Below are 72089 nucleotides of genomic sequence, written 5' to 3'. Positions count from 1 at the left end.
TCTCAGTGAGGCTTTCACAACGAGAATTGAACATATTGTGAGATTAAGAAAATTTGATAGAGGATGACACATATATTTAAGAAACTCAATTAGAATAAAGTTTAAATAACTTTGATGTCATCAATGGAATTTAAATCTAACTAACCTCACAAAATCGATTTATTAAATTGATTTTTGCTCTCCCCTTGATATATATCAAGGCTATTAGGATAAGATTTATTATTTATACATGATAGGAATAATTTGGTATTGGTTATACGTAATATAAGAATAGTTATTGTTTTTATTATATTTCTATTGCATATTATATGTTATTCCTATATATTATTTCATGTAATCTATTACTCTTTCTTTTGTTATTTAAAAGGCTTGTATAATGACCATTATGGAATAATATAAGCAAAGTTAATATGAGCAAGTTGTTCATTCAATAGCAACTTCCTTTATACTATCAATAGTTTGTCTATCCCATGTCAATCTTCTTTCGTAAATATGGTTTTCAAAATTATCGATCTCAAAACACTTTTTTTTCTTTATTATTTTGATTTCCCTATTGTCATTCTCATGACAATCCTCTTATAAAGATAATCTAATTATGAAAATTGAACCATATTAATGAGTAATATATTGAAAGCTAAGAATAAACTTGGTTTTATTTTGGGCAACATCATAAGATCCATTGATGATGCTTATGATGAAACATATGTTTGGTCCTTATGCAACTCCATGATTAGTAGTTGTAGTTGGACTCAATATCTTCGTTTGCAGTCATTCATCAAGTGTTTTAAGAATGCAAAAGGTCTCTTGGATGATCTTAGGAAGGGTTGTTCACCACAAGAAAATATCAAATTAATTTTCAAATATTAATATCACTCAAAATGCAACCTACTAAAGTTAACTTAATTGACTCTATCGCGAAACAAAAGATTAATTTTCTTTAAAAAAACTTTAAAAAAGCGTAAAATAACTTTCAAATTATTTAGTTGTTGATAGAGTTGGGGAGTTTATACCTATTTCGTTGGTCGGATGCATGTACAAAATTATCTCAAAGACATTGTCATTATGTATGAAAAAGGTGATTAGTAAGGTGATCGACGTCAGATAGTCTACTTTTCTCGAGGGGAGAGGTTTGTTGGATAGTGTGTTTGTTGCTAAGGAAGTTTTGGATGAGATGAAAAGAAGGAAGAAAATGTGTGTTTTCTTCAAAGTGGATTTTGAGAAGGCATATGATTCTATAAGATGGGAGTTCATTTATTATATGTTAGAAGAGGTTGGCTTATGCGGTAAATGGATTCGTTGGATAAAGGGATGTTTAGAGTCAGCTTTTGTGTCTGTTCTTGTGAACGATATCCCAACTAAGGAGTTCTTACCAAAGAAAAGACTTCGACAGGGTGACCTACTAGCTCTGTTTTTGTTTCTTATAGCGGCATAAGGTTTGGCGGGAGTGTCTAGGATGGCGGTCGAGAAGAATCTGATTGATAGTTTGGAGATTGGAAGGGAGAAAGTGAAGGTAAACATGTTGCAGTATGCTGATGATACTTTATATTTTTGTGAAGCAAATGTCAAAAGTGTCTTCAATATAAAGGCGACCCTGAATTGCTTTGAAGTCTCTTCCGGACTCAAGGTGAACTTTATGAAGAGCAAGATAGGTGGTTTGGGGGTCGAGCAGATAATGATGCAGCGCTTCGCAACGATTCTTAATTGTGAAGTGATGGTAACCCCTTTTCTATACTTGGGTTTGTCGGTAGGAGGGTGCCATCAGGGCGTTTTGGGATGGAGTGATTGTTAGAATGAAGAAAAAATTAAGCAGGTGGAAAGGCAGATTCTTGTCTTTGACAGGTAGAATTTGTTTGATAAAGTCAGTATTGTCTACCATTCCATTGTTCTACCTATCTTTATTTAAAATGCCAGTGGTGGTGGCTGATGAGCATATATTTATTCACATACAATAGCCTTAATCATAGATTATTGGACTATAATAATAAATAAATCCATTGTTTTAATTAATATTCTTATAATTGGGTTTATTTGGGTCTTAACTATTATTATTGTTAATTTTGTGTTTTTAGAGTAAATTATCCAGAGGAAGCATCTATCTTTGCGAATGGGCCAAATATGCAAAAGTCCAAGTTGCTTATTGAACCAAAACAAAAAAAATATTTTGAGGAGAAGAAAGAGAAAATAAAAGCTACAAGATTCTAGAAACAGAATTGGAAGCAAATCTTCTGCAAAATAAAAAGAATTATGGAAAGTGGAAACTGTTTACAAAATCTAAACTGCAATATTTTCCCAAGATCCTTGGAGCAGAAAAGCCTATAAAAGGACACAAGCATGAAGGAGAAAAGGGAGAGCTTCATTGGGTTTTCTTAGTTTATTTTCTTCTTTGTAATTCTTTTGTTTTGCCTCTGCATGGAAGGCTAAACCTTTTTTGTTGATTCCTTTGTAATTTCCCATTGAGTTATGAGGTTTTGTTCAATAAAAGTTTCGATTTTTAATTCTCTATAGCAGTTGTTTTTATTGTCTAATCTCCTGGAAAACTGGTTTTTGTGAGAGGTTGTACTTGAACGCATGATTGAGTGTCTTCCTTATCTTAAACTTTGGTTTCTTAGTTAGTTCGCATTGTTCTAATTAATTTCTTGGGCGCATGATTCAAGGGAGAGGAGGTAAGCATTCCCATGGAGTATACGCATGGAACAAAGTGGGTATTGATTAAACCAGTAGACGCATGTTTTACTGGTGAGTTTCAGTTGAATTAGATTGGCGCATGTTCAATTTGGTTTAACTCAGTTGGAGGATTGAGAAAAGTTTAATCTTTAGAGAACCTGTGAAGAATTCAATGGTGGAAGAACTTGGGATCAACAACTTTTTATTTGTTATTTTAATCTAATTTATATTTTCTGCACAACTATCTCAAACCCCATTTTTTTTATCTTTATTGTTATTGCTAACTTTTATTGTTTGCAGATAGATTTTAAACCTTGATCAACTGATTTTACTATTGGATTCGTTGGGAGACGACTTGGGAATATTTGTCCACAATTATACTATCATCTCTCTAGTGTTAGACAAGTCTACGCTAGAATCGTATTAATTTGACAGCAAAACGACAACTATCAGTGGCAAACGAGCTCGTGAAAATCCAAAGGGATTTCCTATGGGGTTGCGGATCTGATGGAAGAAAGGTCGCTTGGGCCTCCTAGGAAAGGTGTGTGCAGCTCGCGAGGACGAGGGTCTTGGGATTATTGACTTAAGGACTTTCAATTTGGCATTACTTGGAAAATGGGTATGGCGGTTGGGGTTAGATAAGGGTGGTTTGTGGAAGGAGATTATTGTTTCCAAGTATGAGGGGTGGAGAAGTCTGAGAGAGGGAGGGAAAGATAGTAAAGACTCTCTTTGGTGGAAAGATTTAAATGAGGTCTGAAGCTTGGAGGTTTGGGAATGAAATTTCTAAGAAGCCTTAATCTAAAAGGTGGGAACTGGGAATGAAGTTTTGTTTTGGGAAGATAATTGGGTGGGGAGAGGGGCCTTGAAGATGGTTTTCCCGAGGTTGTATTCCCTGATTGTGACAATAGCTTCTGCGATGGCTGCATTTGGGGGATTGAACAACGAAAAGTGGGTCTGGAATTTTGTCTAGAGAAGGAATCTATTTGAATGGGAGAAGCAATTAGCAGAACGACTTTTTCAGGAAGTCCAAGGTGTGAATTTCGACTTGGATAACGAGGACATGTGGGTCTGGAAGGAAGGAGAGGAGTTTGGGTACACAGTTAACTCAGCATACCTCCGTCTAAGGGAGGATGGAGTAGGGGAGAATGGGACGGTGTTTAAAAAGTTTTGGAAGAGTAAAGTTGTACCTACTGCTTTGGTTACGACTTGGAGGGTGTTGGAAAACAAGTTAGCCACTAAGGCTAGCCTGGAAAGGTGCGAGATCATTGCTACAAGCTCCACGTGTAGTCTTTGTGGGGTCGAGGAGGAGACTAGCACCCATTTGTTCTTTGAGTGCAGATTTGCTTGGTTATTGTGGAACCATTGTTGTGCATGGTTGGGTGTGTTGAGCGTGTTTTACAACGTTCCATTGTTAAATTTTTCCCAGTTTAGGATGAGCAATGCGCCTGATTCGGTGAATGAGGTTTGGGTGTTGTTTGGATCGCAATAGTTAACGAGGTTTGGAAGCATAGAAACATGGTTATTTTTAACGGGGGAGTAGTGGATGTTTTGGAAGCTTTTGCTTTGGTTCAATTAAAGGCTTGGTCATGGGTTACCTCCAAGTCACAGTTTGCGAATTTTTCCTTTTCTGATTGGTGCATAGATCCGTTGGTTTGTATGAGGATGATCTCATGACGTATTCATTCAAGCTGTTTGATTGTTTCCCCTAGATGTCTTCCTCTGGTTAGCTAGGAGAGTTCTGTTTTGGCAGACTTTGGAGTAAGTCTTGTGATGAAGATTATGGATGAGTTCTTGTATAAGGGTTGAATCACCCCTAAAGTGATTCATATTCATTTATTGTTTATTACCGATAAAAAAATTAATTTTAACTTTTTTATATAAACAAATATTTGTTTTAGTGTCGACATAGAGTTAACTTAATGTTGAATGTTAATAGAGTCAACTTAGTCGACTCTAAATCGATGCTAACTACTTTTAAATTTTTTCAATAGATAAATATTGGTATTAGTGTTGGATTAACATTGACACTAATAGAGTTAACTTAATATTGGAGGCTAATAGAGTTGACTTATCCATTCTGGGACCTTCTATCTTTATCTTTTTAGCTCAAATCATTCATCTTTAATCCAAATCTCCAATCTTCCTTAGAAATCTGCAATTAACACCAAATTTGGGAATAAAATACTCTTATTCAAATAAAGATCATAAAAAATGTAAAAAGGTATAAATTCATAAATTAGGGATTATTTTATATGTAAATTAGCAATAAATCCTCATAAGTGCCTATATTTTAATATGAAATATTACTGAAATTAGACACTTATTAATTAGTGTTGGATTAACATTGACACTAATAGAGTTAACTTAATATTGGAGGCTAATAGAGTTGACTTATCCAACTCTAAGCCGACGCTAATTATTTTTAACTTCTTTTTATAAATAAATATTAGTATTAATGTTGACTTAGCTGTAATTGAGTCCGCTTAATGTTGGATTCTTATAAATTCAACCTAACCAACTCTAAGACAATACTAACTAATTTTAATCTTTTTAATAAGTAGAAATATTTATGTTAGTATTAGGCCACCATCAATAAATATTACAAACAAATGAAGTTAATATTGACCAAGTTGATGCTGATTTTATTTAAGATAGCATAAGTTAAACCAACAATTTTTTTTTATCTTATTATTTATTTAAGTTAGAGCCGAATAAGTTGACCCTAATATAATGTCTTTAATAGTCAACGTTATTTTATATTTCATTAATTTGTGTGCCTTCTTTACAACGAATAAGAATCGTATATTATTTCCAATCCAAAAACTCATATTTAAATATGACAAATCTCCTCAATTACAATTTTTCTCTCTCACTTTCTAAATAAATCTTCTCACAATCATCTCCTTCATCCACTACAAGTTTTTTTTTCTATTTTATTTTCTTAAAGATGAAGACGTTTTACGATAAACTCTTTTTTTTTAAGTTAATGTTATTAGTGTCGATCAAATCAAAACAAAATAAATTAATATTAAGAATATATTTTATTTAACATCAAATTAATCGACACTAAATTAAATAAATTTTAAATTTCACGTCGATTTGATTCATATTAAAATACTTCAATTAAATCAATTTAAATATGAATGATGAATTAGTGTTAAGTTGGCCTTACATGGAATCTTCAAATGGACACTTAGTTATCATCTATTGGTGACGACTGTAGTTTGAATTTCTTACAAGTGTCGATCATGTTATTTATCATGAGAGTCTTATCACCTAAATCATAAACAACAATCCACTTCCTAACATTAAAAAACTCTTATCTATGGTTAGTCAAAAGGAACTCATAAAACTATGATTCGTTCTATTGTGAATCATAAGGCTATTGGTTCTTTTATGACTCATAATGATAATTTTGATTATAGCATCACTAATGCATCTAATGATCCCACTAAGCCACTTACAAGCACTCGCCATGGAAGTCATAAGCATGATGCCTCTTGTTGTTACAAACTTTATGGATATTATAATATTTTTTTTGTTTATATTAAAACGGGATTTTATAATTACAATTAGTATTTATAATAAATATTATAATTGGACTCAGAGTTACAATGGTATAATATAATTAAATATAATATTAATACTATAACTAATATTATAATTACTATTAAATATTATAACTAATATTTACAATTATAATTATATTTATATTAATTATAAATATTATACTTCATATTTATAATTAATATAACTTAATATTTAAAATTATATAAAAAAATTATTTTAAATAAAAAATTAAGTTAAAATTGGATTTAATCCGTGAATCTTCGCGTTGGTGTGAATAATAACTCATGACCGACATAAATATTATAATATAATACATGTTATAATTTGAAAAATTAACGTTGTTTATTTACTATTAATAATTCATTCCAATAATTTCATATTACATCATGTTTGGATTAGAGGAAAATCAATTTTGTATTATAATACAATATGAAAATATATTTAACTAAAAAAAACTATATCTATCAAAAAAGACACACTAAAGAGAAAGAATTAAATTAATAATATACCATTAACATAAAAGTCTTCTTAATTTTCTTATCATTGATACTAAAACAAACAATTTTAAAGAAAAAGAAAAGCAATTGTTTCTCCTAGTTTCACTAAAAAAAGGTCACATACAATCACAAATGCAAGATTTCACATAAAAAAAAACAATCTCAAAAATACTACAAGTATATGATAATTTAGGTTCCAAATTAGGAGAAACTAAAAACACTAAACCATAAAATACATCAAAAACAAAAAATATGAAATCAGAAATAAACACACCAAAACATGTTTTTTTAGACATTTTTATCCCGCAACTTTCTTTTATAATTGATTTTATTTCTCGCATTGTAGTCAAGTTTTACTCCTAAAAATGCTCCTATTTTCTAATTATTTTTCTCTCTCTTGCTTTTATTTTATTGTTTTATTTATAATAAATGTAGAAAAGTAGAAAATGCTTATCTTTTTTTCGCTTAGATAAAAATAATATTAAAATATCTGTTTTATCTCCGAGTATTCAATGAAATGTTATAATTTCATTATTGATTTTTTAAAACTCCCATTTTATATTAAAATTTATTATATGAATGAAAAATAATATACAATTTTTTTAACAATTTGTGAAATATTCATTCTCTTTTTTTATCAATTTTTTCTTGAAAGAAATCAAACAAATACGCCATAAAATTGCAAAAAAAAAAAATAACAATTACAAATACAAATACGAAAAATATGATTTTTAGGATAGATTATTTAAATTTTTTTAAAATATTATATATATATATATTAATTTATAATTAAATATGATGATGTTATGAGAGTATGATATACTTTTATATATTTATTATATATTAATCCGTAACTGAATGGTCAACATTAACTTATTTATAACTATTTGATGATCTAAATGCTAGAGTTAATAATCATTATGTAAGATTAAAAACATTATTATACTCTTGATTGGTGATATTGACATATTATTAGAACCATCAAAACATATTTAAATATGTGAGCCAATTTATTCTATTATAGATTAGAATTTTCTAAGATTGAATTTTTATTTTTTTTATAATGGGTTAAAATTAAATTTAATCGACATATAACCTGAGCCACCAAATTCGTGGTGGCTAATTAAACCAACAAACCATAAAAGAGAAAAAAAAACGACTTAATTATAAATATAATATTAAATTAAATTTTTTTATTAATTGTGTATTATATGAAAAGTTGGAAATTATAAAACTAATGAAAACAATATATTAAAATCTAAAAATTTGAAATCTAATTAAAAAAACCTGATTTGACAATTTTAACTCTCTATTTTATTATCTATTATATGAAAATTTTAATTTGTTAGTGTTAGAAAGATGCACCTAAATACTATTGAATATCTTCGTCTTCTCTCTTCTTTTGGGTAGGTTGTCAGAGCTTCATTGTGATCCTTCTGGTCTTAATGCTACTCCTTCGGGTCTCGGTCTCTCCGTTTCAGGTGAATGCCAAATGGGAGGTACCTGCAGAAGACACTCTGACGCTCAAGTCAGAAAAAGGAGTATTCGGTACTCGGGGGTTACAGTGATAATTACGTACCTTGTTCTTGGAATGTACGCTATTTATGTTATTTTAATGGACTTACCTTATTGCACCGGATCAATGGAGTGGATCACACTTAGGAGCATATTACCTAGTTTTTAGTGACAATTTAGTTTTACTGTCATTGGTTTGAGCGTTAATGGATTAAATGTGTCGGTCGACCTGCACGACCGTGCAGGGCTCGGTCAGCTCGGTCAAGGAGACCGAGCCTTGGTAATGTCCGATCGGTCCATACCAGTACACTTGCCCGCCAGGCTCGAGGATGGATGTATCCGATGAGTCTTTGAAGTGTTGATCGTCGGTCAGTCCTCATTTGGCGAGTGACTGTTGGACTTCCTGAGGGGTGACATGACCTCAGGCGGCGTTGATAGGGTATGCCGGTTAGAGCTCCACCCAGACCGAACCGAGTGTGAGGTATGTACAGGGTATGCCGGTTAAGGCTACGTCCAGACCAAACCAAGTTGAGCGGCATCGACAGGGTGTGTCGGTTAGGGCTTCATCCAAACCAAACCGAGTGTGAGGTATTGGGAGGGTATGTCAGTTAAGGGTACGTCCAGACCAAACCAAGTTGAGTGGTATCGGCAGGGTATGTCGGTTAGGGCTTTATCCAGACTGAACTGAGTCTTCAAGGAGTGAGCAATAGTAATTTGAGAAATGCCTCGTTAAAACCTTCCCGGTTGGGTGAGGAAAGAGTGCGTAATTTTATTTCTTTCAGCTATAATAAAATTTAAGGTGTGTGACATTCCACGTCCTTGGTACAATTTTTTCCGAAAGTCATTCTAAATGATAAGCTCTCCTCTTTGCGACTTCTCGGACTTGGAAAGGTCCCTCCTAGTTGGATGAGAACTTCCCTTCGTTTCTTCTTGCGTCGCTTCACATCCTCTACACGAGGTCTCCCTTCTGGAAACTTCTTGGTCGGACTTTGGTGTTGTAGCGTCTTGACGCTCGAAGTTTGCATGCGATCTCTCGGATCTTGCTCTTGTCACGAAGCTCGCTTACCAAATTGAGGTTGACCGCTAGGCTCTCCTCATTTAGGGTGAGGTTGAACATTTGCCTTCGGATGGTGGGTTCGCCCACCTCGACCGGGATCATTGCCTCGGTGCCATATGTTAGGTTGTATGGTGTTTCTTGTGTGGTTGTCTGGGGGATGCATCTGTATGCCCATAGGACTTCTATCACTTCTTTTATCCATCGACCATTCGCCTTGCCGAGGCGTTTCTTCAGCTTGTTCAGAATGACTTTGTTTGCTGCCTCGACTTGTCCGTTGGTTTGTGGATGCTCAATCGAAGCTGTGATTGATTTGTGCCAAGGTCGGCGTAGAAGGACTGCAATCCTTGGTAAATGAATTGTCGACCATTATCAGTTATCATCGCGTTCGGTATGCCGATCCGACACACGATGCTTCGCCACACAAAGTTTTAAACATTCTTGGCCGAGATGGATGCGAATGGTTCGGCCTCGATCCATTTCGTAAAGTAGTCGACTCTAAGAAGGAGGAACTTGGTTTACCCCTTTCCTGGTGCGAAGGGGTCGATGATGTCCATTCCCCAGATAGCGAACGACCATGGGGAGATGAGGCTGTGTAACATTTATGGTTTAACATGATGGAGGGGGTCGAACTCTTCGCATTTGGCGCATTTCTTCACGTACTCAGCACAGTCTCCTTGGACGGTCGACCAATAGTAGCCCGCTCTGAGGACCTTAGCAGCCAAGGTTCGTGCCCCCGAATGGTTACCGCACACTCCCTCGTGTATCTCGGTAAGGACATACTCGACTTGGTCGTTGGTAATGCACTTCAGCAGGGGGGCTGAGTAGCCTCTTCAGTATAGATTTTCATTTATCATGGTGTACAGAGCACACTGTTGTTTCATTGTATTTTCTTCTTCTGGCTTGCATATGTCGTGCTCGAGGTACTGGTGATTGGGGTCATCTAGCTATCGGTTTTGGTTTCGGTTGTTGCTAGGCATTCTGCTTCTGGCACGCTGGGGTGTCTTAGTCATATTTGTATGACTGATCATTGGTGGCTCTTCTTCTTCGTAACCGATAGCCGAAATAAGGCGTCGACCATTTTATTTTCTTGCCTCGGTATGTGTTCCACAAGTGCCTTGTGGAAACGGGCGATGTTGTTTCGGGCAGCGTGATAGTATCGTTGTAGGAGAGGTTCTTTCACCTTGAACTCTCCCTTGATCTGACCAACCATAACCCGAGAGTCGCTTTTGTACATAACCTCGTGTGCTTCCATGTCGTAGGCTAAGTTTAACCCAGTGAGCAAGGCCTCGTACTCGACCTGGTTGTTGGTTACCTTGAATCCGAACTGGAGCACTTGCTCCAGAAGGAGGTCGCCCGGTCCTTCTAGGACGATTCTTGCTCCACATGTTGTCTTGTTGGAGGAGCCATCCACATAGAGTGTCCATCCGGTCGACAAGTGTGGCAGCGAAGTGAGCTCTGCCGAGAAGTCGACCAGGCACTGGATTTGATGGCCCCTCTCGGTTGATACCAGATGTCGAATTTGGAAAGCTCGACCGACCATCCTATCATTCGTCCTGCAATATCGGTTTAGATAAAATTTTAAAGATGGGGTAGTCGGTCCTTACCGTGATGGAATGGTTTTGGAAGTAAGGGCGCATTCGTCTTGCTGTCAGGACTAGGGCGAGAGCCACCTTTTCAATCATCTGGTACTTCGTTTCGGCCGCATGGAGCGTCCAACTAACGAAGTATATCGGTCGTTCTTCGCCTTCGACTTCCTATACCAACACGACACTGATCGCCTCCTCCAAGACCGTCAAATATACCAGGATGGGTTCATTGGCCCTTGCCTTTTGGCTGACCGACGAAGATGTTAGAAAATCCTTCAGTTGGTTAAAGATTTCCTCGCATATGTCATCCAAGATGAATTTGGCTGCCTTCCGAAGTAGTTGCACCATCGGCTTTGTTCGTTCAGCCAGCTAGGAGACGAACTTGGAGAGAATTGTCAGGCACCTTAGGAGTTGTTGTACCTCCTTGATGTTCTTCGGACTTCTCATATCGACGATGGCTCGACATTTGTCGAGATTAGCCTCTATCCCTCTATGGGTCAACATAAAACCTAACAACTTCCCTCCCTCAACTTCGAATGTTCACTTCTCGGGGTTGAGCTTCATATTAATCCCCCTTAAGGCTTTGAATACCTCCTCGAGGTCCTCCACATATTGGTCAAAGGAGTCGGACTTCACGACGATATCGTCCACGTACACCTCTACACACCGACCGATCAACCCTCGGAAGATCTTGTCCATCAGGCGTTGGTAGGTTGCTCTGCGTTCTTGAGGCTGAAAGGCATGACCTCATAATAGTAGTTGGCATCGACCATCATAAAGGTTGTCTTCTCTTTATTCTTGGGGTGCATACTTATCTAGTTATACCTAGAGTAAGCGTTTAGGAAGGTAAGGATCTTATGGTCGGCCGCCCCATCCACTAGCCTGTTGATGTTAGATAGGGGGTAGGAGTCTTTCGGGCAGACGCTGTTGAGGTTTCTGTAGTCGACGCACATCCTCTAGTTATCGTTCGGCTTGGTAACCAAGAAGACATTGGCCAACCAAGTCGTGTACCGGGCTTCGTGTATAAATCCGGCCGATAAAAGCTTCTCGGCTTCTGCTTTTGCTACTAGGCGCTTCTCATCACCGTAATCTTTGTTCTTTTGGGCGATCGGTCGTACTTCTTTGAACACTGATAGCCTATGTGTAATTATATGTGGGCTTACGCCTAGCATATCAGATGGTGTCCACACAAACAAGTCTACATTCTTCTTAAGCGTGACATGCAATATCTCGGCCTCGGCTGCCTCCATGGCCATTCCAATAGCGATATTTCGCTCCTCATCCAGAAGGGACACTCTTCGCAGCTCTTCCCTAGCTTCCAGCCTATCCTCGGTCGCTCGAGGGTCAAGATCCACCAATGCGACAGTTGGTCCAACCGACATCGGTTGAGCCTCTCGGGGCGAGCGGTCCATTCGAGAGGACTTTTTTTTGGGAGAGCAATGGTTCCTCAGAGGCTCCACTCTGAGGCTTTCAGCATAACATTCCCTTGCCTTCTTCTGGTCAACGTGGACCGTGAGAATATCCCTCGTAGGTGAGGGAAACTTTATTGCCAAGTGAGGTGTTGATACGGTCGTCATCAACCGGTTGATGAACAGTCGTCCGAGGAAGATGTTATAAAAGGTATTGGTGCGATTACCAAATACTGGATCTTTATAGTCTTGCAGCTTTACTCCTTATCGAAGGTGGTGTAGAGCTCAATGTAGCCCTTAGTACCCACCCTCTCTCCTAAGAAGCCGACTATATGGTCATCGTAAGGCACCATCTCGGCCTTGGGTATTCTCATGGCCTTGAACATCTTCCAGTAGAGGATATCTACTGAGTTACCTTGATCCATGAGCGTCTTTCTGATAGTGAATCGGTCTATATCAATTGATATCACCATTGGGTCGTCCTACTGGTAGTCCACCCTCTTGAAATCATTATCTGTAAAGGTGATGGGTGTCATCCTTAGTCGGAATGACACCGCATTCACATGTGCTTCCTCCGCTGGCTATGGTATTAATGAACTTTTGGTTGCCCCTTCTATTGGCGTCGCGAGGAGGATCATCTCTTCGGGACCGGCAATCTTCCCTGCGATCTCGGTCGTCTTTGGTTCGCGGAGGTGATCGTCTTCTCTTAGAGGGCTCATCTCTGTAAGGGGAGTTCCTTGTATCTCGGCCGCCTCTGACGAACCGATGAGGAATGTCTAACTTGAATGAGTTCCTCAATCTTGTCCTTCAAAGTTTGGCATTCCTCAGTGGAATGCCCGCTGTTCTGATGATACCGACGTTGTTTCCTTCGATCAACGTTGTTCGAACTGGCCACCTTCCTGGGTGGAGGAATTAGCTCGGCACTGAGTGCCTCATCCAGGATTCTTCCCTTCTCTATAGTCAGGGGGTATATCTCAAGAACCGGCTTCGCCGCTCTCCTCGGTTATCTCTACGTCTGTCACCACATTTGTCAGATCGGCCTTGGCGATCTTTTTATCTTTGCTCTTCTCTCCGCTGGCCTCGGCACGGGCCTGATTGCGGAACTCCCTAAGTTCCTACAGCTGCATGAACTTAACAACTCTCTTCCTGAGTTCGTCCAGGTTGGTGGCTAGCTGCATACACAAATTATCAGCAAATGGTCCAGGTCGCAGGGCTGTCAACATATGGTGCATAGCCATATCCGGGCTAAGGTTTTGGATGCTCATGTCCACCTTGCTGAATCTGTCGACGAAGGTTTTGAGCGACTCTTCCTTCTCCTGGAGGATGCCTATCAGGGCGATAGAGGTTAGGTGATGCGGCCTACTGGTAGCAAACTGAGTCTCAAACTTCACCACAAGTGTGGCGAAGCTGTCAATGGAATTGGGTGGGAGCTTGGTAAACCAGTTAAGGGTTGCTCCCTTCAGAGATGTAGGGAACACTCGGCATAGGACTGTGTCGTCTGAGGTGTAGAGACTCATGTGGGTAGTGTAGACATTCATATGCTCACCCGAGTTAGTAGATTCGTCGTACCGATCTCTATTGAAACCTTTCCACTTGTCCGGTAGTGGAACTTCAATGATAACATTGGTAAAGGGGTGTCGGCGAGCCGAGTCCACTGTGACAGTCGTCCTGGCCGACTTGTTGAGTCAAGATTCACTATCCATCTCATGGGTGGGGACCTTGTCCCTCGTCTCCTCCACCAATCTCAGGTTGGGAGGGGAGATGTAGGACCTGCCGACAACATTAGTCGGTCCAGCAGATGGTCCTCCCTCCATCAGTTTCTTCTTCATCTCTTCATTCTTCCTTCGGAGAGCCTACATCTCTTATTCGTTCTTCTTGGGTGGCTTCTTCGGTCTTCCTCCTCATCTCGGTCATTTCTCTCTATAGAGACAGCAGCAACATTGCCTGATCGGCTTCAGTCATCCTTTCCATGCTTCTGGTTGAGACCATCTACTTTCTCTTTTCACTTAGTTTCTCTCGGTCCCATGTTGGGCGCCAATTGTTCCTGCTAGGGAGATGGGACCTAGAGAACTATTGAATGTCTTCATCTTCTTCTTTCCTTCGGGCAGGTTGCCAGAGCTTCGTTGTGATCTTTCTGGTCTCGATGCTACTCTTTGGGTCTCGATCTCTCCGTTTCAGGTGAATGCCAAACGAGGGGGGTACTTGCAGAAGACACTCCGACACTCAGGTCAAAAAAGAGAGTATTCGGCACTCGGGGATGTACAGTGATAGTGACGTACATTGTTATTGGAATGTGCGCTATTTATATTATTTTAATAAACTTACCTTATTGGGTCGAATTAGTAAAGTGGATTACACTTAGGAGCGTATTACCTAATTCTTAATGACAGTTTAGCTTTACTGACCTTGATTTGAGCGTTAATGGATTAAATGTGTTAGTCGACCTGCACAACCGTGGAGAACTCGGTTAGCTCGTCAATAAAACCAAGCCTCGGTAATGTCTGGTGAGTGTACATAATTCTTAAATTTTATATATTATATTTTATAAAGTATATAAAGCAGTAAAAATATTTATATTCTTTAATTTTAAAATTTAGATAAATTTAACCAATTAACGGAACTGATATTTTTTAAATCATATAAATGAACTTACATACCAAATTAAATATATCTTTTATTTTTGCATAAAATTACTTTTCGTCCTAATACAAATTTTAAATATTCTGGATATTTATAAGATATTTGTAGTTTTCTTAACAATATCCAGAATGTCTAAGAAAAAAAAATCATTTTTGCTTTATACTACCTGATAAAAAAAATATTTAACCTCATTTTTAATAAAGTTATTAAAATTTACTTTTGAAAATATTTGAATTTTTTAATATTGGTTAATACAGCATATATATATATATATATATATATATATATATATATATAAAATAGAAGAATAGTAAAAAAATAATTCCAGAGTGGCCCCACTGTCAGTATCTGACTATATCAACCTCGTACAAACAATCTGATACCTCGTATCATAGGCGGCGTCAGTGACGATAGCTCAGCCTGTTTCTTTCATCCAATTAATCTCAACTCCTCTTCTTCTCCTCCATGGCTACTCAAGGACAAGTCATTACCTGCAAAGGTTCCATTCTTTCATCTCCTAATTGTTCACTCTCTTTCTCTCTCTCTCGTTATTATTGATATCACTACATTTTGTTTATTCATACGTGAATCATTGATTCAAACCGTTAATTTCATCGTGAAGCCGCGGTGGCCTGGGAACCCAACAAGCCATTGACCATCGAGGACGTTCAGGTGGCTCCGCCGCAGAATGGAGAGGTCCGAATCCAAATTCTCTACACTGCTCTCTGTCACACCGATGCTTACACGTGGAGCGGCAAGGTACCCTTCTTTTCATTTTGTCTCACTTTTTTTCTCTTTTGGTTTGATTGGTGTTTTCTGCTTCTGGGTATGAACTTGGTTGGCAATGTAGAAAAAGAAATGGTTTTTTTCGGTATGTATGTGAGTTTTTGCGCTGCTAGGGTTAATTCAATGATATGTTTGATTGCTGCATGGAGTTTTTTTTTTTTCTCTCATGAATTTGTCTTATATTGATTTTGCAGGATCCAGAAGGTCTTTTTCCATGTATACTCGGTCATGAGGCTGCAGGGTATAATATATATTGATAAAATAGCACTAAAAATTGTCTCTTTTTTTCTTCTCATGTATCTTCTTCAGAGCAAATTTGCTCCAAATACAGATGTTTACTGTTTTGTTTACTATGTTTTGGTGCAGTATTGTGGAAAGTGTTGGAGAAGGTGTCACTGAAGTTCAGCCTGGTGATCATGTGATCCCTTGTTACCAGGCTGAGTGTGGAGAGTGCAAGTTTTGCAAATCAGGGAAAACCAATCTGTGTGGGAAAGTTCGATCTGCCACTGGAGTCGGGGTCATGCTGAGCGATTGCAAGAGTCGTTTCTCGGTTAATGGAAAACCCCTCTATCATTTCATGGGAACCTCCACATTTAGTCAATACACTGTTGTTCATGATGTTAGTGTAGCTAAGATTGATCCCAAAGCTCCTTTGGAGAAAGTTTGTCTTCTTGGATGTGGTGTTCCAACTGGTATGTTATGTCCTTTTGTAATATGAAAATTGTATTGAATTTTTTCTTGCTACGTAGAAGTTGGTTCATCCCTTCTTTGCATCATTTGTCATTGTTCATAGACCGTAAAGAAGTCATGAAATGCGAGTAAATAATGCTGTTCTATTTTCCCATGGACAATGATCATGATGAGGAGCTTCTTTCTTGCCATATAAACTCAGCGGGTTAACTCGTGGCTCTAATTCGTGTTAATCATTTCTATCATTTGCTTCTTTTTTTTCTGGTTGAGTGTGTGTCTGTAAAATTCTGTAATCGTTGTGTTCGATCTGGTATGTGCTCATCAAAAACGTTAATATAGAGAATTATTGTATTCTCTTATCTCTTTGTATTTTTTTTTAGTGTTTTCTATACTCACTAGATTATCTAGTAAGTAACATGTTTTTGTTAGTGAGTTTCTTGATCAATAAACAGGTATCATGAGTTTCTTGATCAATAAATTGGTATCAGACCATCGGTCTTGATCCGTTCTTAAGATATAGATGGTTGATTCCTAATCAGAATTAATCGTCTTTATTTGTTACTTTCTTAGTAACGAAAATATTGAGAAGTCAAGAAGATGAACAACACAATCAAGATTCAGAAGTTTAAAAAAAAAAGCTTTAGTTTGTGGTGCATGAATATGCGTGCTTTATTGAAAGAACGGGACACTTGGGCACTCCTCTATGGCAAAACAATATGAAAAGGCTGTTATGAAAATTCAAGAGGAAAAGGCTCATTGTCCATTCTTTTTGCTTTAAAGCTAAAGAAGCTCTTCTGTTTGAACTTAGTATGAAGGAGGGTTTGTTATTGAAGAAACATAAATGAGATGAACTCAATTATGTGAAACTTAGGGATAGGGACATAATGATGGAAGAAGATGATCTTGTAGTGATTCTTCTAGTAAGTTTCCCCCTTTCGTTTGAGAATTATGATAATTCTTTTAGCAAAGGTAAAGATTGCACCACTCTAGAGGAGGTGAAATAATGTGTCTATGAAAGATAACTTGACACAAAGTTCTTGAAAATGGTGATGAACCAAGGTGCAGAAGAACAAGAAGAAAGAGAAAGGCAAAATCAATTCGAGGGACATATGTAATTACTACAAAGAATCAAGTCATTGAAAGAAAGATTATTTCAAGAGAAGGAGCAAAGATTTTTTTGGCCACCATTAATCATACTAATCAGATTGATTCAACGTCTGTTGAAGATTATCTGGGGCTAGTGATGAGGTTCTGATGGACAATGATAATTCTTGTAAATTTGTGGGTATTAGGTCTATTAGGATTTAGAATCACTATGGACTAATGAGGACATTGTCAAATGTTTGTCATTCCATAACTAAATAAGAACCTTATGTGAAAAACAAGAAAAAACATTAGATAAGAAAAGAGGATTGAATTATAAGATAAGAAAAGAGGATTGAATTATGTTTGAAAAAATTCATTGTGTTCGTAAATATAGTATAATACTTCTTGGTCAAACGATAGGTTTAGTGTGATTAGACGAACCAATTTAGATTTTCATATATATAGTTTTAAAAACATCATCCTAATTTAGTTACATAAATAACATGCAAGTTACAAATAGATGAAATAAAGAGTTGTACATAGTATTTTTATATTGGTCCATCTCATAGTACATACTACATCCAATTCTTAATGTAGTTATATTAAGCAAACTATAACTACAAAGTACAATTTAGTAGTTTTTTTCGGCTCCTAGCCACTTCGAGCTTATCATGTTCAAGTATTCATTTCACATTGCCACTTCGAAATCAACCAATTATTCTTTCACTAAGTCATTTCGGGCTCAACCTAAATATTCTTGTACATGTCACTCTTAACCTAATCTAACTATTCTTTTACTAAGTCACTTCTGACTCACACGCATTCTTGTGCAAGTCACTTCTTACTTAAGACAAATATAATGTATTTGTGATCAAAAGATAACGTTTTATATTCACTAGAGAGGATAGCGTCTTTCGACGTATACAAAGTTTATACTTTTTCTACTAATTTGTTGGAATGAACACAAACTATATTCTTACAAAGCTTTTAGGGCATAGAGAAAATTCAGCAAAATTTTAGCACTTGCAAATAATGACTATTCTTTTTTTCTTTTTCCTCTTCAAAGTATGTCTTTATATAGGCTTGGAGAAAGTAGACTTTGCATTATATTTTCTTATCCTTATACAACTTTGAACTTACTTTATTGTTTTCTTCTTTATTTTCTAGCGAGCTTGAACGTTGAGAACATTAAATATGTTTCATGTAACATTACTTTGTCTTCTTTTCTTTATGCAATCTCTTTGATAATTGACAATAGTTATCTTCCTTGGTAATAGAACATTTTACACTAAAAAATGATAAAAGTGAACACCATACAATTGATCTAGAGTTGAATATATATTGTGTTAGGAGAGTTGGCGGTTATTGTAACTTTACCTCAAATCTCACAAGATACTAATAAAGTTTTTGTTTTTGTTTTTGTTCAGCGGATTTTTTTATGATGGATTTTTTTATGATGGATGGTGAAAACATTCTTTATATCACATACTTAAACTTTATGAATATTCTTTGAGTTCATGTGAACTTATAATCTTTGATTTCTTATGATTTTATATATCATCTATAATCTATAAGACTTTATGAATATTCTTTGAGTTCATGTGAACTTATAATCTTTGATTCTACTTATGATTTTATCATCTATAATCTATAAGACGAAGTGGGTAGTCTGCAAGGTGATCTTATTGTTTGTCAGATGCAACACTTACACTTGTATGATCTGTTCTTTTCTTTAGCTTCTGTTAAACGCAAATGCATTGATTCATGCTGGTTGATTTAAGTATTTAATCAATATCACAGGGTATGAGACTTTTGCTCTAACTTCATATTTCACTAGGTGCATTGGATACAAAAGTTTCACATGTTGAAGGTGGTTCATGTGAGTTCTAGGGAATAGGAGTGTTGTGGTAGGTAACTTGCATTGGATTTAAAAGGTTTCACATGTAATGTTGAAGATGGGGTAATATGAGTGATAGGGAAGATGAGTATTGGGCTCATGAAAGGAAACAAGGTAGGAAACTTGTATATCCTAAAAGGTTCCACCATGAGTGCCTCCATGTTGCTAGTCTCTCGTCCACGTCTGAACCATGCTCGTTTTGTAATGTAATCACTTGTGTAGAGAATGATAAGTGGATTATGACAACGCATGATGAATACCAATCCCTTTTGGAAGAATGAAATTTGGGATTTGGTATAGCTACCTAAAGGTAAGAAGGATAGGATGGAAGTGAGTCTACAAGAAGAAAGTTGGACACTTGAGCCCAAAGCATCTAATGCTAAAGTTAGATGACATGAAAAGCCTAATATTGAAGTCAAACGATCTAAAACATATAATGTGGAATCCATCAAGTATAAGGATTGTGTGGCAGCCAAAAAGTATAGTTATAAAGAAGGTGTGGAATATAATGAATGAGATCTTTTCACACATAGTCAAACACACATCCATCAGAGTTCTGCTTTTGTTTGCGATGTCCATAGATATGGAGTTGGAGTATTTTGACGTGAAACTGCCTTCCTCCATGAGAACATAGAGGAGGATATTCTGACAACATGGTTTGTGTTCTTCATGCTAGCATATTGAGGAGACTGATATATGCAATGATGTAGACTAGATCTGACCTTATCCAAACAACCAATCTGATGAGTAGGTACATGGTTAATTTCGGAAATGAGTGGTGAAGCCTATACTTAAGTATTTTGTGGAGACTGATATATGCAATTTTGTGGAGATCATTAATGATGTAGACTAGATCAAACCTTATCCAAACAACATGTATGAAGAGTAGGTACATGGTTAATTCCGAAAATTAGCATTGACTAGATTGACTAGTGGTAAAATGTATACTTAGGTATCTTAAAGGGGATGTGGGTCTCATCTACAAGGGTGATAATTAATGTACTCTTGTCAGATGTTTAGTTTCAGACTATGCTAGTAATTTGGATGCAAAATGGTATATAACTAGTTATGCTTTCACCATTGGAGCTCGTTGGTAAGTTGAAAAGTAATTATGCAACAAACGAGGGAATCTAGTTTAAGGGTCCCACTATTGATATGATACTTCTACAAAAGAAAGTTATTAATGATAATTTGAATGCAATTTGTTTGACTAAAGATCAAGTTCATAATGATGGTTATGTTCTTTACTGTTAATTAAGTTAGGTATACTTTCTCCTATTTGTATTATGTGGTTAGGTATACTTGTAGTAAACTTGAATATCACTTTATACGTATTGTGATGTTACTCTCCTAGCTTTTGGTTGGTTGAACTGAAAATTAACCATGTCCGTTTTATATGACATTTTAGGTCTTGGAGCTGTCTGGAACACTGCAAAGGTGGAAAATGGGTCAATTGTTGCCATTTTTGGCCTAGGAACTGTCGGGCTTGCTGTGAGTTTCTAAAATAACAGTAGTCAACTTTTGCTTGGACTTAGGGGCCACCATTATGAAATGTGACTCAAAATTTGCACTTGCAGGTAGCAGAGGGTGCAAAAGCTGTTGGTGCATCACGGATCATTGGCATAGATATTGATAGCAATAAGTTTGAAAGAGGTACACCTTAAGCTTATCTACATAATTTTGACATGACTGTGTCTTTAATGCTGTCAAGTATCTCTATTATATTTATTCACTAATACTTTTCGAATTATCAGCCGTTTATATTATCTTCATTTTTGAATAATTTCACTCACAAGTGGGATACTAATTGGATACTTTAAGTTATTGTTTGCTTTCACGTTGGTTTTAAGTTTTCTACAAAAAGACCTTCATTATTTCTTCTACATACTTGTCTTGCTTCGCTTGCAGCAAAGAACTTTGGAGTCACCGAATTTCTTAATCCAAAAGAACACGAGAAACCAATTCAGCAGGTCATAGCTGATCTCACAGATGGTGGAGTTGATTATAGTTTTGAGTGTATTGGAAATGTCTCTGTGATGAGAGCTGCTTTGGAATGCTGCCATAAGGTCAGTCTTCTGCTTGCCTGCTAGTGCTACCTCATTTTTTTTGGCTCAATTCCTCATGCATTATACCATTATGGATGTAAAAATAAATAGTCTTTAATCACAGAAATTTACAGTTAGTCCTTATTCAAGCATTTTTTTTATCTTTTGGCTCTTACCGTTTGTCAGAACTGTATTTAGTTCATATGATGTTAGAACATCTAGAGTTAACGAAGTAAACTAAAAGTATTAAAACATGTATAAAATTAAAATTGATATTGTAAAACCTTCATAGATTCTTCTGATAGTTGTTTAACCATCAAAGTTTGTTTTAGAGTTGTTATCAGAAATCTAAAAGTGAAGATGTTTCTGACACGCATTGTCAGCACTGTGAAACCATTTTAATTTAACAACTATCAGAAAATTTCTGACAGTTTTACATTATCAAATTCAAATTAGGGACACTCTTAAAACATCTAACAAAGTTACATAAACATAGATAACAGAAACTAATACATAACAAAAGTTGTTTGTATATGGTTACTAAAACATGGAATTGTTAAGTTTAAGGAACAAAAATTAAAAAAGATTGTTTCTCTTTCTACTTTTAACAGTTGAAATATGAAACAACATTACAACTCACTCTGTTGAATTTTCATTACATCATGACTTTTAACCAATTTGCTCACATGAACACCAAAACATGCATGCATGCATACTTATATATATATATATATATATATATATATATATATATATATTTGTTGAAAAATTGCAGGGTTGGGGGATGTCAGTTATTGTGGGGGTTGCAGCTTCAGGTCAGGAAATATGTACTCGACCTTTCCAGTTGGTGACTGGGCGAGTATGGAAAGGAACAGCATTTGGTGGCTTCAAGAGCCGATCACAAGTGCCTTGGCTTGTGGAGAAGTACATGAAGAAGGTAAAGCTTTTGAACTAGTGTTTGCATTAAGCTTGAATGTGTATGAAAGTGAAAATGCATGATTAGTTTTATGGACAAAACATATAAGCTTCACGTGATCATTTTGCAGGAAATCAAGGTTGATGAGTACGTCACCCACAGCTTGCCTCTTGCTGAGATCAATAAGGCATTTGACCTCATGCATGAAGGAGGATGTCTTCGTTGTGTGCTTGCAATGCATGAGTGATCATGAGATGAAGTAAAATCAATTGTGACTGTGTAGACTTCATAAAGATGTACATGCATGTGTGCATGCCTTTTATAATAACATGAACGTTATCTTCCCATGTCAGATGGCATGAAAACAAGCTATCATCAGAATTCTTTTTGCCGTCGCTTTGAGTTTTAACTATGCCAAATGTTGATACGGAATAACATTCAAATGTATGTTATCATGTTTGTTATTTCTTCTTGATTAATCTTAGAGTGTCTGAAAGTCGGGTTTTTTACTGAGTTTTTTTTTTTTTTTTTTTATCAAAGTGGAGTTGTTTTTTAAAAAATTATAAATTTGGGTAAGTTGTGCCAAACTTTGTCATCTTAACCTGAAGTCGAGACAAGTTAACACGACTTTGTCTACATCATAATTTTTTTTTTTACTTCAAAATTTCTTATTTTTAAATAAATATATATTATTAATTATTTAATTATAATTAAAATTGAGTAGTAAGTTATGTAATACTTGAAATTAATTTGATAAATAATTTTTTTATGGAGGAATATTTGTTGTTGTTAATTTAGGTTGTTAGTTGAATAAAATAAATGAGACATAAATACATAGGTAAAGAAAATGAGGAAATTAATAATCAAAGTTGAGATTGAATTTTATTATTAATCTTGTTTGTGCAAACAATTGCTTATATTGTGACCTTCGATTCTACAATATGAACATTTTTTGGCTTATTTGGAATTGAATCATCCATTTCGTTACGGATACGTTGAGTGCTAGGTTTTCCTGATTGATGTTGATGCATCATTGAGTCAAGTAACAAATTTTGTCTCGTATAAGTAAACCAATAATCCTGATTTCGAATTGGATTAAATTGGACCTCATAAGCTTTGAAAATATTGTGGAGACTATACACTGGGGCCACAAATGTCGTTAGCTGTAAATATGACCAAATGAACAAACAACAATTAAGTGTGGACAAGGCACACGTATAGCTTGAAACTCCCCACAATCACACCATCATTCATTTAATTTAACTATGTCATTGGGTAGCGTTGAAGTTTGGTTGTCAGCATGTCTTCCACGTCTTTTTCAGCCATATCTTTGCACATGACACAACAGATTACGCTTCATTCTTTTGTTGCAGAGCGACTATATTTTCTAGGAATTAAATCGGTAAGGATTGAACCCCTCTCAAAATGGAGTTGATATTTTCAACAAGATTTGTTGTCATGTGCCCGTACCTCTTGCCCCATCATAGGCATGTGTCCATTTTTCCTATGGTATTTGATCATTCTAAGAGAATGTTTGTGGAAATTTTGCTCGCATAGCCGATAACTTTGCTTGTAGAGTTGGTTGCTTCATTTCATAACCTGTGACAATTTAAAAAACGTATTAATGGAAAAGGTTGTGAATTTGTTTGAAGTGTGTGATTGAAGTTAAAAAATGTTTACCCATGTTGATTAGTTTTCGCTTTAACTCAACATTTTTAAACCTCTTGTTGAAATTGGATGCTATATGGCGTATGTAATACACTGAGGTTAAACCATCTTTTTCCGAAGCAACATCTGGAGATTGTAATGTTGATAATATTGTTGTTCCTCTATTTGTTGAAATTGGATGCTATATGACATATGTAATACATCTGGAGACACTCTAGTAGCAGTGTATGGAAGAATGTATAGAATGTTACCTAGTAGTGCAATGTATATATTTCAAACTATGCTTAGTTTGGAATTCATTTTTCCTATATGATTTTCTAGAATAGGTGTGCAATGTTGAATTGAATATACATTTATGTCATTTCAAAATCAAGAGTTGAAGTGCACAACCTATCATGATGTGCCAAAAACTATTTTTTAACTTTTAATATCTTTAGAAAATAAAAAATTAATTGGGAAGAGCATGGATGAAACCGAAAACAAAATATTTTCTTACTATAATTTTGTAAAATTTGTAACAAATTTCTCTGGACCAATTATTGACATGTATTGAAAGAAAATAAATAGTTGACGTGCACAAGCCAACATGATGTTCCAAAAACTTTATTTTTTTTTTTAAACTTTTAATATCTTTGGAAAATAAAAAATTAATTGAAAAATAACATGATTTATGTACCTAAATATTTGTGCATGAATGGAATTGAAAACAACATATTTTATTACTATAATTTTGTAAAATTTCACAATTTCTCTGCATCAACCGCACCAATTAATACATGTAATGTATTGAAAGAAAATGTATGGAGTCTCACCAACTTTAATCAATGCACTAATTCATTCCTTTCACATGCAAAGGGTCACGTGTTGGCAGATTCTTCCTTCAGTCTTCATTCATGTGCAGTGAAGGGAAATAAAACACCATTCATGCAGTATCGACCCATAATGCTTTCACCAGGATCTCATAATGAAGCCAATAAGGATGATGACAACATACCGCTGATGATCCTCTTCCACCTCCACCTCCGTCTGATCATCACCTTCCATGAAAACCTCGGCGACAAATACGAAGACCACATTGTGGCACATCTTCCCATAAATAATTTACTTCCAATAGTTCAACTTTTTATTTTTAATATCTTGTAATGAATTTTACTAATTTGTCTAGTTATAATTAATCTCTTCTCATCATTATGTGTTTTATAAAACCATTACTTATTAAGGTATTTATTTTCCAAATCCACAACAACAATTCTCTATTTATTTTCCAAATACAATAACAATTCTCATTTCTCTATTTATTTCCAAATGCAATAACAATTTTCTTCATATTTTTTATTAATCAAATAACCAAATTAATATATTACATTACCGTCAAACATGATCCATACACGATTACCAATATTTTGTCGCTTAAAACTAACACCCTTAAAAAAATATTTATCAAATTAATTTTAAATATTATTCAATTTTAATTAATTTCAACTATAATTAAATAATTAATAATTTATTTATTTATTTATTTAAAAATAATATTTTTTTTAAAAAAGAAAAAAATTTATGACGTGACAGAAATCGTATCAACTTAACACGACTTCAGGTTGACGTGGTCAAAATAGTGTCAAGTTGACACGACTTCTTCATATGAACTTACCCAAATTTATAAATTTTTTAAAAAAAACCCCATTTTGATGAAAAGAAAAATAAAATCCATGGTGGTAAAAAAACCCTGAAAGTCTTTGGTTTTCTTCACCAGCTCAGTCTCAAATAAAGTGTGTCTGAAAGTCTTAAAGATCACAACTAATACACTAAAAATGAACAATAATATTAGTAATAAATACTTTTGGGCTAATCGTCTATTTATACATTATTCTTAATACATTGTTGGGAATAATTCATCCCATTCTTAATTTTAGTTTAGTTGTTGTTTAGGTACAATTATTAGTTTTAAATATTTATTATTTTTTGATTTATTCCATAAATCTATATGATTGTGTCAAGATATATACATCTCGATTTATAATGGGATGTTTCTTTCTTTTTCCAATGTATCCTATCAATTAGGTGAAATGACCAAATGTCTTATTTAATTCGTCTTATTTTGGAAATCTTTTTGCTAAAGAAAATTTATTCTGGACAACAAATGTATCCTATCAATAAGGTAAAATAATCAAAAAGTTCATTTAATTCGTCTCATTCAGGAATGGTTTTTTTTAAAAGAAAATTTATTTTGGACAACACATTCTGAAATGTATATAATATGTCATGAAAAGTTTACTATGGGAAACGTATTTAGGAAACATATTTTATAAATTCCAGAAAATATATTTTTCAGAAACATTCCAAAAAAAAATGACCCATAAATCATTTTTAAAATGGATAAAACAGTTTTTTCCAAAATTAATGAAGTGCATGGTAAAATTTGTTGGGGGTGCAGGAAGAAACATCCTTTACAGTGTCATTGTCTAAGCCTTCTTAGTTTAGAAGGCCCTAAAGTACAAAATTTATAAATAAAAATTTAAAAGTTTACTTCCGAAAGCCAAATATTTACAAAGTTTCGAAATTTAAATTCCAAAAGATAAATTAACAAAGAAAGTCTACTCCTGTTATACTTTTTTGCTTCTTTCCCAATCATGCGCACAAGAAGTGCATTAAATCTTTTCTGAAACCTAGCCTATAAACAAATTTGATTAATTACATATATAATATATATAATGGTTAAAATAAAAACTCAGTGATCACATTATTTATGTACTCTTATTTTTCAATTTTTAGTTATGCGAATAAAATCTAATAGTTTATATTTTACAATAATAAATTATTCTGACCTGAATAACTACTACATATAATCCATCATCTCTTTGCTGCTAAATTAGTCCCTAGTATACTCATTTTCCCTTGCTATAAATTTATTCACTGCACAAAGAAGAATCATAAGGAAGATCTAAAGTGCAAATGATTGTACCAATGAGGTATATTAAGAAATCAAGTGGAAACCAAGAACAAGCCAATTATAGCCAGTCATGGTGTGAAAAAGTGAAAAAAGTCAATTCTGCATATTGAAAACTATTATGCACCAAGAACTTGATCAAAGTCTATAACAAAACTTATCAAATTATACATGTGTACCAAAAAAATACAACCTACATAACATTATACTTTGTTGACTAGGTTACAAGAGAAAAGAATTGGACTCATTCAAGGGAGGTTCCTCGTATTCTAGTACTATATATCATTGGTCACTACACTAGACCTTGCTAACATCTTTCACTCACCAAAAAAACTGCAATAATTAGAAGGTAACTCTAGTTTAAAAGGAAGTCAAAACAGTTGGAAGAACTACAAGCAATCTTCAAGACTTGCAATTTGAGGCATTTAACTTTAAACCATGCTTCTTTCCTCTTCCTTCATGCACTTGGAGGAGCCCACTTTCCAGCTTTAAACTTGCTGTAAAAGCTGGATCGCTTCGAAAGAACATAGAAGACTGCAAATACATCACAGTCAGGAAAGTGTAAACAAAACCAATGATAAATAAGCCACTACATTTTGGTGCACTGCATTTTACCTGGGATCCCAGGAATGATGAAATTAGGCTCTTTGAGAACATCGTGGAGTGTCCTCCTTTCATTCACTTTGATCCATTTTGGGGAACCTGTGAACATACAAGATCACATCAAAATTTCAATTGTTCCTGATGTTTGTCTCGCATGTTACATTTTGAAAAAAACAAACAAAAACCATGTAATCAAATGGTTAAAACTTTCTTATACTTGTACAAGCACAGCTTCATTTTTCAGAAAAATGCTATTAATAATTACTTAACATTAATATGGTTTGAGATATCCATTTTAGAAAACATATAAGCCTTCATGACCAATCACTCTGATGATTTTTGTTGTCCTCATTCCTCATTCTTCTAACAAAAGGTTGAATTTTAGCACAAGGTAGATAGGTCCGTGCATTATCCACACTTCAATCCTAAAGGGCTTGTATCGTATGTAGACATTTTGCCTTGCTATGTGTGATGCGGCTGTATTGCAATCACTTGAGATTTGAAATCTGTTCTTATTTGATCAATTTTTCAGAGACTATTTAAAAAATATCCATTATAACATTGGTATTAAACTAAATTTATTTTAAATGAAAGTTTCTTCATTTTTGCTTTTTTTCTATAATTTATGTGTATTTTAGAGAAAGGGATTAACCAAATTTAAGACAAGCCAAGTATCAAATATTACAAAACCAGTTTGAACTGAGAAAGTTCCGAGATACTTCTTTATTATCCAAACCAAACACCTTCTGAGGCTAATTATAAGGATTAGACAAGTTCGAATCATACATCAGAAAAATGGTTCACCATAAATTAGAGCAATACATGCTTTCTTCATATTTAGATTGCAATACTTCACACATTATAAATCACTTGAGAAGGAGAAACGAGTCAGACCCAAAAATCAATAGCAACGGTGGAAAAGTACTTTAGAAGTAACATACCCTTTTGTTGCTTATAATCCTCATCTGCGTCTTTCTCTTCATCACCAACACCATCACTGTGAAAAGCTGCAGTTCCTTCTAATAGACAACCGAGAAGTTTTTCCTTTGATAGACAAAGTCCAGAACCAGCCTGATGAAACAAAGATAAAGGTGAGAAAAAAGATGCTTTGAAATTGTCAAACATCTGATACAAAATACATCAATAAGTTGTAAATATAATCTTAGTAGTCCAAGTTAGTAACACGAAAAATGATTTGAAGATTGGGCTTATGATTATGACAACTACAGTTATCTACTTAAGTGGTATCCAAAGCCAAGTTTTACTTTCATTTACAATTTCCCATTCAATTTTTATCACCGTTCAAACCAGTTGATAAATTTTGAGATCTATATGTGCAAACTGAAGCCACATTTGTTCCGTTTAGATCAAGAATACAAACTTGAGTATTTATGTAAATAACCACAAATTTTGTATGCCCAAAGTCCCCAACTGCTGACTCCATAAATCATTGCATGCCCTGCAATACCCCATCCTCAAGTAAGATAAGATACAGATGAACTGTTTCCAGTTGATGTATACTATATACTGATATGTCCTTGCCCCGTGTGAAATTCAACATTACGATTTACATTCACGAAAACAGAAAAAGTCAAACAACAAAATAATTTAAACAACAGCTTACCTCATAGTATAATTCAATAAATTCACGTTTGTAGTTGTTTTCAACATCCCATGACAAAGGCTGATCTTCTGCAAATATGTTTGATAGCTAAGGGTGCATGCAACACATTCATATTCATAAAAATTGCTTGTTATAAAATAATTCTCAGAAAAGGATATCATATCAAGGTGAACAGAAAACATGTCAGTCTCGCAGAAATCCTCAATGAAGTCACTAGACATAACCTCTGCATACAGAAGAACAACAGGCCAATGAAGGATATTGCTTTTATCCAACACAGGTTTCCTTAATCCAGTAAGTTCTCGATACATTGCCTTTCCGATCTTCAAGCCTCTATATTCTATTGCAGACACAAGTTCCTGCATGTTTTTTGTTTAATAAACAAAGACAGTGACCTCCATACATCCAAAACAGATATCAAACACATAAGAAAACAGTTCAAAGTTCAAATTCGATACCTTTGTCTCTGCAGCAGCCTTCGAGACTTGAGCCTCATGCTTTTCCTTCTCTGATATCTTCAGACCAATCTGTCTGTCAAGCTTCTTCAAATCCTCATTATTGGGGTCAAACTGAAGACCCTTCAGGCAGTACTCTCTTGCTTCAGCCAACATATTTAGTGAAAGGGAAGCTTTGGCAGCTCTATAAATTGCCTAATCACAGTTAGCAGCACTTAGAGACATCAAACCAAGCAATTACAATTACAAAGAAACAACCAACCAACCACAAACATTCAACACAAATACCTTTATATTTGAAGGGCACAACTTGAGGGCATCTTGAGAATCTATGAGAGCACGTCTAAGATTTCCTAGCAGCAAATTCACATGGGCTCGATTTGAAAAAAGAATAGAGGTCTCAGAGTCACTCAAGGCCTTCTGATCAATTGCCCTTGTGTAGCAATCAATGGCATCAGTGTAATGCTTCTTACCCATCTTCACATATTGGTTACCCTTTTCCTGAATTTGAAGGGTGAAGTGAAATCAAAAGCCAAAAAGTGAAAAAGATTTTTTTTTTAGTATTCCCAAAACATTAATATACCTTGAATTCAAAAGCAGCAGACTCTTTGAGTGCAGCAATGGCTTCAAGGTCAGCCTTCTCGCTTTCTGTTAAGGGCTCCGAACCCTTTTCCATCCACAGCGCCATCTTCACTTTCTTCGGTTACTGCCTCTCACCACTCACACACAAAGCTTAAAGTTCCACTCTTTCTGCAATTTCTCTGTTGAAGACGAATTCTACAGTGTGGACGAGTTTGCCTGTATTGTTAGAGGAAAATATAGTTTGAAAAACCTTAAAAAGTTGTATCTAACAATTCTGGTGAGTTATTATGAGTTGGTTTAAAAATAAATATATATAATAAAGAATAAATTTTAAAATTAAATAATATAAAAAAATATTAAAATAATAATTTAAAAGTTGTAATGGATTGTATAAAAAAATATGGGTGATTAATGTATCATTATTCATATGTTATTAGAATATTTGCTCAGATATATTAATATATTAAGGGTATTAAGGAACTTTTATGTGTTAAAAATGTTGTTAATTTTTGTTTGGCTTAATTACATTTTTAACATATGCTATTATTAGGATTTTTATATCAGATAAATAATGTACCAACTCTATTAAGTTTTATCATTAATCTATAAGTGTTATCATAATTCATCTACCATTATATTTCACCCCTTATTCATTTTTGGAGTTATGGCATAATCTACCACTACATTATGCTAAGACAAATGTCAGACCAATTGTAAATACGATTAAGACTAAATTTATATTTATAAAAATAAAACTAAAATGATGAGATTTCGTTTAATTTAAAAAGAAAATTCACCATCTGATTAAATTTTGTAATTAAAATATTAATAAATAAAATCGGATTACTATTTTCGTAATGAAAAAAAAAGACTCATCTTTTTCTAGGTTGCTTCATGTATATTTTTCTTTTTTAGGCATTTGATTTGGGAGGAGTAGAAGGGCAGTCACACCCTTTTTCGGTGTTTTTTTTTTTTTAAGGATAAGATGTGTCTTTCTTGTAGTGTTGTAGAAATTCATGTGCCTTTTCTCTATTGTTTTCTTTTTCTCTCTACTAGTAAATACAAGGTACCTGAAAATGTTAAATCTAAAATTCATAAAATGTGTTATGAAAAGTATGTTCTAGAAATATTTTAGAAAGAGTACTTCAAAAAGTCATTTTTAAAAGGGGTAAAATAGTCTTTTCTTCATAAATGATGGGGTACAAGGACAACATTGTTGCCTGATTCTCCCTGCATCAGATCAAATCAAATATGCACCCAACACACTAACGTGAAATGTTCGTTTTCTCTTAATCATTTAAAAGATTTTGCCTTCTGGATATTCATATCCGTAAGTCAAATCACAAAGTTTTGAATATACAAGACCGGAACTAATATGTCACTTATGGATTTGGTCATCTGAAAGCTTACCTGGACAGCATAAATGACCTTTCAGATGTCAAGATCCGTAAGCAAACATAAATGAGTTTTGGATCTCAATCCTTAACATCATTTTAGACATGGAAATCTAGAACTTGTAACTCACTTCTGGATATGGCCATCCGGAAGCTTAAATGAAGCACGGAAATGACTTTCCAGATATCTAAATCCAAAGTATATAACAACCACTTCCGAATTTCTACATCCATAAGAAAACATGAAGCGAAGGGCAATGTTGAATTTTTAAATTTATGTTGGGTGTATGTCTTAAATGATATGGTGAAGGGAGAAATTGTCAAAATTGTTTTGGAGGGAGGAAGAAACATTTGTTATGTTATGGGGCAAAGAGAAAAAAGATAGTTGCAATGAGTGAAAGAAACAAAAAAAAAAATATTTTTTGAGTAAATGGTACAGAGAGCACTCATCTACACATTTACACCACCAAACTTTACTCATTTGACACTCTCACTCTCTCACATTCACTCTCTACAGAACTCTCATCCTATTCACCTCTCTCTTTTCCACACACTCAATCTACTCTCATACAAAAAACTGCAGCTACCACACCTAAAAATGATACCACATCGCAGAGAAAACATGTAGTTCCACCAACTCGGGATATCATAAGATCTCCAGCTGGCACATACAAAATGGGTTGCACCTAACACCATAATCATGATGGGAAAAACCCTAGCTTTGGGACACTGCTGCAGCCCCTGCGAAACCCTAGCTTTGGGATGTTGTTGTCGCCTCTACGAAACCCTAGCTTTGGAACACTGTTGCCGCCTCTGCGAAACCCTAACTTTGGGACGCTACTACAAACGCAATTTTCACGTCTCGTCGATTAATTTCTGCTGATCGGATCTCTAGTATGTAAACGAACCAAAGCTATTGATACCACTTGATGGGAAAAACGCACGCGGAAACAACACACACAATCACAAATCAACTGCAGAAAAATAAACGACACAAAATTTAACGTGGTTCTGTTGCCAACTGCAACCTACATCCACACGGACAACTATTAGGTTTACATTATATCCTGTTGCACACCAATTACAAGTACAATGATCTCTTTAAATAAAGATAAATAGAGATAATAAATGGACACAATGATTAAGCCCACTCACTAAAACATGGTGTCTACTCAGCCCAACCCAATTGGTCCTGACTTCATACCCAACAATCTCCCACTTGAAGTCACAGAACAATGTTTACTTGCGTTTCAACTGTGTACATGGTGTCTTGTCAACCCAACCCAATTGGTCTTGACTGCATACCCAACAATCTCCCACTTGAAGTCACGGAACAATGTTCACCTGCGCTTCAACTGTGTACATGTACTTCTGTAATCTGTCTACGAAACTCAATGTTCCACCACTAGTTGCCATCAGCCTTCTTAATCATTTTGAAGACTTCGTTAAAACTCCCTTGAGTTTCAACACGTCAGTCACTGACCCGTTCTCTATTCCTACCGACTCCCACTTACAGGAACTGCCGGATCCTGAAACAACCTGAGAACAAACACTCTCCATATACCCGTTCTCTGTTCCTACCGACTCCCACTTACAGGAACTGCCAGATCCTGGAACAACCTGAGAACAAACACTCTCTATATTCAACAAGAAATTTTCTGGAGAAGTTTCAACCACTGGAATACTGGTTCTCCTAACCCACTGTCGTCTAGGAATCTTAGCTGAAGCACAACCCGTGCTCCCACTGCCACAAGTACCTCTGACTGGTCTACCTGAGCCTTTCCATGCTCGTTCATCCTGAATCTGACCTGTGGCTCTGGGTTTCTCTCTTGTAAAGACAACCCTCTTCTGCCCACGAGATTCTATGAACCGGACTTTGTTTATCTTCTGAATTGGGATGGTCACTCCCTCAGACACGGTAATTTGACTATATACAACGAACCTCTCTTTCTTCCGCAGGCCATGACAAGATTTTCCTTGACAACCTTCCATTGTTGGTTTTCGAACTTCACTTCATGTCCCTGTTCGTCCAATTGCCTAACAGAAATCACAGTTTTCGTTAAGCTTGGAACAACTCTGACATTCTTCAAAGTCCAAAAACCAACTGGTGTCTTCAACACTATGTCACCCATGCTCGTAACCTTAAGAGTTCTATTGTCCGCTAGTCTTACCTTTCCAAAGTCCCCAATAACTAGATTCTGCAATGCTTCACTGTTGTGGGTAGCATGAAATGAAGCACCAGAATCCATGACCCAGGAATCCACACTGCTTTCCGCGCAACAGACTAAGAGGTCCTCGTCCGCGGAATCTTCTGCAATGCTGACTTGTTTATCATATGGGCATTGATTCCTGAAATGCCCCACCTCCTTGCAGTTCCAACATGTTACACTTGAGCAATCCCAAGTCTTTGACTGACTCCTTCCTTTGTTCTTGCTCCCACTATCTCTGATATTTTTCTTACCTTTGATGACATATAGCGATTCACTAGATGATTCCCCAGAACTCCTTCTTCGGACATCCTCACCAAGAATGAGATCACGAATCTTCTCAAAAGTGAATCCATCGGATCCCGTTGAACTGGTAACTGTTGTAACCGTTCCGGACAAACTGTCAGGCAAAAACGATAACAGTAGTAAAGCTTGAACTTCATCATCGAACTTAATGCCCACTGACATAAGTCTGGCTAAGATCGAATTCGCTTTATTAATGTGCTCAGTAACTGAACTGTCTTCCTTCATCCTTGTGTTTACCAATTCTCTAATTAGAAATACCTTGTTTGCAGCAGATGGCTTCTCGTACATGTTAGACAATGCTTCCATGATACCTTTCGTTGTCTTCTCCTTCAAAATGTTGAACGCAAAATTCTTTCTCAAAGAGAGTTAGATAACGGACATAGCTTTCTGATCCAAAACTGCCCATTCTGCATCAAACATCTTTTCTGGCTTGTCATCCAAAGCCACGTCCAAATCTTTCTAAACTAGCAAATCCTCAATTTGCATTTTCCACCAACTGAAATCTATACCATCGAATTTTTCAATTTGGAATCTCCCTTCTTCTGTCATCTCAAATGACTAGACGAGATACTCGGTACAACTGATTTCAGATCTTGACAATCTTTTTTTTTTAAATCAAGAATAAAAAAATTGCACCACCCAAAATCACTCACCAACAGACCTGGTCACATTCCCCACTGCACTGGCGCTCCGCACCACCACCGTCGCTGGTCACCGCTGTTGTGAAACAGATCTGTGAGCCTCTCCTTGCACCGCTGTGAAACCCTAAGCCTCAGGACTCTGCTGCAGCCCCTGCGAAACCCTAGCTTTGGGATGCTGTTGTCGCCTCTACGAAACCCTAGCTTTGGAACACTGCTGCCGCCTCTGCGAAACCCTAACTTTGGGACGCTACTGCAAACGCAATTTTCATGTCTCGTCGATTAATTTCTGCTGATCGAATCTCTAGTATGTAAACGAACCAAAGCTCTTGATACCACTTGATGGAAAAAACGCACGCGGAAACAACACACACAATCACAAATCAACTGCAGAAAATAAACGACACAAAATTTAATGTGGTTCGGTCGCCAACTACAACCTACATCCACACGGGCAACTATTAGGTTTACATTATATCCTGTTGCACACCAATTACAAGTACAATGATCTCTTTAAATAAAGATAAATAGAGATAATAAAGGGACACAATGATTAAGCCCACTCACTAAAACATGGTGTCTACTCAGCCCAACCCAATTGGTCTTGACTTCATACCTAACAATCTCCCACTTGAAGTCACAGAACAATGTTTACCTGCACTTCAACTGTGTACATGGTGTCTTGTCAGCCCAATCCAATTGGTCTTGACTTCATACCCAACAAATCACGTTGCGTTGTCCATTTCCTTAGCACCTCAAAACCCTACCCTGCCCTCATTATATATAGGTTGCTTCATGTATATTTTTTTTCTAGGGATTTGATTTGGGGGGAGTAGAAGGGCAGTAGCTGCCACACCCTTTCCGGTGGTGTTTTTTTTAAGGATAAGACGGGTGTTTCTTGTAGTGTTGTAGAAATCCATGTACCCTTTCTCTATTGTTTTCTTTGTCTGTCTACTAGTAAATACAAGGTACTTGAAAATGGTAAACCTAAAATTCATAAAATATGTTTTGGAAAGTATTTTCTAGAAATATTCCAGAAAGAGTAATTCGAAAGTCATTTTTAAGAGGGGTAAAATAGTCTTTTCGTCATAAATGATAGGGGTACAAGGAGAAAATTGTTGGGTGATTCTCCCTGCAACAAATCAAATCAAATTTGCACCCAACACACTGATGTGAAATGACCGTTTTGCTCTTAATGATTTAAAAGATTTTTTCTTCTAGTTATTTATATTCATAGGTCAAATCACAAAGTTTCGAATATGCAAGTCTGGAACTAATATGTTAGTTCTGAATTTGGTCATCCTGAAGTTTACTTGGACAACATAAATGACCTTTCAGATGTCAAGATTCGTAAGCAAACATAAATGAGTTTCGGATCCCGATGCTCTACACTATTCTAGACATGGAAATCTAGAACTCATAACCCACTTCTGGATATGGCCATCCAGAAGCTTAAATGAAGCACGAAAATGACTTTCTGAATATCTAAATCCAAAGTATATAACAACCACTTCAAGATTTCTACATCCATAAGCAAACATGAAGCGAATGGCAATGTTGAATTTTAAATTTTATGTTGAGTGTATGCTTAAATGATATGGTGTAGGGAGAAATTGTCAAAATTGTTTAGGGGGAGGAAGAAACATCTGTTATGTTATGTGGCAAAAAGAAAAAAGGTAGTTGCAATGAGTGAAAAAAAAAGAGAAAAAAAACTTTTATTTTTTGAGTAAATATATTACAAAGAGCACTCATATACACATTTACGACACCAAACTCTACTCACTTCACACTCTCTCACTTTCATCTTATTCACCTCTCTCTTTTCCAAACACTCCCTTTACTCTCATACAAAAAGTTACAGCTACCACACCTAAAATGATACCACATCACAGAGAAAACATGTAGTTCTACCAACTCAGGATCTCATAAGATCTCCAACTGGCAGGTTGCATCTAACACCATAATCACGTTGCGTTTTCCATTTCCTTGGCACCTCAAAATCCTACCCTACCCTCATTATATATATAGGTTGCTTCATGTATATTTTTTTTCTAGGCATTTGATTTGGGAGGAGTAGAAGGGCAGTAGTTGCCACACCCTTTTTTGATGGTGTTCTTTTTTTAAGGATAAGACTTGTGTTTCTTATAGTGTTGTAGAAATCCATGTACCTTTTTTCTCTACTGTTTTCTTTTTCTGTATACTAGTAAATACAGGGTACCTGAAAATGGTAAATCTAAAATTCATAAAATGTATTATGGAAAGTATGTCCTAGAAATATTCCAGAAAGAGTACTTTGAAAGTCATTTTTAAAAGGGGTAAAATAGTTTTTTCCTTATAATTGATGGGATACATGGAGAAAATTGTTGGTTGATTCTCCCTGCACCAGATCAAATCAAATTTGCACCCAACACACTAACGTGAAATGTTCGTTTTTCTCTTAATCATTTAAAAGATTTTGCCTTCTGGATATTCATATTCGTAAGTTAAATCACAAAGTTTCGTATATGTAACTCTAGAACTAATATGTCACTTATGGATTTGGTCATTCGAAAGCTTACCTGGAGAGCATAAATGATCTTTTGGATGTCAAGTTCCATAAGCAAACATAAATGAGTTCCAGATCTCAATCCTCAACACCATTCTAGACATGGAAATCTAGAACTCATAACCCACTTCTATATATGTCATTCAGAAGCTTAAATGAAACACGAAAATGACTTTTTAGATATTTAAATCTAAAATATATAACAACCACTTCTAGATTTCTACATCTACAAGCAAACATGAGCCAATGGCAAAGTTGAATTTTAAATTTTATGTTAGATGTATGTCTAAAATGATATGGTGAGGAAGAAATTGTCAAAATTGTTTGGGGGAAGGAAGAAACATCAATTATGTTGCATTCTTATAGTGCATGCAGACAATGCAAGAATTATTAAAACAATCCCGGCAACCGAAATTATAGACTTTTATTAATATCAGAAAAAAATAAAGTGATTTTATATTTGGAATAATATTAATTATAAAAATCTTCTAGTAAGACAAAGATCAATATACAGGAAAATTCAAGAGAGAAAATGTTACTCAGCTTGTAACGATTATGTTATGCTGTAACGTATCAAACAAAACAACTTGAAATATAAATATTTTACTCTGTCAAATTCAATTTGGGGACAACCTAAGAAATATTACAGGAGAAACAAGAGTTTTATGCACTTTGCTTTTAATACTGCTCCAACTACTACTAATGAATAAAAAGTTGTCTAATACTTGAAACTTCAATTGGAACATAGATTTGTACCTCGTTTTGCTTTGTTAGCAAAAGCATTTTAAGAATTTAACATTCTACCGTCTCTACTTATCCTGTCCTTGTCCACTTATATATGTCACTCTTCAACTTCATCTTCCCCAATGACTAGCTTGTTAACATCCACATAATTATTTCATAAATTTACTATATAAAAATGAATAAAATAGACGAGTCATTGGTTGTAATATGAAAAAATGTGTTTTTAACAAGCAAAAGAATATGTTAAGAGAGGTTCTTCATGTATCCCTATGTTTTTCTTCCTGCACCCCACAATGCTATGGAAAGATAAAATCATCCTTGTTATTTTTTAAAAACCTTAAAAAACATCCAACTACTCACACTCTACTCTTTCTTCTTCCTTACACACAGCACACCTTTATCTGTGCACAGCACGAACCGACGACTTAAGACGCGTTTCGTTTGGTGGTGATTCAATAATGTCTCTACGGCGGCTTTAGGTTCGGAAAAAGAAGGTAAGTAAAAAAAAATTGGATTTCGGATTAGTAGTTCCATTTTTTGGCGGATAGTCATTTCCACAGTAGTCTCTTGTGGTTCTGGACAGAGCATTGATGTCCGAAAGTTATTCAGATTTGCAGATCCAGAATGAGATTTAATTATTTTTATTCAATCCCACCTGTGAAAGTGTGTGCTTGTTTAAGTCAATCTCACCTCTTAAAAAAATCAGTAGATTCAAGTTTCTACGCTGGTTTTCATCTGTGCTCAAGTTCTAAGTTTTTGATGCAATTAGCTTATGAAATCAGTCTCCACCAGCGCCTCAAATGAACAAAGAAAAAAAAGTGACAAACAACTCCTCCATGAAGGCTAGTTAGAGAGTTTTAAAAATTGTGGGGTACAGGAAGAAACTCTCGTTAATGATAAATTGGGGAAAATTGAGCCCATGATATACCCAACCCAAGACTTAAAAGACAGTTTCTTCCTCTACATCAGTACAGTAGTTTCCACCTCCATAATTTTGGTTAAAAGCCAATTTTACCCCTTATGAAATTAATAATTAAACCTAAGCCTTTACACCTTCATTCCAATCTTAGATAATATTTCGAATTCTGAACAATAATATTTTGAATTCTACAATTCTGGAAAATAAGAATAATTTTACAGCATATACACTGGTAGACATGTATAATAGACATAGATAACCACTAAAACAGAGCAAGTTAAATTCACAATAAATGCGGAATATGGTGAGAAGTTTTGCAAATAGCCCCACCAACTAAAAGGCTGATATTTAATTAGAGCCCAATTCCAGAAGAAAAGAATACTATGGTCTCTAATTAGTTACATGAACTTGTATTAATTTCTACAAAACTTAGCAGCCAGTCAGTTTCAATATGACACAATAATCTCTGCCAAACTGGAAGGATCAAAGATTGCCTAACTTTCAAGGTGCGAATTGCATCAATGACGCAACATCTGCTGTAGCTGCAGCACTTGATTTCTTTGCTCTGGAGGCAGCAGATTTATCTGCTCTGGTGTGAGGCTCATGACCTGTTGAAGCAGAGCTTTCTCCATCTCTGGTGTTAACTGCAAGTACCAAGAAAAGAACATCAATAGACTGTGCAGAACTATTTATACAAACTAAACAGTAATTCAAAATAATTACCGCAGGAGGTCGAAGAGCTTGATTAGCAGCACCCATCGACCCAGAAACTCCGTATGGTAGTCCAGGAGGACCAGAAAGATGTGCTAGGTTATCTGAGGGACCAGATATCAAAGACCCTCTGTCTACTTGCATAGCATTTCCAGATTGATTGCCAAAATCGGGGCCTAAAGGCATATTCCCAATCTAGCACGTAAATAAGCAAATTATTAGAAAGCACACATATTAGGCACACATTATCATGATGGATACTGCTCTTCAAGTATAGATTTACATTCTTATAATCAAATAACCAAAATAAATTTACGGTTAGGTGAAATTGCAGCATGGTAATCAATTGACCAAGCTGATTAAGTACCTTCAAATGGGGCAATGATAAATTTTATCAGTAATGTACAGAGAAGATTAAAAATAGTAGTAAAAAGAAATCCTATCTAGAAAAAACGTGTTTCAATTGTAGGAAAAACTGCTAATTCCAAATAAAAAATAGTTACACTTAAAAAAATTGTCTGAGAAAACTAGGATAGAAAACAAACTATTTTCCTGTTCCACCATTACTACCATAATTTGATTGTGTCAAATTCTTTTCAAGGGTATGTTGAGATGTTGAATATTGAAGAGAAAATAAAGGCATGAATTTTATTATTATTTTTAAATTTATAGTTAAAAAATAAACAAAAAAAAATGGAAATTTAGTTTAACCTAATATACTATTTTATTTCTTTAATTATTAAACTAGAGAATATTTATTAGAAATCACACACCTCTTCTATTTCCCCTTCAATAACCCAACTCCTAAATGTAGCCAGTAAAAATATGTAAAAGCTACTATATAAGCCAGAATGCCAGAAACAATGATATTCGTTACAACTAGCAGATAGCTTAATGACTAATAACTTTGGGGGAAGGCCTATATTTAAAACAAAAGACTTAGCTTTAATCCAGACAAGTTAGGATTAACTATATAATATAGCAAGGAATCATACATTCATAACAGTAATAAAATGCAGGTGCCCTAGTGCCTAGTTGCTCCCTCAGAATTGATGGTGCAAACACACAGTTTTCAAGTCTTAACCATCAGTAATAGCTCAGCATACCTGATAAGGTGGCTGAGATGATTTTTGATTTGGAAGTTGTGTCTGCCCCTGTGGGAATGCAGATCCAACGCTAGAAGGGGGTTTTGAACCTGGCTGAAAATTTGATCAATAAACAATATTCAACTTACATGAAGCATCTCATTGAATTGTGAACTGCAAACTGAAAAACTCATCTTACATGAAACATAGACTGTGAAAGGTTGTGAGAAGCACCAGCATGTTGAAAACCTAAGTTCGCACCCATTTGTGGGGGATATTGGGGATGGAAGGTTGGCACTGCAGGTGGTGGTCTAATCTGTGGTGGCAGTGGTTGTTGCAGAGGCATATGCGGAAATCCAGATGTCTGCAATTGTTGCTGTAACTGACTGGAAGCAGTTGGCATTTGAGTAGGATGAAGAGGTTGTGACAATGAATGAAGTGAAGGTGTAGGTATGTTAGGAAGTTGTGATGATTGTGGAAGAGATGCCACTTGGGGAGTAAGATGTCCTTTAGGCTGCTGTGGCATTGGCAAAGAATGTGCAGACATGGGCTGGGATTGATGATTCATTGCAGGAACAGCAGATGAAACTGGCACTGAAGATTGGTTATGATGTTTCCTCAGAGGAATCTGTGTTTGAGATACACCTGCTTGATCCTGTACACCACCATGCCCAGGCAATAACGGAGCAGGCTGAGTACTTGGTTGTTGTGTTGGCTGTACTGACTGCTGATTGTTCTGCAACACCATTGGTTGAACTTTTGGAACCTGGAAGCAAACAATTTTTGTCATCCAAAATTCTACCAAGGGATGGTAGTAACTACATCAAAAGAATGTAAGTGCATACCACTTGAGGTGCTTGCACCATTCCAAGCATAATTTGTGCCTGATTAAACAAACACAAATGTCAAAGAGCATAATGTGGCTGCAGACCCTCAATTGAATACTATCGTTACAGAACAATATTACCAAATCAAAAGACACAGACTAGTTTTTTCATTAAAGAATTTCACACTACCACAAAAAATAACTTCATTCTCGTACACTGGCAGATATTAATGCTTTAGTGAGACGACTACTAGAATAGTTCTACAACAAACAAAGACAAATCTGATTAATCTGAATATAATTCAAAGGAAGTCTATGAAATACCCCCACCCCTCTCCCCCCTGCACTCACACAAGAATCTTGAAGTATTCAAAGAAACAAATAAATCTCCATCACCTCAAACTATGAAAAATATATTGTAAAGGGCATTGAAACACCAGTAGTTTGCCATGGTGCCGACTAACCATGAGTGAGAAATGTTCCCTTATGAAACAATAAGTCCATACAAAAATTAAACGGTTTAGGGTTTTATATATGACAAAGCATTAGGGAAAATACCTCATTCAAATATAGTCACCAGAAAATAACTACAAGGCTGTAACATGCCGTGGTAAATGTAGTGAACTGAAGTTAGAAGTTACAAGTGTGAAATTCGAAGCATTCAGTGAAGCAAACAAGAGAGAAAAATAAAAGAAAGAGAATCAGAGTCCCTAAGAACCTGGAAAAGCGCTTTGGTTAACGTAGGGTTTTGGATTAGGATCTGTCTGGCCTGTTGCTGGTTCTGTTCTATCAGACTCTTGAGAAACGACAACAAATAAAATGTTTAGCATGGTGTTCTCCACGAGTGAAGAAGATGAGAAGAAGAAATATATGCACCTTCATCTGAGACACGATGTCGTAGAGCTGGTTCTTCGACATTCCGGCTAGGTTTACCGACAAGTCCTCGCCGCCAACCTGTTTTCCAGCCATTCCTCCACCAAAATGCCGCAAACCACCGGGGCAAATTAACCTTCATAAAAAAAAGTGTTTAACTCTGTTAAAATAAACCACCAATTCCAGAAATACGTTTTGATATAATGAGTCTAGAAAAGTGGAGAATGTGATAAGGAGAAATTAGTGCGCTATTTTGATAAACCCCTTTATTTTGCAAAAAAAAAGTGTATTCTGAGTTCTTACAAACATCTCAGAGTACATGATTCCGGTTCACGTTTGCACTAGTGCTCTAGGTTAAGGATTATGACACAATGAACAAATCTTTCAATTTTGATATTAAATTAATAAGTACTTACAAATTTGTGCTTACTGATATTAAATTCACACTGAGTCACAATTAAAAACTTACGCACAAAGAAGGAGTCACGATTAAATTCACACTGACGCACGATTCGACGATTTTGCGAACGGAGGAGAGAGACACCGGAAGAGACCGAGTACCGCCGGCGGTGAGAAGCGACGATGACGGTGGTTGCCGGAATTGGGGGCAAAGGGGATCGACGACGCGACGGTGACGGCGGCGTTGAGGGAAGTTAATGAGTCGCAACGACAACAGCAGAGGGAAGAAGGAAGAAAGAACTAATTAGGTTTTCATTTACACAAACAAACACCAAAACCGGCGTCGTTTAGAATTTATTTAAAATGGTAGGTCTCATATATCTTTTTCAAACAACACATTTGAATTCACATTAAATATTAAAATCTAAATAAGATATGAACGCATTTCTAATTCAGATAAAAGATTCAAATATGTCACAAAATTTAAATTATAAGAATATATTATTAATAAAAAAAATTAAGATTTAAAATTAAAGCCTTATATATTAAAAAAATAATATTAATAATAATGGTTTACTTAACAAAAGGTGATTGCATGAAAATATAGGCGATTTGTAATGTGTTGTGCGAACTTATTTTTTAGGATTTACATAGCCTTTTTTTTATTTTAAAATAAAATTAAGATAAAATAATTTCTTTTACATATTTTTGTTAGATAAAAAAATGTAAATGATTTTATGAGGTGTGTGCAGTTAGCTTTCAGGATTTTTGCATAGCCTAGTTTCATTCTTCTCTTTATTTTAGTTAAGCGTAAAATAATCCCTTTTGTGTTAAGGTATAAACACTTACTTTTATAATTTGGATAGTTTATTTTTAATTTTAAAATATATAATTGTTTACATAAGAAGAATAATTTTATATATTATTTAAAAAAAAATAAAAATTAAATATATTTTTCATTCAACACGAAATTGATATTTTTTTTTTCTTTATTTTAGTTAAGGGTAAAATAATTCTCTTACTTTATGTTAAGGTATAAATCCTTACTTTTATAATTTGGATAGTTTATTTTTAGTTTTAAAATATATGAATTGTTTACCCAATTATATTATTATGTCCAAATTTTTTATTTTTATTATTTATATATATTTATGTTTAATATTAAAATTCGAATAAAAAAAATGTTATAACACATTTATATTAAAATTATAAATTTATAGTTCATTTTAATAAATACAAATACATATGAAAACATACCTAAATTATCTAACTACACTACACTTATCTTATATGTTGAAAGAAAACATACCCAACATAATAGTTATATATAATAAATTTTACAAAATTATAACAGAAAAAAACAGTTTACAATGTCATGTTTTCTAGGAATAAATTTCAAATAAATATTGGTATTCAAAATCTTTTATTTTCTCTGTCATTAGTATTGAACACTATTTGTGTATTTTCATTTTTTAATATTACAACAATTGTGTATCTATATTTTTAAATATTTTTTATCATAAAAAATACAGATATACATGTCAAATATTAAAATATACTCATACATATAAATTTATGGTAAAATTAGACAATGTCAACTTATGTGTTTCCAATAATAATAATAATTAGTTAATTATTGAAATTAGAGATTAAAGAAATAACAAATAACATAATTATTTACTATTCTAAATTTGATTTTTTTATACAGTATTTGATGTTGAATTGTTAGGAGAAACCTATTGGAGGGAAATAAAGAAAATATTTATTTTAAAAATAAATTGTATTTTTAAAATAACTAATTATAAATATATAAATTTTAAGATAATTACTTTCTGTACAAATAATTATATTAACATAATATATAAATATAGTTATTAATGAAAGAGATATATAAAACTATTTATAATATGTACACTTTTTCAGACTTTTAATATTTATAAACACAATTATCAATAATATTTATATATATTAATTATAAATTATTAATTTTTTAAGAAAAATAAATACAGTATAATATTTTTTTATTAAAGTGAATTAAATCATTTATATTCCTTTCGGTAATGCTTATAAATATATCAATTATAATTTTTATTATTTAAATGTTATAAATTAAAATTAATCTTGAAATATGATCACTAAATATACAAAAACAACACTTCAATAATATTTAAAAAATAATTCCACTATAATATTATAATTTGATTATAATATCACTATAATAATTTCCATAACATTTCAACATAATATAAATACTAGAAATCTCTATATATTAGGATTATAATGAATTGTAGAAATAAAATATATACCATTTGTATAATAAATATTAATCTCATCCAAGGTTAAGATATTTAAAAGTTGCAGATTAAAAAAATAATTATTTTGAAAGTCATTCTCATTTGATAATACATTTGACTTTGATCCAAATCTAAAATGAAAAATGGAATCTCAAACAACTAAATCAAGCAAAATACTTTTATTTATTTCAGAATCATGGCCATTAGATGTTTGACACATTAGACACTTTCTCATTTGCACATCTTGAACATGTTTCACTGCAAGACCAACAGAACATCAATATGTAAGTGATTTACATCAAGTACAAACAAAATTACTAATTTGTCAAAGTAAGACTCGTCAACAAAGGTTGAAACTTAAAGAGATGAATACAATGAAGTCAACCTTTCACATTCATTTTTCCGTAATCAACAATAAAGATAATCACTCACCATATGCCTTCAATTTTAGATGTTAGGGAGAAACAAAAAATTATGAAACAGACACATCAAAAACACATACTAATGGTAAAGTTCATATATTTTAGAAAACAACTAACCTTGCCATCTCTCTTTGTTGCTTTCAGTGGCATCGGAAATCACCTGACCAAATGTACAATCATCAGGAAAAAAAAGTCAAATATCATCAAAATAAGTAAAAATTATAAATTATTATAGTTTAAATCAACTCATTGGTCCCTTTCCGAATCTGCCATCGATTTTAACACAAAATAAAATTTAGCAATAAAATTAATAAATAGAAACTTGAAAATAAATACTACATCGACATTTATAAAATTTAAATGACACATAAAAGAAAGTATTAAAGCATAAAGATGAATTTCTTGTGAGTGATATTGGTGGGTGCTATAACAGATTTGAGAGAAGAAGTCGTCAGAGATTCCTCGATTAGCCAACGAAATGAATGAATTGTCCTATTTTTTTTCTTTGTGCGTATAAAGAAGATTTAAAAACAAAGAAACCACAATATCAAGTGATAATAAAGTAAAACAGTTTACATGAAAATGTGTCTCTCACTGTTGTGGAATAATCTATCTAATACCAGAAAGATGATGTGGGTGGGAACGATCTTTCATATTAAACTTTTCTTTCTCTATGCAAAACTTGGATTGATGTGGTTTAATATCCCAAACAATATATTATTTTTATAGAACAATGACTCCAGAGGTTTTTGGTGAGTTCAACCATCTGAATCTTGTTATTGTATTCGAGAGCGGGACTATCAATATATTTTTAATTTTTTTATTCAATAGAGAAGAATATCAGTTTAAAACATAGAAAAGTAAAGTACCAACCTCTCCACTCTCCTAGACTCAACAAATATTAACAAACAAATATATTTAATTTTTTACTTTTTATTTAATAGAGAAGTCATCTCTCCACTCTCTAGTCAGTTAAGTAACAATAAATAAAATAAAATATTATTTGAAAATTTAAAAACTGTTTTATTAACTTTTAAAATTAAAAAATGTCTAAATAAACAAAATAAATTAATAAAATAAAATATTAACTAAGGATAAAATAGAAAAAGAATTTAAAACCGATAAAGTGGAAAAATAAAATATTATTTAAAAATTAAAAAACTGTTTTATTAACTTCTAAAATTAAAAAGTATCCAAATAACTAAAATAAATTAATAAGTAAAAATAAAATGGACAATCCCTATAGATTAAAAGATTTAAGCGTTAGAAATATTTTTCCCTCAACAAATTGATTTTTATTCTCTTATCCATAAACCATCCAAATACTTATAATTTGAAAATAGTTAAAAATGTGTATTTTTTTTAAATGGATTTAATTTGAAATTTTACTTCAACCTATTAAAAATAGTTACATTAAACATGAGTCTCAATCTACAATCAAAACAACAATAAATCTTAACAGAAACTAACAATCTTTAAAGAAAAATAACAATTATTTTATATTTTAATCATTTACATATTAGAATTTACAACTACCTCAACCTTAATGGTCTAAAGTTTGAACCACAGAAGAAGAAGAAGTGTTATCATAATCTCAATGATCTAAAGTTTGAACCAGAAAAGAAATGTTATAGTATAAGAATGGAAAATATATTTAATTCATTTTTCAATTAACCTTTTTCCTGTGTTTGAAGGGTGAAGGGAAACCAAAAGCTTAACAGATAAAGATAATGGTTTTTTAGTATTCCCGTCGCATTAACATGCCTTGAATTCAAATGCATCAGAGCAAACTGAGTCGAGTAATGGCTTCAGTTAAGGGCTCAGAACCTTTACCATCCAAGCACTCGCGAACCACAGACAAGGCTAAACTCTTTCCACTGTTTCTTTGGATTATATAAGGAGACATTTAAACAGGCCATTCTTAAAACACAGTTTACACAAACAAAAACATCAGTTATGGTCAACACAATTGAATAGAAAAAAGTATATCTAATATAGAAGAACTTCTCAATTGTCAGTTTTACTTGCTTTGATCTTGTTTTCTCATCCATTATTCTAAGGCCATATGCCAGGCAAAATATCCAAATACTTCCCCACTACATTCAACAAAATAAAGCAAAACTACCCCAGTCTATGCGCCTATGCTGTTCATACAACAACTATGGAGATTACTGATTAGGGAACACCTAAAATGGTCAGCTCTTACCACAAGTACATGAGCCTCAAATGAAAGGTGCCATTACTCAGAACTGTGCAATTCATAAATAGAGGCACAAAATTGAGTAGTCACTACAGCATATCATTCAACTGGCAACCAATTCTAAATACTTCCATTGAAGACTGTAGTGTGAGTTGGAGGTATTGGCAAGTCACGTTAACTCATTTACCATCATGATAAAATAAACCCATACCCATATCAGCTGGAAAAAGATCTGGAGATGGTATATTCAGCTCAGATTGCAAAACCCCATCTGGTAACCCTGGAAATGGGTCTTTATCCAAAAACCAATTATCAAAATCAACAAATGAACTGGGTGATTGAGAGCATTCAAACAAGGGTTCAATGGATTCCTTGACGTTGGGAGCTTGTCCTACAGATCCTGAAGTTGGTAGAATACTTTGACCAGTATTGTCTATCCAACTTGGGTCAAATGCTGAAAATTTTCCAGCAATCTCCTTTGGAGACTGTTCATGTGGTTGTGGTTGGCAAGTAGCTTGACTTGCAATCCCACATTGTGTAGTATTTCTAATGACATTTCCATTTTGACTTCGGATTTGAGGCTCATTTCCATGCTGACTGTTATTCAGGTATGTCATATGACTTGAAGGAGCACCATTATTTACCTGGATAAAAGTTTGATGGAAGCCCGGGCTACTATTTGATAGGGGCAATGGTTGACTATATGCTTGTGTTTCAGAAGCCACAGTCTGCCGGTTAACACAACTCAGGCTGGCCGGTTGAGAGCTCAGCTGTGAGTAAATTGATATATTTGTGGGGCGACAAGCATTATCTGGCTCGTTGCAGTTTCTGTAATTTGAGAATCCTACAGGAGTACCATAATTGTGATGTTGTTGTGTCAGAGTAACCCTGTTCATGAAACCAGATGATTCATGAGGGGTGTTATTTGCCATCAGGACGTTCCCAACACTGCCTACACCCCTGGACACCATATGTGGACGAAGGAACTGAGGTCTTAAACTGCTTCCACCATTTCCTCGCCCCTTTTGGATGGTGTGACTACACACACCCAGCACTGGCCTTGGTACAGAGGGTGGCTGGAATCTGTTTCTCACCAAAACCCTACCATGGCTTGCACCATTTGGCATTGCTACGTTGGTGGCTGGGGTCGTTAAAGGGGTGGTAATAGGCCTACAAACCTGATTTTGCACACTTGAATATGGTAAAGAGGTAGAGCGGAAATGAGTTATTGTTGGTCGAGAGGCCTGGGTTTGAGGTATGGAGTTGAGTGAGGAGATACCACACATTGCAATGGATCTGGATGCTTGGTTTGGTAATACAGAATTTGGAGACAAGTCAACAACACCCGGAGGCACCAATTCATTAGGCTGGAGATGTCCTGGTCTGAGTGAAGTACCAAAATTAGTTGAAGCTGGTAATGGGGAACTCAAGCCCATCTTGAATTTTTTTCTCTGAACATTCCACAGCTCAATTTCATTAGTTGCGTGACAATGATCAGAACTTGAAGTGCCAGTGCCCCACTTTAGACATGGTGCTGGGGAATCACATACATAACAGTGGCACTGCATATCATCAAAACCATAAGTGAGTGGTAGAGGAACAATATTGATAGCAAATAAAAGATAAGAAACCGAGATAATTAAACTAGCAAAAGCAATAATTCTACATTTTAAGTTATGACCTTTAGTTTTTTTACCTGCCTACAGTGCTTCTCGTGAGGGGTGGAAGAGAATGGTAATGTAGCACAAAGATGTCTCGCATGAGGAAAGTCCCGGCATGCAATCTGCAATCCAAAATTAAAAGAGTTGACACATTTGAAATGGCGTAGCTACATTTTCCATAACCAAAGACAAGCATGAAAGCAGCATATTTAATTAAAACACCCGTGCATGTAAACCAAAGACACTTTCAGACAGATAATCAAATAATAACATAAACAGATAGCAAGTAGCAAGTTGTGTTTGAAACAAATGCCTTAAAACTCAAGTAAAGAACAAATTTTAGTTGGACTTGGAATTACTCTAAATTGTACTTTTCCAAAATTTTGGAACTTTGCCAAAAAAGTTTATGCGTAGGTAAATCACCAATAACCATCAAGTTGAGACACAGGGAATTTTGATGGATAATCCTCTAAAACTATGTTTTGCATGCACTAGAGGTAGCAACATTTAACAACTGTACCTTGGGGTCTCAAACAAGATCAGCAATTCTAATTTCAATATCCTCGGATATAAATTCATTTAGTGTTTTCTCAGATGCAATAGCCGAGATGCATTGCCCAGACTCGAACAACTTCATCATATCTTTGGCCATCGTCACTTTCCTCATAAGGCAATTTTATGCCCTGCAAGAATTTGACATGAGGCAAACCCTGGCAATGATGTACCAAAGGGCCTAACCTAATTTCCGCAAAAATAGTATTACCAATAAACAGATCGCCCTCCCCACCACCCCCCCATAAAACCACAGGACATGATTGTTTAGAAATGCAACATTCAATCTTCGGTTTAAGATGTTTGAATCTACAAAAAATACTTGCCAGAATCCTTGGTCACTCCATTAACCCAGACAAACCACACCAACAACATTACACGCTTAAAGCAAAAGTGCTTTAGATACAGAAGGAAAACATAATAAAAGATACCATGTATATGCGACTGCAATGTCATCAGTGACAACAAGGTTTTGGTGTCACCACAGTTGCTGCCGCATTTTCCACGATATTGAAAATCGCAACCACAATTCAAAATCTTGAAAATCAGTGTCATCACATTGCAATGGAATATGAAGATCTATTTCAAAACACTACTGAAATGGTAATTCTAAACAAAGCACAATAAAACACAAAGCATCCGTCACAACCAAGAACAGTACACAAAGCGTAAGCAGCAAATAAATAAATAAAAAAAAACTTCAGAAATGTTAATCTATTTTAACAGAAAGCATTCTCAAAAAACAGAATCCATTGAAGCTTAACCTGTCAAGGAAACAGTTTCAGCGTCGTTATGCCTATCTATGATTCTATGTTTCCTGTAACAAAACCAAGGTTTTAAAAAAACAATTTCAGCAACAAAATCAAAGCATAGTTTTTGTAGTGTCCACATCCACAACTGTGGCCAGCAGTTTCCTGAAATACCTATGAACAAGAAGAAACCGCAAGCATGCAACAACCAAGAAAAAAAACCTTGAACAAAACTCATGTCCAGCCTTCAACCCAAGCCTAATTAATCAAAAAATTCACATAATCAAACAACATAAATAGTGTGTCAGCAACACAAACCAAAACAAAGCGCAACCTCTCATCGATTCACGCTTTCCAGGTGCAAATAGCCACTCAAAACTGTAAATTTTATAATGCAATTCCCATGAGAACTGTCACAAACAGAGGAAAAAAAGCAAGGACACAAATACCTGACCCTTTTCCCCAATTACAAGCAATTCATCTGACCCATTTGCTTCCTCTTCAACAGATGCGACACCGTTTTCAGGGTCACACTCCAGAACCACGCAATCGTCATCGTCATCATCGTCATCGCCACCCAAATCTACAGCCAAAGTTGAAGACTTTGACTTCACCTCAGGCTTGTTCTCACGGATTTCAACAACCTTGACTGAATCATCGGATTCTTCGTCAGAAGAGAACAACATCTCTCTTATAAAGTTGTAATCATTTACAGTGAGACTCTCATCCAAACCCTCTTCTTCATCGGAGCTTATATCTAATATCTCACGCATGGCTGGCTTCCACACTTAACAGCAACAAGAGGGTTTGCTGCAAACCTCAAAAAGTTTAAATTTTTGGAGTAAAATGGTAGTGGGGTTCTTTGAATTCTCCTAGAAAATCCAGGTTTGAAAAATGGGAAGTATAAAAAATTTTGGGACTCCTGGGTTAAGAAGGAGAAGAAGACTTCTGAGAGACTGAAGACGAAACAGCGTAATTTTGAAGTAAATTGAGTGACTGAAAAAAACATGTGTCTTTATAGCAGTTGCAATGGAAGACTTAGCATGTTGTGTCTTCTGGGAGAATTAGTGAATATATCAAATAAATAAATACAGTAATAATTAAATAAATAATTTTTTTGAAAAAAAATATGAAACAAGTTAAATATTTTGTTTTTCTGAGTGTATAAAGTTCTTCTGCCATGTAATGCAAACATGATCCTAGTGAATTAATATGACTTCAACTAAGTTTTTCTTTTTACAAATATTCTTGTTTTAGAATTAAATATGTTAGTTTAGAAAAAAAATTAATATAACTTATCCTTTTCAATTAATTAGGAATTACTTAATAATTTATGTTTAAATTTTTAATATAACTTTTAAAATTATTATTGTAAAATTTAATACTCTTATTGCATACTAGTATGCACTTCAATAAAAGTATAGAAATCATTTGCATTGATAGTGCATTTTAGTTAAATTGTCAAACAAATAAATAGCATATTAATATATTTTATAAAACGTTTTTTACACTACTAGTCTTTCTATTGGTATAATACACAATTTATTTTAGGTTTGGTACATGAGTGTATTTTACTAGATTGAATTTGTAATCTAATAAAGACCAATAATGATATGATTAGAAGAATAACAATATTGTGATAAAAAAAATGGTAAAATGAAAATGTTATAATAAAATCTAATAGGAGATATTGTATGGGTGAAACATAGTTAAAAAAGATATGTAAAAAACAATAATTTATATCAATGACAACTAAAATAAAGTATAGGATGTATGGCTTAAAACTTATAGAAAATTATAATCAAAATAGTGATAGTGAGTATATAGATATGTGAAACTTTATGAAAGATTATTATGTACAAAAATAAATAAAAATACAATTCCTTAAACATGCTACGAAATGAAAAGTTAATTCTAAAAAAATAAAAAATAATTACATTACATTATCATAATTAAAATATAAGTTTGAATATTTTTATTGATGATATAATATTTAAAAACTAAGTAATACATTTGAATTTATTTTTAATTCCCATCAAAGCTTTCAATATTATTTTGTTTTTTTTTTCATAAAACATGGTTTGTTTGTTTGTTTTTTTTTTCATTTTAATCCTTTATAATATTCTCGCGTTATTTCTGAACTATGTAGCACAGATACTGACGCGAACATTGATATGACACAGATAAGAACACGAAGATACGTATAATCTTTAAAATGTAAGACACGAGAATATATATATATATATATAATATAATTATGAATTATATAAATTGACAATAAAGATTTATTTGCACAAGTATGTTTCAGTTTTTTTTAACAAAATGATGTTTATCATGGCTGGTTCAGAATGATTTGTTCCTTATTTTTATAATCATACAATAAATTTGAGTTTTTAAAAAATAATGTATTTATTATTTTTAAAATTGTGTTAGAACCGTGCTATAATTATCAGAAATCCAACAAATATTTTTTGAATTTGACACTTCACCAATACGTGTCCTACAAGTGTCATTGTCGAATATGTGTCACGCCATTTAAGAGGAGTATCTGAACCTCATAGTTTTTGAATCATAAAAATGTCTTAATTTTCTTTTTTTGATTTTTATATTACATTATTTTTAATATATTATTGTGAAATTTGGTCAAACTTATTTTAATAATATTTTTTCAAACTTATATTTTGAAAAAAAGGAGTTACTTTTGAAATAAAATATATTTTTTTATGTAACTCAAAGATTTTAAATTTTATATCATATCAACACATTTCAATAAAAAATAAATAAAAAATTAATATATAACTCCATTAATTACAATGTTAAATGTTACTTCCTCTAATTTAAAACATAATTAAATACACCAATAGATTTAATTATTTTTCAAAAAAAAATCTTAGTTACAAATTAAATTAACTTTTAATATTAATTATTTATAACTTTTTCATTATTCTTTGTTTCAAAACACAAATATTCATCATAGTTAATAAAGATAAATAAGAAAAAATAAATCTAGGATTACATTAAAAATTTTAAATATTAAAACAGGGTTATAATTTGTTTACAATAATAACAAATATTTGTAATTATTATAATAATTATTAAAATGAAAAAATGTTACTAAAATCTATATTGAAGTTATACAAATTATGTAAAAAAAAAATACTAATGAAGAAATGTTTTTTGTTAAAATTTATAATATAGAAATTATATTGTAATTATTCATCTCACTAGTTACAATTTGTTATTTAAGGATGTCAAATAAAATTGTACTCATCTTTTAGTTTGTATGAATGATTTCAATTTTAATGAATAATATCCACATTAAAGGTATAAAGACTATTAGTATGTATATATTCACATAGTTTCTTTCCCGTGTTAAATTGATATAACACACTTTTAATTTTAGTTTATTAAATAACTTAAAAAGCTTATTTTCTTAAGTCTTTTATTTTATTTGAATTTTCACTATTAATTTTTTTATTCTCTCTCAAATGGTTAAACACTGATATCACCAAATTTATTCACATTTAGAAGATATTTTTTTTCTCATCACAATCTTAACTATATATATTTATATATATTTATGTGAATTATTTTCAAACAATACCAAATGAATTTTTCTTATGATTTCAAACAAGTTGGTTGTTGAATTTGTTAGGATAAAAACAGAAAAAAATCTGAACGAAAGGAAGTTAGATAGATCATTCACATTATTCAGTTATAATTTAATTATTATAACAATTTTTTATTGTTTTATATATTAATAAGCATGTTAATTTTAAATTTAATATATAAATGCAGTATTAAAAAATTTATTATTACTAATATTTATTATTATTATTATTTCAGTTAATATTGCTATTTAAGTTAATATTAGTATTTAAGTTAGTATTATTATTTTGTTGTAGATATAAATGCAATATTAGCAGTGAAGGAGTATTGGTTCTGGCGAAGTTACTTGGAAGGAGATGAAGTAGAAAAAAAAAAGTAATTTTACAATTAAGTATAATGTTTATAGGAAAAGAGTAAATAAATCTCCAATATATATTAAAAGTTAAAATGATACATAAATTTAAATAAGTCATTAAATAATAAATTGTAAATATAAAAAGTCCATCATTAGAAAACATTAATAAGCTCAATGTTAGAAATTAATGCAATAATCATAATTTATTGTAAGAGTTATACTTATATTTTTTTAATTAATTAATAATGCAAAAATATATATATTCACATTGCATACAAATCATATCTTTAAATATTTATGAAAAAAAAGTATTGAATGTTTTTTTCAAAACATTTAATGTTATTAAATGCTTTTATTTCAAAATATTAAATGTTATTAAATGTTTTTTATAACATTAAAACATTTTTTAATATTTTTATAAATATTAAAAAGTTAGAGTTAACAAAACTCTCATTATAACATGATAAAATTACTCAAATCAAAATATTTTAAGAAAAAAAAACTGATAAAAAGTATTATATATATATATATTTATTATGTCATAATTTTATTTTTTAAATATTTATATATGATGAGGAACATAATTTCAGTTACACTAAAAATATTTAATTATAATTTTTTTAAATTGTAATTATGAATAAATTTATTACTTATATAATATTTATATAGTTAATTTTATTTGGGTTTTAAATGTTATTTTTGTTAAATATTTTATTTTTAGTCATACTAGATGGTTTAATCTCTTTTAAATGGTCTAACTGTTATGCGGAGTATATTGTCCAACAATTCATCTCTTAAGACTTAGATGAAAAAACACCTCAACAACATAAAGAAGTTTAATGAAGACGAATATGTAGAAAAAGTCTATATAATAAAGTGGACTTTAAGCCTAACTCAAACCCATACTCATAAGATTGAGGTTTGCACGCACTTATATACAATGAAATGTCCTCATCTCTAGTCAATGTAGAATCTCCAACACCCCCCCTCACGTCGAGAGTGACAACTCGTGCGTGGGATAACATATGATGGGTGGTTCGATAACGACCCGATAGCAGGTGGTTTGATTAGCCCAACAAATACTCGCTAGGATAGGCTCAAAATGACTCAGATACCATGTGGTCTAATGTAAATGTCTTAGACCAGATCGTCGTATAAAAAGAAATGTTGCACTAATACATAAGTCCGATAGAGATTCTACGGTTGGGTTTCCATGAATCAAAACTAGGAACAAAATCTCAGTAAAAAAATTAAAGAATAAAATCTAAAATATTTCAACAAAAAAATTGGAAGCAAATTATTTGTAAAAGAAAAGAAGAAAAACAATTTGCAACAAAACTGAAAACAAATTCAAGAATTATGGGAAATTGAAAACTAAGAAATAAAAACAAACAATATATAAGATACAATATAATTATGAAATCTATGGAACAAAGAGACTTATAAATACACACACGTTTTTAAACAAAAATCATAAAATCCCATTTTGGGAGACGTTCATAGAACAAAATGTTTTCTTATTTTATTCTTTGTATTTATTTCACTTTGTCTTTGCATGAAAAACTAAACTTTTTTCGGTTGATTTTCTTGTGATTTTGTCATGGATTTTGATATTCTATGCAATTAAGGTTTTGTTCTTCAATTTGTAACATGTTGTGCTAGACGGTCTAGTCTTTTTTAAGTTTAAATTTTTGTTATGAAAATTATTTTTTAATACATGTTGATAATTCAATTACGTCATTTAGTTTGAGGTTTTATTTATTTTGCATTATTTGAACAACCTCTTATATGCTTAATTCAAGAGGGAAAACACTTAAAAATCTTATAAGTAGATGCATTAAGATGAGTAATGTCATGAATGACTTAAAACACACATGTTTCATTAATAAGTTTATACTGAATTGATTGATACATGTTTGATCAATTCAATATATTTTTATATATATAGCAACAGATGAAAAACTCATTGTTGAATGAACTTAAGTCTCAACCTATTCGTAGTATTTTCTATTGTCTATTGTATTTTTTAAAGGTTTATTTGACAATTGTGTTCCACCTTACAACCCAATAAATATTAATATTTTAATCATTTATAAAAATTTATAATTTTGTTAATTTTGATTTTTTTTAACATTTTACATTTTGTTTGTATTTTCATTAAGGAGGATTTTTCTTTTTCTTTTTACAAATATTAATATTTATTATTGTTGTAGGGTGGAGTAGGATTATCAAAATATCATAACCCTTTATTTTTATGCACAACAATCACAAACTCCTTTACTTTATTATTTTATTTACATTTTTAAACCTTGTAAATTTAATTTTAATATTAATATTAGTTTTTAAAATAGAATTTAAATTTTTATTAATTTAATATTAATATTGGAATTAAAATTTGTATTTTAGTTGAAAAATTAAGATTTTAATTTAATATTAAAGTAAAGATAAAAATGATGCTTTATATTTGATTACAAATTTAACTAAATAAAGATTAGTAGAATTTATTTATTTATCTTTAATTAAATCAATATCTAAAATTTCATTGAAATTTGAAGGACTACAAATTAAACTTAAAAATTTAGTTCAAATATGAATATAATTTTATTGATATTTTTGTTGTGATTTTTATATCCTTGATTGTTATATGTTTAACATATTGATACTAAGTTTGGGGTGCTCAATCCTTAATAATGCATATTTTTAATTTTAGATATTCACTACAAAAAAAGTGTATATTGTGGCGATTATTTTCGTATAAATTGACGTTTATAACCGCCACAATATACGCTTGTGGCGGTTTGCCAAACCGCCATAGAACTGGCCGCCACAAAGTTTAATGTAGCGGTTTTACGCTACCCGTCACAACACCCACCACTTTAAACATAGTGTAAGTAGTGACGGTTTTTATATGTAAGTAGTGTTAGTTATAACTGTCGCAATTTACATTCATTGAAAAAGATTCTGGCGCCATATTATACGTAAGTAGTGTCAGTTATAGTTGTCGCAATTTACATTCATTGAAGAAGATTTTGACGCCATAATATACGTAAGTAATGGCGGTTTTAACTGACGTAATTTTAATTCTGAATAAATAAAATTTAACCACCACTTTTTTATAATCTTTTTTATAATCTGTTTTATACAATTATAAAATTTAACCACCACTTTTTCATAATAAAATAAAATAATGTATAAAGTTATAATCATCCATTCATTTCATTGAAAATTAAAGCACACATAATAATGTTCAAAAGTTTATATGTAATTGAAAATTAAAACACAAAAATTTCATACATCCCTAATCAAGTTTAAAATTAAAACACACATCCCTAATCAGTTTTTCTTCCAGCACTTGATCCTATTACTTGATTAGGTTAGGTGATGGAGCACCACTTCCATAATCCAATGCCTGAAATAAATAATTTTAAGTTAATGAATTTGTATGTTTATAATTATAAAATAAAAGACACCAATAAATATTTAAATATATTAATACCTCATTGGTGGATGCATGAACCAAATTAGCTATCATTGCAACAAAATGTTCTGGAACATCTTTTCTTGAAAGAATGTATGCAAGCAAAGTGTTCATTTGATTTTTCATAGTTGCAAGCTCATTTTCCATTTGAGTTACCTTGTCCTCCACATTTGACGAAGTTGAACTAGAGGAAGCTTGGTTCATACCACTTAGCCTTGTTGTGGATCCTTTGAAAGCAAGGCTGGGACAAGCTCCATATGATAGCCCTCTAACTCGACCCGGATGCTCTTTACCAAATATGACACCAATTGGATCTTCTGGTAAAATACACACATATGGTTTATTTATAGATAGGAAAAATAACAGGATAACATAATAGAATAACAGAAACTATGAGCTAAGCCTGTTACATTCAACATACATTAATAAAACATCATTGATCTATTTACATGACCTAACACATCGCCAACATTTCTTACTTCGAAGAAGGTAATCTCATTCAATCCATTAACATATTGTGTTGCCACAATAAACATATTAAATATTAAGCTTACCTGTATGCATCAACAATTTCTTGATATGGACTTGTGAGACTGTTGGTCCTAAAATATGTAGGTGGTGATTCCAGTGCATCCATTGAATGAAATATTATGCCAACCTCAGAATTGCTGTCAAAAGTTGCACGTTGCAGTGCCTCATGAATTTGGAAAATTGAAAGATGCAATCTCTTTAATAGATAATATAAAGAAAAGATGTTTGCAAATACAGGCATCAACCCTCTCCAACAAGACATTTTTTGGTGACATCAAAGTTTAACATATTCAGTGTATCATACACAGTATTCTCTCTTCTTACCTAACACAAGATGATAAGAATGAGAGTTGTTGGTTCATAATAAATGTCCATCCCTTGCAAAGGCTAATAAGGTATTAGAAATGCCTTACAAATACATCACAAGGAACAAGAATGTATTCAGAAGCTAATTCTTACCATGTCCATCCATATTGTTAAAGGGCCTCCTACAGAAGTTAGAGCCTTGTTCCGATGCCTAATTCCAGCTTCTAGAGTTGCCTCTAAGTCAGCAAGACGTGCTGAAACTTGTAACCATAAGCTACATTTTCTATTAGAATCATACAATCTCCATTATAATATCTAAAAAAATATCCTTGGTAACTGTTGCATCTGATAATATTTTAGAATATGATTTGAAAACCAAACACTTAAATACACCATCCTACTACTTGATGTGAGACCTTATGCATCCTATAATACCGAGGTCCCTATCAGAATATCTTGTATATCTCTTATATATTGATTCTTTATTCAATTAAACTAAGGAATCTAGCATTCATCTTAATATTTGTTACTGCTTTGTCTATCACAATATTAAATTCAAATTATTCAACCTCCTTTTTCACCTTTCCTTTTTTACCCTATCTAAAACCTAATAATCTAAATAAACTGAAGGAGTAGTATCACCAACCATAACACTGTTCTACTGCTATCTCTTTATACACTTGACTATTTGTCTCTCTTGGTTTAAGTCCACCTTTTTTAAGCGTTATTACATATCACTTAAGAATGGTTTCCATACTTCTTATGTTTCATGATTTCTTTTCTTATTTAATTAGTATATGAAATCAAGTAATCATTAAATTTGGGTCACCGTTTTATCAATAGTCTTTTTTCTCTTCTCTCTACACTTAAACCCAATAATTTTAACGGTTTCCAACTTCCCATTTTTCAATCAACAATAATAACATGTAATTCTATAAAGCAGCATTAAGAACCTGAAGGACAAGGCACTACAGTTTCAATTTAAAGAACGAAAGTATTAAAGAGCACCAAAAGAAATCCTTTTGGATTGGGAAACAAGATAGATATTAGGATAAACTTTGATATTTCTTCTTAGAAATTTGGCTTATGGGCTATCTTTATCCACAAAACCATTTTGTAAGGAGAAACTGCCCAAGCTTTATAAGAACTACATTAGTCATATCTCTAGTTTAATGTGAGATTTAAACACATCCCCTCATGCCATGTATATCAAAACCATGGACAAATATAGGTCACCCAGTAACAACATTTCCCCATGCCTAGAAATAAACATCTATTGTAGACTAACATGAGTGATATAACGGATCTAAGATGGACTCAAATACAATTTCAGAATTCGTAATTAGGGGTTAACTCACCACACAAATTTGGCTTATATGGTAAGGAGTGTCCAAGCCTTATAATGACTACATTAGTTATAATACATGATATATTTGTAGTTGATGTGGGATCTGAACAATATTATAATATTGAATTTCAGACAATTTTCCCCCATAGAAACATCATTAAGGCTTATGGTGAAACTAAAAGCAATGGAAAATAGAGCATCACAGTTAAGGACTTTAACTATGTGAAATATGGATCCGTAGTGTGCAAAGCCAAGCTTTATGCTCCACGTAAGGACTCTCCATTCAACATACCTACCAATGTTGAACGAGGGAACAAACTTGCTGAAGTTGTGTTGAAGGCTAAGCCATTTGTTTATGCTTAAAAGAAGCATTTCAAAGAATGTGAAAAGCCCAAGCCTTCACCAACTCCATACTAATTCAAAGAGGAAAAAATGTTCTTAATCTGGACATACATACCTCTGATGTTATTTGCCTCTGCTTACTTTTATCTTCAGGGATAGGGTAACAGTTTGCACCAAATGCATCACAAATTTTCAGGATCTTTATTCTTGCTTGCTCCCCAGAGAAGAACACAACAAAGACAATTTTCTCAACCTGAAAATAAAAACAGGAATCGGTCATCAGGAAGAGCAATAATAAATTATTAGGAAATAAACAAACTGGGCAAGGGATTGGTGGAAGTAATAGCATGTTAAATACAGATTAACAAAACTACAGCCTAATGATCAATATTCTTTAAATTGATAAGGAAGATAATCATCTCAGTTGAAATAGGATCAGCTGGTGCCTGATTGAAAAACATATTCCCTCTCGAAACAACATCCTTTCAAATCTAAGAACCTTGAATTTACAAATTATCCCACTGATAAATCTTAAACCAGATTGATTTGATGGTGCAGGCGTAATTTCCTGTGAAATAAACCATTTAGACAAAATTGAAAAAGAAAAAAGAAACTAGTAACAAAATTTACACTTTATAGAGTAGAAAAATATCAACAGTAATAAGAAATGTCACAAGGAACCTGTTCAAACAAAAATGGTGTCTCAACATAGTTTTCATTTGAGAAAACATTCTCCTCCAATTCTCGCTCTTCTGAAACAACAACACCACGGCTTGAAACAAGAAAACTACATGCCTGAAATATGTGCACAATATTATATATCTTACAAAAATGAGACAGTATGTAGGAATTTGCTAATAAAAAAAAAACAGAATTACATTCATAGTTAAAAGTAAAATATCATTGATATTTGACGCAATACATTATAATTGAAAAATTCAACTACCTCTAGCGCCACCACATGAAATAAGATTGGTTAGATTGAAATGCAAAAAAGTGTAGAAGTGGAAGTCATTTTCGGATAATGAACAAATCCTTCCGCGGAGGTGTCGATGGTGGCGATTTCGGATAATCGCGAAAGGATTTCGTATAGCACGGTGACAACTTCGCGACAGCTTCGTGAGGAGGGTTCATAAGGGCTTCGCAGTGAGGGCTTCACAGTAAGGGCTTCGCAGTGTGGGTTTCGCGGTGAGGGCTCCATGTTTAGGCAAAGAGAGGTTTGAACGTTTAGGTTTGACTACGAGGGTTCGTGAAAAGCATTTAGGGTTTCATGTTTAGGCAAAGTGAGAGGTTTGAGTGTTTAGGCAAATAGAGGAAAGAAATTTTCGTTTCCCAATAGTTAAATCAGATTTTCAAAAATAATTAACAATAAACTAATTTCGATTATCAAAAATATTTTTAAAAATAATTGAGAATAATGAGGGAAGGAAAAATTGTTTTTATTCTGAAGGATAATTGTGACGGTTGAAAATGACATATTTTGAAAGATAATTGTGGCGGTTAGTCAAATGACGTATTATACTGAAATTTGTGGCGGTTATTAATAACCGCCATATTAAAACTGTCACTTATTACACGATTTTTTGTAGTGATTCATATTTTAAGTATTGTATTGACAACATTTTAGTTGTACATTGTCATATATTGTGATGGAGATCAAGCTCAAGTAGACATGGAGGCCAATCATCAAGAGCAAGAAGAGGTTGAGGCTCAAATGGAGGACGCTCATGGAGATAATAGCCCACCTCAAAGGCTTACAAGGAGCATGTTCAAGGCTTTAGGAGCTAATGGATGTTTGTTTTCTCTTTTTGTAATTTCTTTGTTTGAAGGTGCTTAGAGGGAAACATAAGAAACCTCTTTTGTAAAAGCATCTTTAGGTCTTTAGTTTAGGAAACTTAGGGGGGTGTGCGTTTAGTAGGGAGGTGCCAAACTAAGAGAGGAAGTCACACCTTCCTCATGCTCTAGGATTGGCGCCACTTTTTGGGGGGAATTTTGTAGTGATTCATATTTTAAGTATTGTATTGACAACATTTTAGTTGTACATTGTCATATATTGTATTAAGTAAACCTTCCTTTTTCGTTTCAGATTCGTCCAATTTAAATTATTCATATATTTTCTTATATTTAAAAAGAAAAAGGAGATAATAGTGATAATCATTATATTGAACTTGAAACGTTCATTTCATGTTACTTGAAAATCAATATGAAATATTGTTGAAATTTTGTCAAGTACAAGTAAAGCAAATTAATGTTTATGCACTAATGAAATATATATATATATATATATATATATATATATATATATAAATCTTGAATTAAACAAGTGTACCATAAGGATGAGTTTAATGATTTATAATGTAATGAATTTATTTTAATTTGTAGACAAACTTTGAGTTTAAGAGTTTCGATTTCATTACACATGAACTCATGTTCTTAGAATTCTTTATGAATAGGTATAGTCCCCCATATTTATGTATCGTTTTTGTTAACATATGGGTTTTGGTCTAGTCCCCCCATATTTTTGTATTTTCTTTCTTTTTTTATTTTTTTAATAATATTTTTTTCATATGATGGCAAATGATTATTGTTACTTAAGGTGTCAGTCTAGCTGAGATGTCAAGTTGCATAGTGATGTCTAACATGAAAGCTTTAATAAAAAAAACATGATAAGGTTTTACATTTATGGCAAATACAATGACAGGTTCCTTTGTGAGAAATATGGTATAGACAAGGAGACATGATAATCACTTATTCAAATTAGACAAGATCCCATTACACTTTATTAAATCATATCATGAAATACACCATTTATCTATATTAATTTTTTTTAGCGAATGAGAAAGAAAGCTCAAAACATCCAATAAAAGAATGTTACCTCCACAAACTGCCTTGGGAAGAGTATGACTTGTTGGAAAAAAAAATAATGGAAGAGAAGATAAGGAGGAAAAAGTACACGTCTTATGATGAAGGGGTTCTTTCTCATTTCTACCTTATAGTTGACATGAGAAATGAAAGTTAGCTCAAAGTAAAGTAGGAGGACATATGACATAGGAGAAATAACAAGAGATTTCTCAATGAATTTCAAGTTGATAATAATATGAAAATATTGTCATATTTATTTTTTGCATTACATATTAAATGTAAAATAACATATTATATTGTTGTTTTTATGATGGCCTAGTCGAGCAAAAGTCACACAAAAAATTGTTTCACAAACCTACCATGACATACCGACCAGTGAGGTACCCCAAGCCTCACTCTTTCTTTTAATTATTTTACTTATTTTACTATTTTTACTATAAATTTTGGTTGCTTTTTTGTTGTTGTTTCCACTGTAGATTTTTCTTGATTTTTATACTAGTTTTTTAGCAGGATTTTGCTAAATTTATTGTATACAAAACCTTCTTACGCTAATTTGTGTCATAACAATTCTATTATATACATGAGTCACATGATCATGATGCACATAGTAGGAATGCTTTTCAATGGAGGATTAAGTGAGTTGAAGTTATTATCTTATTGGTCGAAGGGTGATGATGTTTTGATTACTCATTCGTTAACAGTTGAGATATTGACTAACTTCTCGAAAAATAATTGCAATACCAATGTAGCATAAAATTTTGTCACATTTAGAGGATATGACATTCTATTTTGATATTTGCTCACAATTTAAATGTCCCTTTCCGGATCAATAATTGTTTCATTCTATTTACCACCCACAATGTATATCAATCCTCTACTTAATTTATTTCTTCCACCACTATTGAACATAGAGATAATCCTCTAATCAAGTATTTTAGTTTTCTACCAGTTTAATGTTTTTAATATATTCCAGTCCCTTTAAAGAAAAAATCGACCATTTATTTTCTAGAAAACACAACTAAAAATCTTGTAATTTGTTAAGACCTCCACGATTATGGTTTACTACACTTTATATTAGCGTTGAGACATGGTTTACTACACAAAGATATGTTTAAATTACGGAATAACATGATTTTATAGTTCATATAATGCATTATAAATCACTAAACTTTCCTTTTTAGTGCTATTAATGCATGTAATGTCTTATATGGTAAATCCAATTCATCCTCATATAATCCATGTGTGATTTATCCTAAGGTATTTAGTTTTTCATTGAAACTATTATAATCATGTTTTTTTTTTTAGTTTCAATAAATTAACTTAGTTGAATTTCATATATTAATACAATAAGCACCAAAGAAATTATGAGTATGATTATTATGTCATGCATGTGGACCACAGTCTTTGTCAATATTATTGATTATTGGGAGCATGTATTAAAACACCTTAAATAGTTTGAAAAAAAAAAGTTATTAGAGGTTTCTTATGTGATATTGTGAAAAAAACTAATATTTACTTCATATTTCAACTTTGTGTCGTTGATGAGTCCGTACACACAAACACAACTGAAGAGATTATGTTTGGTACTTAGACATCTTCATTTCATATAACTACTTTGATTTTTATTAACATTTATGTTAATTTAGTTGTGTTTTAATGTTTTTACATTGAAATGTTCATGTATTTAATTTAGACAAGTTTTGGTATCCATTAGTCTTAATCATCATTCAAACTTCTTTTCCTCACAATTTGGTATGTTGTGTTAAGTGTATTTACAATTATAGACTAAGAAAAGCAAAAGACTAGTGAATTATTTAAAAAAAAACACAATATATTACATTGGTTATAGCTATAGTCAATGTAATATATATGGACAAAATGGTAATTTAAAAAAAATGTAACAAATTGCTTCATTCAAAGTCATAACCAATGTAATATAAATCTTCTTTCAATCTGTTATGCCCAGAAGCAGGGAAAAAGAGATAAAAGAGAGAATCGGGGGAGAGTGAGGGGAAAGAGAAAAAAAGAGGAGAAAAAGAGAGACGAAAAACAGAGTGCAAGAGTTTTTCACACACACATTACTAGTTTCCAGTTTCTGGTGGTTCTGTTGGACTAACTTGATCGTCGGAGTGCAAACGGCCGCTAGAGGCGCCGTCTGTGTGTTTTGCAGGTCACGTTTGGAACAGCAAGAGAAGGTCCTGAGGGTGATTCTGCAAAAGACGCAGTCGCGTAGACAGGGCAGAGAGTGCTACGAAGCGATTCCTCCCCGTTCGAGTTGCCGGCAGGATCACAATCATTTTTTTTCTTACCAAATTAGACATGTTACATCAATTAGGACTATAACTATTATAATATGTCCCCTCATATTTGTATTATCTTAACTCATTTTCATTGGAGTATTTGTCAAAGTTGTAATTTATGTATATATTACATCGATTACAAAATCAATATAAAACATGTCTCACTTTTTTTACATTGATGGAATTATTATTGACATTTTAATCCATATAAATTATTATCGATATAAAATATATATTTTATGAGTACTAATTAGATTAATCTACATTTATTTAAATGTCTAAATTGATTAATTAACTAATAACATTGCTTACTTTTAAATACTACTTCGTATTAGTGTTGAATAATAATCAATCAATAATGTTTTGAACTGTTTTATAAAATAATAAAATAAATAATGTAAACAATGTAATAAAAAATCATAAAAATAATAAATTAAATTACGCCTCACATAGTATAAATAGGATCAACAAAAGATAATTAAAAGATGGTTAATGTAGGTGTTAAAAGGGAGAGATTACTAGTGAGAAAAATATGGGGTTATGAGGTAAAAATGAATTGATCTAAACCTTAGTTATTTGAAGTTTGTGTTAATTTTGTGTCACAATTATATTTAACCAAATATCATATATGCCAATAATGTGTAAAAATTGAACAATAGAAGATATTGCTAAATTGAACTCTAGATGAAATTGTCACAAATGTTGTTAGAATGATTTTTTTTTCGGAAATACTTAAGGAAATTAAAAAATGAGAAGTTAAATAAAATGAACTTTTCACATAAATTAATATGGCATCACACACAAGTGAAAATATTGGTAAACTTGTTTCTTTTTTATTTTATTTTATTCTTGTGTAAGTGTTTAAGAAAAAAAAAAAGAGTATTCAATATGACAAATTTACATGATAACATAGATTAACTAAGATAATAGTTTAGTAGATATAGCCTACTATTAAATTGGATCTCAAATCTAAGTAAGAACAAAACAAATTGAAGAGAAGGAACAAACTAATTAACTTATTTCATACATTAATTTGTACAGAGTTTATGTCCTTATTTAAAGTTAATAAAAAATGTTATTTGGGATAAAAATGAAGAGAATCATCTATGCAGAATTTTTTTTTTAACTAATCTCTTTTTTGAAAGTGAAATAAAAAAACTATAATAATGAATAATAAAGGCTTACCAAACCAATGCTTATAAATGAGTAATGGATATGCTTGCAAGTTCAACAATACAAAATATAAATTATGAAAATATTGAAAAAATGTACATGGATTAATAAAATAGTAAAACTTAAAAGAAAGAAAAAAATCTATATTACTCATAAAATGTAACATAAAAAAATAATATATCTAAATTTTTAAATTAAAAAACTATGAATAGAAATAAAAAAGGGAAACCATTATTCTGAGTGCATGACGTGTATTAACAAAAAGTATCATTAGGTGTGTTTTGTTAAGATTGGAATTCTTGGGCTTCATGCCATGTTTGAAAGATGCTGGGACAAATTCTTCTTGCACCTAAGAAATTGTAACCTCCACCTATCCTTTTCTGAAATTTCTAAAATTATCTTTTGTTTTGAAATTAAAAATTCAGAATTCAAAAAAAAAATTCTCAAAAAATAAAATTCCAAAATAGACTACTGTGTTTCAAAAATAAATTTCTGAAAAAGAATTCGAAAATCAGAATCCTATTTGGAAAAACAATTCTAAAATGAAAAAATATATTTTGGAAAAAAAATCTAGAAAAATGTTTTAGAAAAGTGGTTTTAGAATTATTTTTTCTATGCACCTTCCATTTTATCTAAGGACATTTTTTAAATTTTATATAAAAATAGTACAGATTCAAATTTGACCAGGTGCAGAAAGTAATTTTTGAGGTTGGATTATAAATGGGCTCCTGGCCCAATATGTAGTTTGGATTCTTCTTACATTTCCATATAAGAATAGAAATGACAATTTTACTCTTTTTTCATTTTCTCTCCAATGAGCACACCTCTTCCACTGTCGTAACAACTCTCAGCGTCATCACCGCAATAATCCCAACCTCCAACACATTTCACGTTTAACGTCACTCTTGGAATAATTTTTCACCTTCACCGTCTAAACCGTAAATTATTATATCGAATTGTAAAATTCAAAAAAAAGTTAATGAATTAAATGTCTTTCAAATTTTAAAATTTAAATACAATGTATTTTTTATTGTAAAATCCATAATACAAATTAAAATTTATATTTTAGATGGTACCAATGCGAATTTTATGATTTTGTACCGGTCGGACATCGGACGATCTAATACATGAATTAATAATATAACGTAATAAATATGTGGCAAGAAAGTAGTTATAACTAACATTGAATGAGTCAAGGACACACCGCAAAAGACACCCCGTGGTATCCGGAAGCTACTACACACGACCTGGTGACCACTACACACGTCTTAATGAACTAATTACCTGGTCCGCGCGGGAAAAGGCGCAAGTCAACCTATAAATGAGACTTTTGAAGGGGAAAAAAGTACGTTTTTGATATCCTAAGAGAACAGACTAATCACTAACACTGACTTGAGCGTCGAAGTGCAATCGTAGGTACCCCCACCGACTGGCAGAGCTTGTGCGCGAGAGGAGAAGAACTTTGAAGAATTCAGAGACTATTAGTACGACGACGAGTTGTGTATCGAGTGGATCAATATTACTCAGGCCTTGTCATCCACACAGGTACAATTGGCGCCCACCGTGGGGCCCGAGTAATTTCCAGCCCTTCAGTCACAAGGACTTCGACAAGCAACGGTGGTATCCACAATGAATAACACGAATAATGACAACACGGTAGAGGATCAAATGGCGATGCTGCAGGCCCTTCAAGCCCAGATGCAAGAGCTATTGTGGAAAGGAATTGCATATCAGTTGCGTCATGAAGAAGATCAGCGTAAGCAAGAAGAAGAATGACGTACACAGGCAGAGGAAATGGCTCAATTAAAGGAGCAGAACAAAAGACTACTTCAGCGACTTGAAGAATCCGAACGGGAAGGACACTCTTGTGTGCCAACACCACCAACACATCAATCCGGGACAAAAATACCAACTCCCCAAACTCAGGTGGTGCATCACGCGTCACTTACGCATCATACACATCAAAGTGTTAAGTATGTTGCTTAGGGGAGAGTAGCCAATCCAAGGGGTCATCCTTTTACGGATGACATCATTGTCGCACCCCTCCCTGACAAGTGGAGGGGATTAACAATTAATCTTTATGATGACTCCACCGATCCGGACGAGCACTTGAATATTTTTAGGACGCAAATGACCTTATACACCGTAGATCAGACGGTATGGTGCAAGGTTTTTCCCACCTCGCTGAGAGAGGGACCCCTAGGGTGGTTTACCGACCTTCTGCCAAACTCTGTAACCAGCTTCGATGTTTTGGAAGTAAAATTTACTACTCAGTATGCCACGACGTACATCCTCAATGTCAAACAAGAAAATGGAAAATCGTTGAGGGCTTTTATGGACAAATTCAGTAAGGTCTGCATGGTAATTTATATCCGAACATAACAATGCACCATTTAGTCTCAAATATACTGCCGGGCCGATTCACCGAGAGCCTTATTAAACGTCCACCATACAACATGGATGAATTGAGAACAAGAGCAACCCAATTCATGCTAATTGAAGAACACGTCGACTATCACAGGAAAACGTTGGTGGAAGCTTCTGAAAAAGAAAGAGAGAAAAATAGGGAATCCGTCCTCCCGCAATGGGGACCGACCGAGACCGGTATCGTCCGAATAGAGGTTCTCGTTTCCATAATTACACTCCTCTGACGGTACCTAGGGGGAAAATTCTGGATGAAGCCTTACAAGCTGAATTGATCCCAACGCTTAAACAAGCACAAACACCACCCAATGCGGATACATCTAAGCGTTGTCAATATCATCGTAACTACAACCATACGACCAAGGGATGCCAGACATTAAGGGATAAAATAGAGAGCTTGTTCAAGTTGGTCATCTCCGCAAATTCATCAGAACAACCACCTCTGCACCACGGTCGCCCCAACATGACATTGATTATTTCAAGGGCAAAGAACATTCTGGACGAAGGGACGACCGAAACCGCGATAGCTATCGTCGCACGACCCGACAGAAATGAAGTGAGAGTCTAGTCAAACGGACCCGACCTCGAAGTGAAAGCCCTGAATGCAAAAGCCGAACTAAGCAAAAGGTTCGCGAAGTCATTAATACCATCGTCAACCCAGTGTCGCTCGGCATACCCCCTCAGGAGGTTAGTTACATTGCAGACGGCTTCGCAGGTGGTCGATGCTCTAACTCCGCTAGGAAAAAACATCTAAGAGCGATTCAGTCCATCCATTCAACTTCTACACATAAGCGCCCGCATATACCTCCAATTACATTTACCGACGATGATTTCACCGCAATCAACCCCGCTCAGGATGATCCCATGGTCATTACAGTAGAAATAGACAAGTTTGCAATCGTTAAAGTTCTGGTAGATCAAGGCAATTCGGTCGACATCCTCTATTGGGAAACGTTTAAGAAAATGCGAATTTCAGAAGCAGAGATATAGCCTTAGGACGAACAGATAGTTGGATTTTCAGGAGAATGAGTGGACACCAAAGGATACATTGACTTATTCACCACCTTTGGTGACGATTCTTTCAGAAAAACAATTAATATTCGATATCTGTTGGTTAACGCAAATACATCCTATAACATATTGCTCGAACGACCTTCCATAAATAGGTTGAAGGCTATAGTTTCTACCCCTCGTCTGGCCATGAAATTTCCCTCCATTAATGGAGACATCGCCACCGTACATGTTGACCAAAAGACTACGAGAGAGTGCTATGTAGCGAGCTTGAAAGTTGAACCAACTAGACGTTTGTACACCACGACGGACGACCGATCTCCGATCAGAAGAGGACGGTCACCCGAGAGGCGGTCTAAGGGAAGAGGCTCCATAAGGCACTTAGTTGCGCTTCTAGATCTAGATCCACGATCGGATGATCCACGAATGGAGGCCAGGGAAGACCTTGAGCCCATATTCCTCCGCGGCAACAACCGTAAGACGTACATGGGAACATCCTTAAAGAAGGACGACCGAGAGGTGGTAGGTAAGACATTGATAAAGAATGCTGACCTTTTTGCTTGGACTGCTGCAAATATGCCCGGAGTGAAACCTGATGTCATTACTCATCGCCTATCCGTATACAAGGAGGCCAGACCGATACCCAGAAGAAAAGGAAGTTGGGAGAAGAAAGGCGTAAAGCCGCCCGAGAAGAAACTGACAAGCTAGTGCAAGTTGGTTTCATCCAAAAGGCCCTCTATACCACATGGTTAGCCAACGTGGTAATGGTTAAAAAGTCAAACGAAAAATGGCGAATGTGTGTAGACTATATGGACCTTAACAAAGCTTTTCCGAAAGATTTGTATCCCCTACCGACTATTGATCGGTTGGTTGACGGAGCAGTCGGTCATCAAATTCTCAGTTTTCTTGACGCGTACTCCGGTTATAACCAAATCCAGATGCACCCACAAGATATAGAAAAAACAGCTTTCAGAACAGAATCCAATAATTTTTATTACGAAGTCATGCTGTTCGGCTTGAAGAACGCCAGAGCCACTTATCAATGTTTGATGGACTATGTCTTCCACGACATGATTGGAAGAAACGTCAAGGTTTACGTTGACGACATCGTGGTCAAGTCTGACTCATGTGAACAACATGTTTCAGACCTGATGGAGGTTTTTTAATCTCTACGCAAGTATCGCATGCGCCTGAATCCTGACAAATGCGCGTTTGGCGTAGAAGGGGGGAAGTTCTTAGGCTTCATTCTCACCCGTCGAGGCATAGAAACAAATCCTGAGAAGTGTAAAGCCATTACGGAAATGCGAAGTCCTTATAACCTTAAAGAAATCCAACTATTAGTGGGCCGACTCACTTCCCTATCTCGGTTCGTACCTAAATTAGCCGAACGAACAAAACCCATTATCAAGCTATTGAAAAAGACGTCCAAGTTCGATTGGACGACCGAGTGTGAACGAAACTTTCTTCAATTAAAAGCATTTGTAGCTTCTCCTCCAGTTATTCAAAAACCAAACACACGAGAGCCTATCATTGTTTATCTTGCTGTCTTGAACGAAGCAGTATGCTCAGTCCTGGTGCAGGAAATAGA

At 33.6% G+C, this 72089-nt stretch overlaps 6 protein-coding genes across 17 annotated transcripts; 1 reads left to right on the top strand and 5 right to left on the bottom strand.

Moving 5' to 3' along the window:
* Positions 1-13413: 13413 nt before the first annotated feature.
* On the bottom strand, positions 13414-13815 carry LOC137829318 (uncharacterized). Its single transcript, XM_068636124.1, has one exon. The coding sequence runs from the start codon at positions 13813-13815 to the stop codon at positions 13414-13416; it is 402 nt and encodes a 133-aa protein (XP_068492225.1).
* A 1491-nt stretch (positions 13816-15306) lies between these two features.
* LOC137828135 (alcohol dehydrogenase class-3) lies at positions 15307-22812 on the top strand. Its single transcript, XM_068634585.1, has 9 exons — positions 15307-15437; positions 15561-15697; positions 15919-15965; positions 16091-16416; positions 20806-20888; positions 20975-21050; positions 21306-21463; positions 22218-22379; positions 22489-22812. The coding sequence occupies exons 1-9, from the start codon at positions 15404-15406 to the stop codon at positions 22603-22605; spliced, it is 1140 nt and encodes a 379-aa protein (XP_068490686.1). The 5' UTR covers positions 15307-15403; the 3' UTR covers positions 22606-22812.
* A 4280-nt stretch (positions 22813-27092) lies between these two features.
* LOC137828956 (uncharacterized) lies at positions 27093-30521 on the bottom strand. Its single transcript, XM_068635739.1, has 8 exons — positions 30239-30521; positions 29944-30156; positions 29659-29850; positions 29359-29559; positions 29201-29278; positions 28518-28647; positions 27589-27675; positions 27093-27507 (listed from the first exon to the last, which is right to left on the bottom strand). Exons 1-8 carry the CDS (start codon positions 30341-30343, stop codon positions 27431-27433), a joined length of 1083 nt encoding a protein of 360 aa, XP_068491840.1. The 5' UTR covers positions 30344-30521; the 3' UTR covers positions 27093-27430.
* An 8725-nt stretch (positions 30522-39246) lies between these two features.
* Positions 39247-43259, bottom strand: LOC137828955 (cleavage stimulating factor 64). 7 transcript variants are annotated; one of them, XM_068635736.1, is made up of 9 exons: positions 42955-43213; positions 42489-42621; positions 42331-42408; positions 41803-41873; positions 41632-41670; positions 40986-41552; positions 40808-40900; positions 39714-39896; positions 39247-39634 (listed from the first exon to the last, which is right to left on the bottom strand). In XM_068635736.1, the coding sequence occupies exons 4-9, from the start codon at positions 41818-41820 to the stop codon at positions 39509-39511; spliced, it is 1026 nt and encodes a 341-aa protein (XP_068491837.1). In that variant the 5' UTR covers positions 41821-41873; positions 42331-42408; positions 42489-42621; positions 42955-43213; the 3' UTR covers positions 39247-39508. The 7 variants fall into 7 exon arrangements, with proteins under 7 accessions (XP_068491837.1, XP_068491839.1, XP_068491838.1 ...); XM_068635738.1 differs by having other exon boundaries at positions 42959-43205; XM_068635737.1 differs by having other exon boundaries at positions 42009-42408; positions 42955-43204.
* A 4310-nt stretch (positions 43260-47569) lies between these two features.
* On the bottom strand, positions 47570-51819 carry LOC137828954 (uncharacterized). The gene is made up of 3 exons (XM_068635730.1): positions 51212-51819; positions 49497-49583; positions 47570-49362 (listed from the first exon to the last, which is right to left on the bottom strand). Exons 1-3 carry the CDS (start codon positions 51533-51535, stop codon positions 47980-47982), a joined length of 1794 nt encoding a protein of 597 aa, XP_068491831.1. The 5' UTR covers positions 51536-51819; the 3' UTR covers positions 47570-47979.
* Positions 51820-57916: 6097 nt separating this feature from the next.
* LOC137828952 (uncharacterized) lies at positions 57917-62028 on the bottom strand. 6 transcript variants are annotated; one of them, XM_068635725.1, is made up of 7 exons: positions 61678-62028; positions 61413-61526; positions 59195-60984; positions 59060-59122; positions 58759-58872; positions 58223-58521; positions 57917-58135 (listed from the first exon to the last, which is right to left on the bottom strand). In XM_068635725.1, exons 5-7 carry the CDS (start codon positions 58835-58837, stop codon positions 58088-58090), a joined length of 426 nt encoding a protein of 141 aa, XP_068491826.1. In that variant the 5' UTR covers positions 58838-58872; positions 59060-59122; positions 59195-60984; positions 61413-61526; positions 61678-62028; the 3' UTR covers positions 57917-58087. The 6 variants fall into 6 exon arrangements, with proteins under 6 accessions (XP_068491826.1, XP_068491828.1, XP_068491830.1 ...); XM_068635727.1 differs by having other exon boundaries at positions 58759-59122; positions 59195-59315; positions 60847-60984; XM_068635729.1 differs by having other exon boundaries at positions 58759-59122; positions 59195-59295; positions 60847-60984.
* Positions 62029-72089: the final 10061 nt, after the last annotated feature.

The sequence above is a fragment of the Phaseolus vulgaris genome, chromosome 7, assembly GCF_000499845.2.
Source record: "Phaseolus vulgaris cultivar G19833 chromosome 7, P. vulgaris v2.0, whole genome shotgun sequence".
Lineage (NCBI taxonomy): Eukaryota > Viridiplantae > Streptophyta > Magnoliopsida > Fabales > Fabaceae > Phaseolus > Phaseolus vulgaris.
The sequence above is the reverse complement of the archived record's forward strand: the minus strand, read 5'-3'. Positions and strand labels throughout refer to the sequence as shown.

Excerpts from the sequence above, each read along its gene's own strand:
- LOC137829318 (XM_068636124.1), bottom strand. The coding sequence starts at position 13,815 with ATGAGTCTCTACACCTCAGACGACACAGTCCTATGCCGAGTGTTCCCT.
- LOC137828135 (XM_068634585.1), top strand. The coding sequence starts at position 15,404 with ATGGCTACTCAAGGACAAGTCATTACCTGCAAAG. Across the intron at positions 21,051-21,305 it reads TAGCAATAAGTTTGAAAGAG|CAAAGAACTTTGGAGTCACC; the intron begins GTACACCTTAAG and ends CTTCGCTTGCAG. Across the intron at positions 21,464-22,217 it reads CTTTGGAATGCTGCCATAAG|GGTTGGGGGATGTCAGTTAT; the intron begins GTCAGTCTTCTG and ends GAAAAATTGCAG.
- LOC137828956 (XM_068635739.1), bottom strand. The coding sequence starts at position 30,343 with ATGGCGCTGTGGATGGAAAAGGGTTCGGAGCCCTTAACAGAAAGCGAG. Across the intron at positions 30,157-30,238 it reads CTGCTGCTTTTGAATTCAAG|GAAAAGGGTAACCAATATGT; the intron begins GTATATTAATGT and ends CTTCAAATTCAG. Across the intron at positions 29,279-29,358 it reads TTTCTGTTCACCTTGATATG|ATATTTGCAGAAGATCAGCC; the intron begins ATATCCTTTTCT and ends TAGCTATCAAAC.
- LOC137828955 (XM_068635731.1), bottom strand. The coding sequence starts at position 42,581 with ATGGCTGGAAAACAGGTTGGCGGCGAGGACTTGTCGGTAAACCTAGCC. Across the intron at positions 42,409-42,488 it reads ACATCGTGTCTCAGATGAAG|AGTCTGATAGAACAGAACCA; the intron begins GTGCATATATTT and ends TCGTTTCTCAAG. Across the intron at positions 39,897-40,807 it reads CATCTCAGCCACCTTATCAG|ATTGGGAATATGCCTTTAGG; the intron begins GTATGCTGAGCT and ends TTTACGTGCTAG.
- LOC137828954 (XM_068635730.1), bottom strand. The coding sequence starts at position 51,535 with ATGCGTGAGATATTAGATATAAGCTCCGATGAAGAAGAGGGTTTGGAT. Across the intron at positions 49,584-51,211 it reads TAATTGGGGAAAAGGGTCAG|ATTGCATGCCGGGACTTTCC; the intron begins GTATTTGTGTCC and ends TTTGGATTGCAG. Across the intron at positions 49,363-49,496 it reads ACGAGAAGCACTGTAGGCAG|TGCCACTGTTATGTATGTGA; the intron begins GTAAAAAAACTA and ends GATGATATGCAG.
- LOC137828952 (XM_068635726.1), bottom strand. The coding sequence starts at position 58,837 with ATGCACTGGAATCACCACCTACATATTTTAGGACCAACAGTCTCACAA. Across the intron at positions 58,522-58,758 it reads GAAATTGTTGATGCATACAG|AAGATCCAATTGGTGTCATA; the intron begins GTAAGCTTAATA and ends GTATTTTACCAG. Across the intron at positions 58,136-58,222 it reads TTCATGCATCCACCAATGAG|GCATTGGATTATGGAAGTGG; the intron begins GTATTAATATAT and ends TATTTATTTCAG.